Raw genomic sequence first — 60,781 nt, 5'->3', positions numbered from 1 at the left:
ATCATTATGTTTTTATAAAAAAATTAATTCAAAATAGTTTTTTTTATTAAAATAAACTTTTATACAACATTATGATATCAAAAATCAAGTTGATCAATATTAAATATATAAGATGTTGTTAGTTAAAGATGTAATTTTGTAATATGAAATTCTATATATTTTATTAATGATTTTTTTAAGTGCTCGGAAGAAATGTCAATGCAATGTTTCTTAAAATAGTTTTAAATATATATATATATATATATATATATATATATATATATACATATTTTGCCTAAGAATGCATGGAAAAAGAGGTTATAGTTAAAAGTAAATTTTGAATTTAATTTTTAATAATATTTATTAATATGTATTTATATATAGTATTTTTTATTAAAATTATATGACATCATAAAATGTAAATTATTAATAATATTAAATATTATAATTTAAAAATATATTATTTATTAATTTTTTATTATATATCATTTGACATACAGTAAAAAATAATTCTTTAATATAAAAATTAAATTTACCGATGATATCATTGTCACGAGTAGTTTCAAAACGTTACGATTAAAACTTGTAAATGACTAAAAGATTAGAGAATTTACATTTATTTTGGTTGATTATTGATTATATGAATTTATGAACCTTGATCTGAAGATTAATTTTAAGTATTATACACTATCTTTTATACGAAAAATAGGATATTCTTAATAAATTTTAGTTTTTATTAATTTGAATTAAATTTAAAAAATGAAGTTAATATTGTTTTCTTTAATATTTTGTTTGGGGAATGGGGTTGTGTTTGGGTGGGGCAATGACACCAAGGAATGAAGAGAACGTGCGTCCTGACAACGGCATATTAATTGTTACACTCATTTCTGATTCTCCGCGTTCAACTTTTTTTTTTTTTTTTGGCTCCTTCAAAATTCCGTTTGGCACCGCCACGCCACCGCATAGCTTAATCAATACTCTACTACAGCGCCGCCACATCATGCTCAATACTCACCCGCATCTCGTTCGTTATTTCAAATGAACATAAAATAAAATAATATAGTAAAATTGTATTACATTTTATAATTTTTTGTTAAAAAACTTATCACATATAAGTTATTATAATGTCAATATTATACAGATTAAAAAATTAAATTAAAATATAAAATTGCATAGATATGTATTCTAACGTACATTTAGTTTGAAAATTTATACCAATTTATTTTATTTAAACATTATTCTTCTTCTTGTATATATTAAAAGTGATTATATGTATCAGTGTGTTTAATTGAAACAAATTCGAACCGATTTCATTGTTTTAACTTTTATAAATATTTTAATACGGACTGATATTATTTTAATAATTAAAATTTATAAAATAATATCATTTTGACAATTTTTTTATGACCCACATCAAAATATCAATTTGATCACTAACTTAAATTAATGCACATGCGATTTAAGTAGTGGTTTGTTGATTTTTTTCTGTTAAGCAACTTAACTAAACTTGATTAGTTCATTGTTTTTCAAAAATTGATTTATGCTAATATGTGATAATTTATAAATACTTCACATACTTTATATATAAACTCCATACAAAGCTTCTCATACTTTATAAAAGCGGATCGGACCAAAATTGAACTTGTGAATTGTCCAAATAACCACTTTAGGTGACTTGTTATATTGAACCTACAATCAAATCAACAAGAACCAATGTGAATAAACTCCAAAATTCACCTATAAATTACAAAGCGTGTAATTTTATAATTAATATCAACTTATATTTTACTAAATATACTATACTTTAAAATAAAATTTATTGTAAAATTTGTATTACCAAGATATTAACCCTTCATCCATATAAGTAGAAACATCATTCATTTAATATATACCATACAAATTAATAAACTAATAACATAAGTATTTTTAGAATAGAGGATAATTTTGAGATAAATAACTATTTTTTGTTAATTTTGATTAATTAGATTTTTATTTTTTTTATAAATGAGATCAGATGTAGTACTTAATAAAAATGTCTAATTTTATGTTAAATTAATAAAATTTAATAATTATAAAATTATTTATTATATAAAATAAATTTGATAAAATTTACCCACGGAGTTAATGAATCCCTTCTTTTTATTTCATGAATGATTGGGATAAACTAACGACCTAATGTTTTAATCAAATTATAAATTGAGTTTAATAATACTTATATTTTTAATAAATAAAAAACAAGAAAAATAAATATTTATTTTCAAATATTTTGCCAATTGTTGTCTTAAGAATAATAATTAAAGAATAAGAAATAAAAATTTTAATTGAAAACTATGATATATACCGTCTTGTTTGGTATCGTAGAATTTGAGAAAACATGATCATGAGTACAAGAGAGAACACACGCTTCTAAATTCTTTTCGCCGTTTGCTAGTCTTTAAATTGTTAAAAAAATAAATAAATTTTAAAATGCGAGTTCTATTTTTATTTATTTTTTCATTCTTGTTTTCCCATTCGTTCTCTTTAAAACACGAGATTGTGGGAATTATGTTGCTTAGTTACATGAAATTCAATTTCAACGTAATACAACAAATTGATTTCGAAGAGTCGGTGAAGTTCGTTTATGGCTGAAGCAAACCATGCTTCTTAATGAGAATATATGGCTTCCAATAAAATAATATATAATATGTACATTTATAAATAAATATTATTTTATTTCACCAAATGAAATAAAATATAATTATAACACCAATATTATATTGATAAAATTCATATCATTTTAAGGGCTTGATTATCTATTTAATAAAAAAAGCTTAATTTTTTCTTTTTCCGAGTAAATAAGTAAAAAAAATATTTTCTATAATAGATAACTTAACAATTTTATTAATTTTTTATTATATTTATCCAAAGTCTCTATTTCATTTTTTGATTATTTATCACAGATAAAATATTAGTTAAGAATAAAAGAGTAAAAAATAAATATTTAAAAAAATTGTTTTACATAGATGAAAAAGAAATTTTTATGCGGAGTTTGCTACATAGTTTTTTCACTCAAAGTAGTGACTTTTCCAATGGTGGGATTATTTACTTTACTGAATATTTTTTAAAAATAATTTAAAAATTCATAAAAAAGGAAATATTGAAAAATATTATTATATATTTTAAAAATTATTTTTTATAAATATAAAAATATTTTTAATATAAGTTATCCTTCTTTTACTTGTGTTTTTATTCATTCAAAAAAAAAAAAAATTACTTCCTTTTTATTCATTCAAATATAAGTTATTCTTTTTATCTTATTTTTCATCATTTTAATTTGGTCATATTTATTTATTTTATTTCATTTAAAATAAAAATTAATTTTTCAATCACAATTTATTTTTATTCCTAAATATTTATTATCACTTTTATTTGAGTAATTTTTATAAAAAAAAACTTTTTCATATAGTTATATTAATAATGAAAACATTACAGGTAAAAATTGAAACTAAAAACAGTAACAAAGAGGCTCAGTTTTATTATAACTTTGAATATAAAATATTTTACGTTCTGATTTCTTAATGATTAACCCAAGATACTACTTAACAAAACTTAATTTAAAACGATAACAATATGAATGCAACAACTAAAAAGGGGTGGCTTAGGAATAAAACGAAAGGGGTTAGGAAGAGAGGTGACGGTGAGAACGTGTGAGGGTTGGAAAGAAGAAAGAAGATGCCACGCGTCCCACTGAGTTTATTTTGTTGGATGAAAGAATGTTATGTCTGAAAACAATGTGAGGCCCACTAACTTTCTTAAAAGTCTAACTTTTTTGGTCAATTATGGGGTGACAGGCTAGACGTAATCTCACTATCTCACTCTCCATTTCTTCAGACACACAGAGAGGGCACAAACATCGAGGAACGTTCCAAAATCCAAATGTCAAACTACACATCAAACCCCCAAATCTAGTCGTCAATTCCCCATTTTACCCCCATTCTTAACTTCCCTTTTCATTCCACCATAACTCAATATTGGTTTCTTATTCTAAAAGAAATCTTATGTGTGTGCACATTAAATTACTTAGGTATATAATTCTATGCTTTTCTTAATTACTGTTTTAAAATTTTCGATTAAGAAATTAATATTATTATATTATTCCTTGAACAGAGTTAAGGTACTTTTTAATGCACTATTGTAAAAAGGTACTAAATTATACTTAAATATAATTTTAGATTCCATACACCATACCACAGTTAAAGTAACAATAAAAATATTTCAGATTAAATTTTAATTAAAATTTGCAAACAGCATTGCTTGATTTCCACCATTTTTTTAACTTTATAATTCTTGAATAATTCTCCAATTACACAATCGGCTCAATTCATAACATTAGTGCACAAATTCAAATAGCAAGCACTATTCATCCAATTACAGTAACTTAATTAGCAGTCTTCTGGTAAAAGTTTTTCACGGGAGAGAGATTATCGATAAGCATGATTTTGAATGATTACTAAAAAAATAATGGAAAAGACAAGAATTTTCCTCCAAAATCTTAACCACTTATAAATGTGCATTTTTTCAACTTAAGTATAAAGCTTATAAATAGAAACTGTTATATGGTCTTGCGTAGAGAAATTATATATAAGAAATGCATGACTTATCAATTTGAAATAATAAAAGAAAAATCTACACATGATTGATTCCGATTACATTTGTACGGTAATAGTGACAGGGATGTAAGAAAAGTGAGAATATTATATAATATCATAGATTAAGTTAACTGCAGGCAACACGTATTCAATGTGAATCGATTCAATTGATCATTTGCTAAAAATATGATATTAATGTTGAGTATAGGAAAGATTTACCGTACAGAAAAGGAATGTGTAGTGCAGTTCTCTTGGAGCGTGGATTAATCAGAAGACACTGATTATAATGCCCATAAAATAAATTAAACAGTACGTGAGGGCAAGGTTATTAAGTTATTTTTTCAATCACGTAAATTGCATACACTGATTCAGTTTACTTTACTATCAAATTATATCCAAAAGTTTAGTGCGCATGGGTTTTCCTTTTTTCAGTTTTTTCTTATCGGCTTTCGTTTTTGTTCTTTGATTTAACTTGTTCAACTTTTATTCTTATGCATGTATATCTCGACAGTTTACTTGATTCTCCATTATCTTATTCGTTGGTGCATGGGGTAGTTGTAATTTTTAATTTTTAAACTAAAATATCCTTAACTAAAATGTGGATAAGTTGTTTTTTTTTTAACTTCTTTTTTCATATTTGCCCAACAAAAACTAATTTGTCTTTTTTTTTTTTTAGAGAAGTAACTTCGCATATATTATTATTATAATAAAACCAGTCTTTTAGAACTTTTTATTAATAATAAATTATTATATTATTAAATAATAATCATTATTTTAAAATTCAGACCTAAATTACTATCTAATTAAATAATGGTGTAAAAGTTCCACCATCAATATATTAAAATAAAACTCTATATATTGTTGTAACTAGGAAATCTTTCTCACAATTTGGTTTTTGTAAGATGGAATTTTGATGATGCCCTAAAAAGATGATTCTCCCAATAGAATGGATGGGGTTCTTATATATTTAGTATGTGATCCAACTTTAACAATAAGCTAATTTAATCCATAAATAAATATGAAGCAATGTTGGGGTTGAGTGAGTGGGTGCCTAACTTCTTCTTCGATTGAATCACACCCTACTTTCTCATTCCTTCCTTATTATAAACAGTTATTAGTGTACTCAAAATTATGTCAACGCCATTATATGCTAAATTCCTTGTCTAACCACTTGCCCCTTTTCCCACACTACTGCAAGGATAGCATGTGAAAAGTAAAATTACTTATATCACATTTTTTGTCAAAATTACTTGTATTACATTAATTAGTAATGTCAAATGTGAAATTATAAAAACAATAAAGATAAAAATTATAGAATAAAAGGTATTAATAAATTTAATTATTCAGTTAAATAAATTTGTATGATTAAATTAAAAAATTATTTTTTAATAATTATAAATTAATAAGTAAATATTACACTTCAATCAAAGATTTATATACCTAAAAGAAAACTAATAATAATAACATCATAAATAATAGACTGGTTAAGGAAATCAAAGAAAAAAAATTGAATTCAGTGCATCATTATTAATGTAAGATTTGCACCTTCATAAGATGATAATAATAATAATAATAATAATAAAAATAAAAATAAAAATAAAAATAAATAAATAAATAAATAAAAAATAATAAATGAATCAAATAATGATTTCTTACTTTGACAATACTTTTAGTTATCAAAATATTAATTTTTTATAATGTGTATAATATTTTAAATTAAATTTATGGATAGCAGTATTATATTTTTAAAAGGGATGGTTTTAGCTTTTTATGTAAATTATATGTTTAATATTTAATGGAATATTTATTGACTAAAGAACAAGATACGAAATTTGGTTGAAAATAAATAAATTTGAAAAATTAATTTTATTGATTTTATAACATATTTTCAATTATATAGATATAATATATTTAAAATAGAAAAAACAATCATATGACTTTTTTTTTTTTTACTAACATGATGTACTTCTTTAACAATATTTTTAATTTTTTGTTATTGAATTTATTTATGATTACTTTCATGTTTAATTTATTTATATTTATAGAAAGAAAGATATAAGTTAACATTTTGTATTTATTGATTGTTAATTAGTCTTTTTTATTTATATCACTGACACAGTACTAAATTTATTAAAATTAATAAAAAATAGTTATATGTAATAAAATTAAACTTTATTTTAGTAATATCTATAATATTAATTAGTATTTTATATATTAAATAAATAAATATGTTCCTCATATTAATAAACGGTGACTACCTTAATAATATAAATATTACAATAAATAAAGATGTATAAAAATAATTAATACATTTAAAAATAGATATTTATTTCTTATAATTTGACCCAAAAAGTATATTGACATTTGTTTCTTAAAGAAAAAAGACCGAATGTAACACACCTTCAAACTAATTTAAATCTATTGCATTTCGTAATTTTTCATTACTTCAGTGATACTAATACTAATACTAATAATAATTTCATTTTGCGATTCTTGTTTGTCTAAAATTTTCTTTAAAAGAATGAACATATTTAAAATAAGAATATAAAATAATATATATATATATATATATATATATATATAGAGAGAGAGAGAGAGAGAGAGAGTTTTAAATTCTAATAGATTCTAAAAGAGTAAAAATCGTTAATGTTTGGTATATTATTAATTTGTTGATAAAAATTTAAAAATATTAACATCCATTTTTATTAAGCTTTTATTAATAAAGTATTATTCATTATATTAAAAATATAAAAAAATAAATATGATTATTTTTAATAAAAATAAATAATATTTTTATGTTCTTAAATTTAATTCTAAAACTGATATTAATTGTTAATAAAATCAATAGAAGTTTAATAAGATCCTCCAAATATAGAAAAGAAAAGAATGCGGTGGTAACAGGTAACATCAGACTCCAGAACAAATATATTCTTTAGTTCTTTGTTACAATTATGGAAATGGAGATATTATTGTTTAAATATACTAATAATGTTAACATTTTTTTATACTATTATTCAATCATAAATTATCACATAACTAAAAACTATTAATTTTTGTATTAATTACTTTTTAATTACTTGACTTTATCAAAAATTTATATTAACAATACATGATATATCAAAATTAAACTGCATATTTATAGTAAGAATAAAATTTCTTATACATATAAAGGAATATAAAATTTTTCAAATTTAATTTTTAAGATAATAATTGATTCAATATTTAATTAATTAGCTATATTATATATATATATATATATATATATATATATATTCATAAACACAACATTTGATTCACTAATTGAAATATTCATATAATATTATTAAAATAATTCAAAACATAAAATGTTTTAAGCACGGAAAGTATACAAACATTCAAAGTTGGTTGATTAAGATAATAATCAGTTCAATGATTAATTATATTCTGTAATTAATTATATAAAAGTTGGATAAAAACTTTTTTTTTTAAAAAAAAGATAATAAATTTTTGTTATCTTAACCAAGACAAAAGGAAAACTCTAAACAATGAAACGCCAATTGCAATAATAATTAAATGTGAAAGATAACGTTTTCAAGTAACGTGTGTTCTATGACACATTTAAAAAAATATTAATGATAAATAATTTAAATTATTTTTTTATTTTTAACTGTTTGATATATATTCTTAACCACACAGTACAGTATAAAACAAGATATTGAACAATATTTAAAATCGCGTAAAAAGAGTATATAAAATTTATACATTCGTACTATTAAATATTATAATTATAAGAAAACTATTACAATATTGATTGATTTATTTTCCTATTGTATACTATCCTTTTGCACAGTGTAAAAGAAGGGAAAATAATTTTAAAAATAGGAGAGGAGGGCAATTGAGTAATTTGAATAAGCGATGGAGTAAATCCAAATGTCACAAGAAGCATAACGAGCCAATTCCAAAAAAACCAAACGGGCAATGATATATAAAAAGGGACATGAGAAAAACAGAGATCCCAGATTGGCACGTTAACGTTGCCACTCCCCACGCCCTTAGATATCGGTCCCTCAAACCAAAACAGCCACTCCCAAACCTTCAACCCACACCTCCCCCCCCCCCCCCCCCCCCAAACCGCACCCTCATAAACATAAAAAATTTAAATAACTAAAATCAATTAACAACAACACCACCACCATTTAATTTTCCGTTTCATAATCCGTCGTCGTTTTGGCACCGGCCCCACCATGTCCTCCGGCGGCCCCACCACCACCTCTTCAAATACCAGCCCAAGGGTCGCCGCGGGGCCCACCACCACGCGACGGCGCGTGCCCGACAACAACATCGTCGACGCCGAGAAACAGCAACAGCAGCAGCAGCAAGTCTCCTCGAGCTTCTCCGATTTCTCGGAGGTAGAACAAGAAAGCACCGCCACGAACACCCTCCACCACCACGCGCACCATCACCACCTCCACCCCGTCATGCGCTATCTCCTGCACCGCACCCGCATCCTCTTCTGTGTGCCCGAGTCCTTCTTTCTCCGCGTGGAACACCTCTTCATCTGGCTCGCCGGTTCGGTTCAGTGGCTCCGGTCCGGTAAGAACGTGGGCCGAAAGATCATCGCGGCCCTTATTGCCATGTTGGTTATGTCGGTTTTCCTTAAGATGTCTCTTCTCGGTGGTGGCGTTGAGATGAACGGAAAGAGCATCGAGAATGGCCAGTTGATCTTGCAACGCTTCAAAGAGGATTGGGCCTCGGCCCAAAGAGTCGTCACCGAAACCGAAACGGAAACCTCCATGCCCAAACGGGTTCTCGAGAGGTTGGCTGTAAGTGACTCCCCAAACACGTTTCTTCAAAAACCGCTTTTTCCATCTTCTGTTTCCTTCTCCGCATTGCTCTTTAAAATTCCTTTTCGTGAATCCAGATTTTTTTAACCCCTTTCTGCCTTTTTTTTTGGGTAAAAAAAGTAAATAGAATAAGTTTCGGGAGTGAAAAGGTTAAATGTTGTTAAAGTGCAATTTTGTTTTTCCTAAGACTGGTTAAATTGTTTTTCGTTCCAGTTATTTTTTATTTATTTTGTTGATTTTGTTTTCTGGGATGAGGTGAGCTTAGTTGCTAAAACAAAAAATTAAATTAGATTGTGCACTTACTTCATCGTTAAATTAAATTTATTGGTAAAGGTGTAGTGCGAGGATCATTTGATTAATTTAGAGTACTAACTTATTTTCAATGTTATTTTGAATTTTGATTAATTAAAAATCATAAAAGGTTTATATTTGTTGTAACTTTGAAATGTCTAGAATGGTGGGAATTTGAATGCTTTTTGGATATTTTGACTAATTGCTGGCAATTGGCAACACATGTACGGTGTTCAATGTTGGGTACTGGGACGGTGGCTCTGACCATGGCACACAGTAGTACTTTTCGTGATTTCTGTTATTTGCCACGCGATTCGTTTGTTTTTGTTTTTTTATTTCTTTGATGCTTGATGTGGGATACCAACCAAAGTTACATGGGCATTGAATTGTTTAAATTCAATGCGTTTAAATTGCTTTAACTGCTAAAGTAAAGTTGAGGATTATTTAACCATTGGAGTTTTGGTACTTACAACAATCTTATCGTGTAATATTTATTTGTTTTTTTCCTTTTTGCAATAGACTCCAGAAATATGGTTGAAACCAAACAGTGACAATTATTACCAGTGCGTTTCTCGACCCAGGAATGCAATAAGTATGTGTAATAGCACTTGATTCCAGTCTACCTTCGCCTACGCTTAATCAATTTTTGTCTGACTCATTATTCCGCATTTATTTCTTTCAGGGACAAAGTCAAAGACAAATGGGTATCTTCTTGTTCATGCCAATGGTGGGTTAAATCAAATGAGAACTGGGGTAAGATAAAATGAAATATACGAATTTCGTTTTTCAGTTTCCTAAATGTTTTTTCAATTTGCTAATTCTTGGAATCTTTTATTGTCTTGCAGATATGTGATATGGTTGCAGTGGCAAAAATAATGAATGCCACCCTTGTCCTTCCTTCTCTTGACCATGATTCATTTTGGACCGATCCAAGGTGATATTCCCTTTTAATAAGTGTGTGAAAGTGTAACATTAATTTATCTCCTCATGTCACCATTTTTCCAAAATATAATGTCCCTAATATATTTCAGTGACTTTAAAGATATTTTTGACTGGAGGCACTTCATGAAAGTTTTGAAAGAGGACGTAGACATAGTCGAGTATTTACCGGTCCAGTATGCATCCATAAAACCTCTTGTAAAGGCACCAGTTTCCTGGTCAAAGGTGTGGAGCATTATATAATTCTATGTGACAACATTGAAACAACTCTATTCTCTCCTAGTACTATAGGTGCTTAGATGTTTCATTTGCAGGCTAGTTACTACAGAGGTGAGATTCTTCACTTGTTGAAGCGACACAAGGTGATACAATTCACTCACACAGATTCCCGGCTCGCAAACAATGGCCTTGCTTCCTCTATTCAGAAGCTTAGGTGTCGCGCCAACTATCAAGCTCTCAGGTATACAGGAGAAATTGAAGAGCTTGGAAGGACTTTGGTGGATAGGCTAAGAAACAATAATGAACCATATATTGCCCTTCATTTGAGGTATTGTCTTGTAGACTCAACTCTTTTTTTTCTGATATATAAACTGTTATAACATGATAATTTTCTTATGTTATGTTATTTATTTACAATATAGATATGAGAAGGACATGCTAGCTTTTACTGGCTGCAGTCACAATCTCACTGCTGAGGAGGCTGAGGAACTAAGGGTTATGAGGTATGAAGTGAAGCATTGGAAGGAAAAAGAGATTGATAGTGTAGATAGAAGATTGCAAGGGGGGTGCCCTATGTCACCTAGAGAGGCAGCTATTTTTCTCAAGGCCATGGGTTACCCTTCCACTACAACAATGTACATTGTTGCAGGAACTATCTATGGTAGCAATAGTATGGCGGCTTTTCGCTTGGAGTACCCTAATGTCTTTACTCACTCCACTCTTGCAACTGAGGAGGAGCTAGAGCCCTTCAAGCCATACCAAAACCGTCTCGCTGCTTTGGATTATATAGTGGCCCTTGAAAGTGATGCATTTGTGTATACTTATGATGGAAACATGGCCAAAGCAGTGCAGGGTCATAGGAGGTTTGAAGGATTTCGGAAAACCATTAATCCTGACAGGTTAGTCATTAGGTCACAAACTATAAATCACAAGAAGATTTTTTCTTTGCATTTGGATCCTTTTATGTTAGTAAGTAACATGATAGTGTACGTTATGGGAAAAAGACAAGCAAAATTAATGGAGCTTGCACATATAACAAAAGACATATCTGAGGTACAGTTCCTTAGGTACTTTTATTACTATTTTTTAATCAAAATTAGAATTTTACCTTGGTAACCTACAGGATAAAAGTCAGCATTTTAGGCTGGCATAAGTTTTCAAAATCAAATTCTAATTTTAATAAAAAAATAATACCAAAAGCACTTGAGGATCTCACTTTAAGTTTTGTCCTTGTTTTAATCATTCTCCTCTCATAAAAATTGTACATGTTACTGACATGTAATATGTTTCATTTGTTTTCAGATTGAATTTCGTTAGGCTGATTGATCAATTGGATGAGGGTTCAATATCATGGGAAGCATTTTCTTCTGAAGTGAAGAATTTGCATTCCAACCGGCTAGGTGCACCTTATCCAAGACTGGTGGGAGACTCACCAAGAACAGAGGAAAACTTTTTTGCTAATCCCTTTCCTGGTTGTGTGTGTAACAAGTCTCAGGAGCTAATTACAAGCCGGAAACTACACCAACGATTTGGTGTTGGAGTACAAAGATAGTTTCTTGGTTTTGTTATATATACATTTTTTTAGGCTTAAGCTGTGAGGTTTCATCATGCATTTATGGCACAGCCTTAAAGTTAAGGGTAGCTCATTCGGGTTGTGGTGAGAATGTGCTTCCTGTGGTCCAGCCTGGTTGATGAGGCTGTTGAAGAATCAATGAGGCCCTTGTGGGGTCTCATTTCATTCAAACTTTTTGAGTTTCAGTTTAGGCATACAAAAGGGAAAGAATAGAAAAGGTTTGTGTATAATATCAAAAGGCATAATACAGGTTAGATTTTATACTGGGGAGATTGGCATTGGATGTGAGAGTTACACTGTTAAAACCCATTTGATTCATTGATTCTTTTTTGAAGGATTGCCAAATGGAGCATGATTTCAATTTTGATTTGAACAATTGATACATAGGAATCTAGCTTCATACGTTTGCAATAGATAACTTGTTTATATTTATGTAGTACCCGGTCTGCTTTCAATTGCAGACTACGAGTGTAAAAACTGATAAATTTAGTTAATTTAATATTATTTTTAATGTTATTCATTATCTTGTGCTATTATGAAATGAAATCCGGGTGCAATTTGTTGGAGACTGCTAATAAATCTCCCTCATAATGTTTATGCTACTCTGTTTCAAGAGATTTGAGTAATTTAGTTTAATAAAACGTTTTCTATTTTTATCTTTTATTAATTATAAAATTGCCACATTTTTTCTTGTTTTAAAAATAGTTGTGCAGGGAACACCGGAAACATTTTTCTACTTTCACTATTAAACGAAAAATATGATAATTTTATAATTAATAATGAAAAATATAAACAAAAAAAACCTTTTTTTTAACACTAAACAACCCCTTATCTATTTGTAATCGAAAATAATAAGATCTCAGAACGCAATTCAAAGATTAAGCTCAACGTGGTTTTACATTTTATGTGTTGTTATTTCTACTTATTTATTGTCAACGTTTGAAAACTCGAGCGTTATGCACTACAGGCTGATTTGGGTAGCTAGTACAGTCAAACTTTATTCGTTATAATTTACATAAATATTCATATCATACAATGCATGAGTAAATTATTAAATGTATTTTAAAAAATATAAATAGTTCAGATTTTCTACTTGTAAGTTAATAATATTAATTTTTATATATTTATTATTTAGTTCTTTATAAAAATTTTATACAATTACTCTATGAACATTTAAAACTTGTATTTTATAGTTTTAAAAACTATTATCCTTTTTAAGTTGCATCACTTGTATGTACAATGATTTTAAGAAAGTATATATTAAGATATATTGATCTAGTTTTAATTTATAATAAAAAAATAATTTTTAAATTAATAAAATATTGAATATCATTATTATGTATGAAGTTAATGATTTTTAAAATTAAAACTTTCACATCCACTCTTATTCATAATCTCAATTTATCATGAAATTAAATTATTCAATATCCTTTTAGATCTTATTCATGCCTTTTTTGCGCAATGATCACTTTAATGTCGTATAATTTCTGTAATTTTTGCTTAAGCTATTTTTTTTAGCTTAAACAAAAATTATAAGAGAAAAATTACTCACTAAAATTATTTTACTTAAGCTACATAAGATATTATAATATTAACTTAAGCGAAATTATATTAGCTTAAGCAAATTTTAACGAAATTTTTTAGTTCATTATTGTCTATAATTCACTTAAGCAAATAATGTATGACATAAGCAAAAATTACAGCGAATAAATTTCATGCATTTTTTAATTGTTCAACTGCATCTCTTTAATCATTATCTATATTCTAATTATACTAAAGTATTAATTTTTAAGATAATTGGAATGAAGATACGATATTTTTAAATTTAATTAAACTTACAAATATTATAATTCAAAGTATGGAAATACAAATAGAGTATGGTTATTTAGGTTTAGGGTAGATTTAAGAAACAAATTTGCAAGTTAGTTGATTTAAGGAGGAGTAAATAAGAAGAAATTGAATTAAGACAAGTAGTTTGAACAAATCTTTACAACAATATTTCAAGTAATGATTACTTAATTTTATTTGATCTTTTGTCTTTAATATTTCTTCTAACTTTTATCACCTAAATTTCAACTATAACTATTCAATGTATTGTCAAACTAGTTGTAGAAACACAAAAAAAAAAAAAAAAAAAAAAAATTCTTAAACTTACTTAAAAAATAAATATAAAAGTAAGTTTGAGAAAATATAATTAAAGTTTATGTAAATAAATAATTATATTTTTAAAAGATAGTTACGTTAATTTTTTTTAAAAGACGTATTTTAAATAACTAAAAGATTGAGATCTTAAATCTATAAAATTTATCAAAGGTTAAATTATATATATTTTAATTTTTAAAACTTGTTATAATATATCATTCTACTTATTTATTTATAAGTCATAAACTACACTAACTCATTGTAACTTTTATTTAAAATTTATCATAAAATATAAAATGTCAACATTTTAATAAATTTTATTAAAAATATTAAAATAAGTTAAAAAATTATAAAAAATAATTTTTTCATAAAATTAAATAGTTTTTTTTTTATAAATTCTTATTAATATCTCTTAAATATATTTGGAGTGTGATAAAGTAAAAGATTATCTATCAGATTATTTTAGTTACTAGTTACTTTTCATTCGCTGGTACCAAGGATGTTTACAAACCCATCTAACTAAACGCAAATCACAAAAAAATGAATTGAATAAGTAAAAAAAATTACAAATTTTATTTTTTATTGAATTATATTAATTTTCAATTCAAATTTAAAAATAAGTTTAATTGAATTTAGTGATAATATTTTTTTATATAAAAATAACGAAGTTGAACAGTAAAATCATACAAAGATCGTTAAAATTCAAAGTTAACTATAATCACATAATTAATTTTGAAAGACGCATGACTTTTTCATAAAAATATTACATAATTTCATATTTTAATTTAACTATTTATAATAAAATTTAACAATTAAACTTTGTTTTTCTCATTTTTATATAAAAAATATTTTTATTTGACAGGTTCTTTATATATTTATATCAACCATTATATTATAATTATATATTATCTTAATTATTTATTAAATTTTGTTCAAATTGAACAATTATAAAAACACAATAATTTTTTTATATTTCGATATATATATATATATATATATATAAATTTTGAGGTATAGAACAATGAAACGTATATAGTAAAAAAAAAAATCTTTCTATACAAAAGTTGAAAACATAAATTTGAATAATAAAATTATATATGAATTGTCATGACTATAAGATATGAAAAATCATGTGAAATGATCATTCATATAACATATGTTTTAATCCTAACTATTCATTACAAAATGTAATGATTAAAATTTATTCATTTCTTCAAAACCTGCTTTTTCCATCTTTTGTTTCCTTCTCCGCATTGTAATGATAATTTATTTATTTTTATTTTGTTGATTTTGTTTTCTTGGATGAGGTGAGCTTAGTTGCTAGAACAAAAAATAAAATAAAATCGTGCACTTACTTCATCTTTAAATTAAATTTATTGGTAAAGGCGTAGTGTGAGGATAATTTGATTAATTTAGAGTAGTAACTTATTTTCAATGTTATTTTGAATTTTGATTAATTAACAAATACTTCATTATTCACAAAAATCTTACCCAAAGAAAGAAGTTTTTCTATCTCATATCCCTTCTCTAAAATTGACAATTTTTTTTAGCCGCTATCAAATCTATCTTAAAAACTTGATAAAATAATATTTTGAATGTCTTGTGTTATTATTACAGAGGGATTTAATTTCTTCTATAAATTTTGTAAATAAATTTATTTTTTTAGTGATATTATCTTTTATTTACTAAATTAATCTAAAAAATTCATGTCCTATTTATTGCTATTGAAATTGTAAGAGATAATCGAAAGAGTAAATGAAAAGGAAAATCATCTCATGCCACCTTTACTTGCTACTTTTCTTTTCAATGTAGTCCTTGAACTTAATTTTTAGATTTCGACATTGAAATGTTAGTTACTTAACATTTTGTACAAAAAGAAAAAAAAAAGTTAATACATAGAATTACGTATTTTATATGTCAAAATAATCAGTGGCATTTTAAACATATGTTTACATAAGTATTTGTAAATTTAATTTATAATTCTTTTATGGATGAAGAAAAAAAGGAATCAATTACATAACAGAAAAAATAACTAAATTATCCCTCATACGGGCCTTTTAGAAATCTAAAGATGGAGGAGGAGATTCCAAATCTAGAGTCTGAAATTGAATCAACTCTCAAGCTCATCTTAGCGAAGTCATCTTCAGTGTTTACCCATGAACATGCTTAAGCTAACTACTCAAAACTTTTATAATAACAATATTCAATACCAATTTTTCATGTGTTAAAGTTTACAAGCAAATATGATATGAGCAACTAAATTACATCAATGGAGAGAATTCAAAGCAAATTGTGTTGCATCAAACAAATTATTCATATTAGATGTAAATAAGTAAATTATCTATTTTAGCACATCAATAAAAAAAATTTAAAAGATAAACTAGAATCCACTTTTGAATTATAAGGCATAAAGGAATTATTTATTAATATTACTGCAAAAAAAAATAAAAATTCTGTTAACCTTAATCCTTAAAACTAAGGATAAACAGTTAATAATAGTAAAATTTTATTTAAAAAAATATTTATTGTAATTTTATAACTTTAATACAATAACTGTGTATTTTTTTATAAATTTTTTTATTTATAGATATTTAAACACAGTCTTAGAGGCTGAGATTAACAAAACTCTAAAAATAAATAAGAGTCTTTATCATGTTTTTGTTAAATAAAAAATAATTAATAGATATTATTTCATGGGATAGTAGCACTTAATTTATAATTTTATTTGGTCATTTTATATTATTATAAAAAAATAAGTTATTGTTAATTCATCTTTAAGAAAATTTAAATACTAATTAATAGTTTTAATATTAACCCTTTTAACACCAATTCTATTAAAATGTAAACAAAATAAACTCTATAATGTGTCGGACTATAATTTTTAAATTACGATTTAACCTACAGACAATTTTTTTTCACTTTTATTCAAACCATAATTTAAAATCCAAAACATATTTATGTGTAACTCAATTATAATTTGCCCAACATATTAGATGCATCTAAACTATAGTCCGAGTAGTTTGACTGTTGTAAAGGGGTGACATGAAAAAGATTATATACTTCACTTTATGTTTTTTTTATATATTTTAGAGGAAATAATTTTAGATTTAAGACATAAAACTATAATTCAAGCATGTACTAAGAAGCTTGACGATGACGAGGTAACAGGTACCAAGTCAATCATCCAAGGAAATACCGAAAAAATGACTAGTTGATGACATAGTCATAGTCCAAGTAAGAACAGTTAAATGAGTTATCACAAATGCATAAAGTATAAATTTTTATTTTTGACTAAACACGTTGACTATACTTGAGAGAAGTACGTAATCAATCAACAAGTAAGGTAAAGTTGCAAAGAGGACTAAGACTTTCTTAAAAGATATAATATTTTACTCATTATATTTTGAGAATACAGAGAAACTTGCACTTTGTTTTTGACTAATACTTTGTCATGAAAGATGACGTTATTCAAAACGTCTTAAAAGAAAAATTATTTTACTCGTAGATTTCGAGTATACAGTGGGAATTGCACTTGTTTCTTACTTCCACTTTGTTATAGAAAGTTCTTATCTTTTTCTCGTTGAACTGTTAGGCCACAATCACTATTCATCCTAATCTTTTAATATTAAGAAAGAAAAAAAGACATGCTCCAAGAAATTATGTTTGAAAAGGAAAGGGCATTTTTTCTTAAGATACATTAGTGTTTAAGTAAACTTTTTTTTTCCCTTTATATAAGATTATGATATTTGAAAGTTATTTTCACTTATTAACATTCATTATTACTCTTTTTATATTCTTAATGTATTCTTAACACAAATAAGTTTATTATTTTTTATTAAAAGATTATCACTTTTAGAAACTTATTCTCAATCCAAAAGATTGAGGTTGATTTATTATTATTATTAGTAGTAAAACAAGTTATACTCACTCCTAAAATTTAGAGTTATTATAAATTAAAATAGGTCTTCGTTGAATAAAAAAGAAAGAGTAAATTTTAAAATGCATGAATGTAACGCAAGTCTCTTTAAAAGTTAATATTTTTCAGAATAGGTCTTATTTTCAGAATGGGAAAGCTTACATGAAAACTATTTATTGCATAGAAAAATTGTGACACACTCCTCGGTTAAGAATTTTCTAAGCCATTAACTTTGCTTTACATCCTCTTTTATGTCCTTTTCATTTCTTGAAAGTAACGAATGGTGTGTGTTTCTGAATGCATAATTTTCTTTTCCCAGCAGCACTCAAGAATTCATCTTCTACGTTTTTGCATTTGGTCAAAAGAATTCTCGTTACGTAATCGGCTTTCTGCATTTGTGTGGTCTAAGTTTGTCAAACAAACGATAACATTGATGCAAGCATTATTGGGCTTAAAATCAAAGACTCGATTCACAGTAACTCATTGTTGACTATAAGTAAGTAAAACCCACTTAAAGTTGGACCAAGAGAATAGCCCGTTAACGAACGAAACCAGTGCTTTACACTCGGGTTGTATAAAACTGCAAACAAAGTTTACATAATTTCCAAGAAACAAATCCATGCATTTTAAGACCCTAATTTTTCAAAGCAAAAATGTTTTAATGCGAACCAACCGAAGTTAAAACATGAAATCAGTCATGCGTTATGCTTTATTTGAAAGTTTAGAAGAAAAAAGAAAAGAGAAAAGAGAGTTTAAAAAATAAAAGAGAAGAAAAAAAAACAGTTAATAAAACTTTTAAAACTAAAAAATTTAAAATATATGATTAAAATAATTTTAAAATATTTATAAACTCTTTCTTTCTCATCTAAACACTTCTGAACAAAGAAAATTATTAAACAAGATTTTTTTTTATTTTTTTAAGAAATTAACTCTTATACACGGTCTTGGCGTAACAAATTTACTGCATATTTGATAAGAATTATCAAGCTCTTATGTTTTATTTCCTGAAACCAAAAAAAAAATATTGATGTATTTATAAAATATTAACAAATAAGTTAATTGAAAGTTAAAAAAGTAGGTAAAAGCTAAAAATTCCTAAATTAATAAATAGAAATCAAGCGAAATTTTAACACATTTTAATAAATAGAAATTTATGATGACAAATAGTCAACTCATAAATACCTTGATCTGTATTAATAATGATAATAGATTTCTACCTTTTAAATTTTCATGCTCTCAACTAATCTCGTTTTTTTTTTCAAATTATTTTTTTTCTCTTTATTATTTTGCGCATTATATATAAGGCTTCGTCACTCTTGACCTCAAATATACAAGTTTATTTGTGAAATTGTCTAAATCTTTAAAAAGCAAAGTTGGATACATCGAATTGCATATTGAAGACACCTGTGATGTGGAGTTTGATAATGATGCCAGGAAAAAGAAGAAACCTTGCAAACTATCTCGTAAGCCTAAAAGAAGAGACCCATGATACACTCCTTGGGTAGGAATCAAAGAAAAGAAAGAGCTCTTGCCTATCTATTATGAAGCTCTTAGAATATTAAGAGAATAAGGACTCTTGATAGAACCACCAAGTGACCCAAATCTAATCACTTGGCCTCCTCCTCTAGAACTTTGTAACTCTTTTATTATTCTATCACAAGAACCTATCCCATGTATGATGTTTTCTCATTATGAAAAAGATTTTTCTTCCTTAAAAAGGAAAACAGATTCTCTCACTAAGGTTAACACCAAACCAATTTATCCTGTTTATTTTAAGGATTTTGCCAAGAATTATATGTTTCATTATTTAGCTCTGTCTCTAACCCAATAATATAATCATATATTTCATTATTTAGTTATAATCAATCTAATCATATGTTTCATTATTTACAATTGATATAAGAGTGTTAAAGTATAAAGTAAATAAGAATACAACATATTTATATAAAATAACAATAGTGTGAATAATAGTTTTTTTCCTTTCTCCTACATAAAATTTATATTTTTTTATTCTATTTTACTAAAAAGGAAAATAAAATAATTTTACTTTTTAAAAAATGAAAACCAATCTAAATAAACAAGGAAAACTCATATTTAAACACAAAAATATAAAATAAAGCATGACAGAAAATGAAACTCATAAATAAATGTTTGCTCCTTACATGAGACAAAGACAACTCAAAAATTTGACCTCTTGTGAAATCCTATAATGAGACCAATAAAAGACAAAAATAAGGGATCTAGAAGGAGAGATTTTTTTCTTTGAAAGAAAGTAAAAAATATTTTTAAGAAGAGTCAACAAGTTTTCAAAGGGAAGGAGAGTAAAAAATTTATAGGAAGCAAGAAAAATTATTTTAGAGGAAAAATCTAAGAAGAAGGGATACGTAACAAAAAACATGTATTTTGGAAGAGAAGAATACTAAGAAAAAAGAATAAAAAACGAAAGTGAACATAGCTAAAAAGAAAAACAAGCAAAAAAAGAGAGTAGAAAAAAAAATCAAAAGCCAAAAGAAGAGGAAGAAATCACACCATTTACTCTAACCGAAAGCGAAAAAATGAAAATTTGCTAGTGGCATTCAAGGTATTTTTGTTACTTTGCATATGAAACTCATTTTACTCTAACCATGTTCTGAACTCTTGTAAAATAAATAGTGAAATAGAGACTTAAGTGATATAAACACTAAGTTATTATTGTAAGTTTTTAACATAAAAGGTATATAATTATTTGGAACTTGAAATATCATGATTCTCACATGAATGAATTGACTAACCTCTGTCAATCGTTAAGAGACAAATAGATCTTGATGACTTTTCTTCTATGTGAGAGAAAAACCGGTTTCTGCCTCCTTGTACTTATCCTTCTATTCTCTCTAAGTTATTGATGGTGAAAGGAGAGAATACGTTATAGTTAAGAAGATGACCCGTTTCACACGTTCTTAATCGTAACCGTTTCAATCACTATTTCCATCAAACAACAATTATTTAAAATTTATGAAACCACTTCTCATTTACTCAATTATAATTTAGCCCTTAAGAATAAACTAAGCAAGGAAGCTTTCATCCACAATCATGCTTAAGGACTTAAGCCTTGCAACAATGTTCGTCATTTCAACGACATGCTCATGCATAGTATGCGAACCATCAAACCTCATGTTGGTTAGTGTACTCATTAATGTCCTAACAAGAGACTTGTCAGCAGTTTGGGAGCGCTCTTCCACATTTTTCATAAATTGTTTCGTACTTTCAGTTTTGGGAAGGGCGGTTCTTATATTTTCTGCTACACTCATTCGCATGAACATCAGGCTAAGTCTGTTTGATCTTTCCCAAGCTTTATAATGGGTCTTTTCTTCATTGCTGCTAGTATCAGTAATATCAGTAGGCTTCTCTTCCTGAAGAGCAAGATCAAGTTCCAAAACACCAAGGTGAAATTGAACTTGTTCACTCCAGCTAGAGAAGTTAAGCCCATTAAAAACTGGCACAGACGAAATGCTAGAGTGCAGAATATTAGGAACATTTACTGCATAATTAAAACATAGATAAGTGTTTTGAGACATAAATACACACACTACACATACAAAGCATTTTAATATTAAATGCATACTAATGTTCTCCTTTGGGTAATACATCAGAATACATGACATTTAATGATGCTAATAATACACAATGAATTGGCAATAAAACATGTACCAATTAGAAATATCTACTACCTTTGGGTATATAAATAAATTAATGGCACATACAAATTACTTACAATTATTCTCATTGATTATAAGAACAATTAATCAACCTTTGGGTGATCCAGAAATGTCTCATAATAATGAATTTCAATACATACTTATAAGCCAATAATAATATATTTAGCATTCATTATTCTATAGGTAATTAAAATGAATCATCATTAATTTGGAATTAAATAAAATTTATGAATTTGATCACTTTGGTGATTAACAAAATTCATCACATATTATAATCCCAAAACAAATTGACTTTCAATCACAATAATCATATAATGAACCTTTGAATTATACAGCAATCAGCAACTAGTAATTAACAATTAATCAATAATGGAAATATACTGCTATTGGCAATCAATTAATTTCATAAACAAATTTCAGAACTCTTGCCAATCAATCAAATAATTCAGTCAGCGTCTCGTAACCACATACTTTGAAACCTCACAATAAATAATTATAATATGATTATTATATGACACATTGAAATCGGCAATTATTCAATTGTATAATTATGAAATCATACTGCCAATTAACATACCAAGTAAATTCTATTATTTCAATGCCAATGAAATACATGTTACGCTGAGCAAAGGTCATCGACATCGATATGCGGTAATTGGATGGCTAATAATGCAGATAATAATATTTTAACAAATAATTTGCCATAAAATTTTGTGCAACCATACTTAGAAAATGTTGATTTCAAATACACAATCACGGGTTCAGGTTCATACGTGCAGCGGAAATTAAAATTCTCAATTTCAAAATAAGGGTTTATAAAATTAGGAAAATTATTGATGGAGAATCACAAATTTCACAACCTGATGCTCTAATACCACGTGTAAGTTTTTAACATAAAAGGTATATAATTATTTGGAACTTGAAATATCATGATTCTCATATGAACGAATTGACTAACCTCTGTCCATCATTAAGAGACAAATAGATCTTGATGACTTTTCTTCTATGTGAAAGAAAAATGGGTTTCTGCCTCCTTGTACTTATCCTTCTATTCTCTCTAAGTTATTGATGGTGAAGGGAGAAAATACATTCCAGTCAGGAAAATGACCCGTTTCACACGTTCTTAATCATAACCGTTTCAATCACTATTTTCATCAAACATCAATTATTTAAAATTTATGAAACTGCTTCTCATTTACTCAATTACAATTTAGCCCTTAATAATTAATTAATTACTTATTAGACCATAGACAAGTCACATACTCCTCACATGAGACATTTAAAGTCTTACAATTACCAAATCACTTCATAAAATTTCATATCTTTATTTTTTTTAAGTATTATTATTATTATTATTAAAATAAAGGATTGAAGTGACCTCTTAACAATCAGTGCATCAAAAGGTCTAAATACTTTCACGTGAGTATTCAATTCTAAATTTTACTTTCGGCGTCTTTTTTTTTTGTTATTATTATTATTATTATATTATATTTATTAATATTATTATTATTATTAATTTTTTTTATTTTAGGTCTTGGGCTCAGACAACTCATTTTTAAAACAAAACATTTAGAATCCAAATTTTTTTTAAATAATAAATAAATTTAAACTTATTTTATTTTCTTTTTCTTTCCAATTTTATCTATTATTTTAATTTTTTTTCTTTAACTTATTTTAGTAAAATTATCTCATCTTTCATTATTTTTTTTTATATTTTTAAATTTATCTTATTTTATTTTATTTTTATAATATTAATATTTATATATTTTATTTGACTTCTATCATAAAATGTGTTTCTTTTCATCAAAATCAAATATAAAATAAATAAAATAAAATAATTTTTTTGCTATTTTTATTTTTATTTTTTCAATAATTTTTGGATTGTTTTATATCTAATTTATTATTTATTTTTGGTGTTTGTTTTTTAGCATTATTTTTCTTTACTATTTTGTATAGATTTAGAATGTAATTTGATTTTATATTCATGTTTTGTTTCTATTTGTTTTATGGATAAATTATATTTTTCATTTATTTTATGATCAATAAATAAATGATAATATAATTGCATTAATTTATAATGCTAATGTATAACTTCTTTATTGTCATGTATTATGAATTAATAAAGTCTAAGTGTACCTATGTTACCTTAGCTTTATATAATATTAATTTATCATATGTTGTCTTTAATTAATTAAATAATTATTTTAATAACTAATCAAGATGTGTTTCCTTCCTAATTACTAACTTATTAATTGATCAATGTAAATTGAAGTTATTTTATTAATGTAAAATTTATAATGCTAATGTATATCAATTCTACTTTTATGTGCTATAAATTGTCAAAACTTATGTATATCAATGTTTCCTTAAGTTTTACACATCATTAATATATTAAAAATTTTATCCAATTTCTAACATCAATCAATTATTATTTTTTATTAAAATCTATCATCTAGAATTTTTTATTATATTAATGCAGCGATTTATAATGTTATTGTGTAATGTCTCTATCTATATACACTTTAAATTGTTAAGACTTTTGTGTACCAATGTTACCTTAGATCCTGTGTGATATAAATTTATCAAATGTAGTTTTAATCTTTTTATTAAACAACTATTTTCTTTAATCAATTTAAATATATTTATTTTTGTCATTAAAAGGAATTAATTTTATATTTTAATTTTTCTTAAGTCATATTTCAAATTTTGATAAATTAAATAATCAATCATTTCTTTATTTTATTATACAAATTTTTACAATATTGATGTGCGATTTACATTGCCTTCTATTATCCAAAAATTATAAAAGATTTATGTATAGCTTATGCTATCATAAATTCTCTTTCAACATTAATTATAATTTAAATATAAATTAAAATATTTCATTTACAAATCCAAATTTTTTTTAACAATTTACAAATTCCTTCACCTTCCGTCTTGTTTCTCGTATGATAGATGTATAACCTCATTATCTTGTATCGTAAACATTATAATCCTATGAAAATAATTTTAATCTAAAAAATAAATTTTTTTTTATTAAACTTATTTTTAATCAATCAACTTTATGATTTTTATGATAGAACTACGTGACTTTGAATTTCTCACACATAGAAGCGAGAACCAGACCCGTCAAGTCAAAATAATTTTTTTCTTTCATAAGATACCGATTAATATTTAAATAAATAATTTTTTTTAAAATAAAAACAACAATAATTATTGTTTATGTGTTAAATAAATATTTTTTAAAATTAAAAAATAAATTTACACAATTAATTTAATGTAACCGTTATTTATGATGCTAATACCTTTCTTATATATAAATGATTGTTGAACTCATTTTTTGTTCCAAAGATCATATTATTTTAAAAGTTTTTTGAAGATTTTCTTAAATAATCCTTAGTGACGACTCTTCTGATTTTTTAAAAATATTTAACATTTAGGGTTTAATATTTTTCTTTAACACCTTTTTAACATACTATTATGGCTGTCCAGTTGGACTTTTTTACCGTAATATTACAAAACAAAAATTTAATACTAGAATGGACCCTTCAGCAATTTATTTACGAGATTGGACTCATTTTTTGCCTCCAGGGAACCGAATTCTGAGATAGTTTTAGTTTTTTTTATATTAATATATAAATATTATTATTTTAATTATATTTATATATTTATATGGTTTTATTTTGTTAAAATAAATATTTATAATATGTTATTTTAATAAATATTTATAAATATTTTTATATTATTTTAATAAAATAAGTTTTATTATTTGAATTATGTTTAAATTTTTATATTATTTTAAAATAAATAACATATTATATTAATTTTAAATTTTTATTAAAATTTATTTGACATATTTAAGATAATAAATAATATTTTTAGAAAACAATAATAATTAAATTTTTAAAAATTAATTAAAATAATTAAATAATAAATAAATTATTTTAGTTAATGTTTAAAAATTATTTAAAATATTTAAGTAATAAATATATTATTTTAGATAATAATGTTAATGCTTAAATTATTTATAGTTAAAAAAATACTAAATATATTTTTCAAAATTAAAAAAAATATATTAAATATTATTTTGTTTATTTATTTATTTAAATATGTAATTTTGACTTAATATTTATAAATATTAGTATGATAAAATGATATTTTGAATAAAAATTTTATTTTGATTAAATTAATTTTTTAAAAGTGTCATTATTTAATATTATAATTTTATAATTTTGAATAAATTTTATTGGAGAATAAAAAATTTATTTTTAAAAAGTAAATAAAATATTAAATTATAAGTAAATTATTTATAGTTGAGACAAATATTTTGAAATTAACGTTTTCATATTATTATTAAAGTAACATTGATGAAAATAAAGTGCATTATTAAATATGATAACAAATTCATAACAACATTAGTAATTAACTATCTCCGTAATTGTGGACAGTTCCACAATGAGGGCGACATATTTGACGTGGTGAGTTTCGTCGTTGTGGTTGTTGCTTTGTGATTTCATGATGAACTTGTGGAGGATTTGGATCATCATGAAGGTCTAGTTGTTGGAATGCATTTGATGAATTACCAGGTTCATTATCAAAATTCAATTGGTAAAGAGACTGCATGTAAGTTTGTGCTGAAGATGGAGTTGTAAAATCAACTTCAAATAAATTTGTAAAAAAAATCCTCTGATGTTGTTGCAAATGAATGTCTTGTATTAATTATATTTGCTTCTGGTGTAATGTTCAGAGGATTGATGCAGTCTCGTGGTATGATGGTGTGGAAGTCGTACCCATTTCAAATGTGTTGGTAGTCCTTAGTTGTTGGTTGCTCTTCCTTGGATCTTGTAGTAGTGGTGGCACAGATAGGAAATAGATAGAATTGACAATGTATCATTCCATGTATTCTTGTGTGTGACACAATGGGCCTTGCATTGGATGACCCGTTATTGTCAGCTCACGTCTGTTGTTCCATATCTCGATCCATTGGGCATGTTTTATAACCCAATTTTCATCCTGTCTTCCTCTCATGTCAATTTTATGGAGGTCATTCAAATTATTAGGTGGAGAAGGGACTTCTTGGATTAGATGAAACTGTAATTTGACTCTATCTGTTTGGTGCCATTCAACAATTGCAAAACAATGAATGACAATACATAAAGTCCACAGTTGGACATCTCTATATGCTTCCATGGGTATTGATGTTTGCAAGTCTTGATATGGCGCCCATAAAAACTATAAATATATTTAACTTCGTTTCTTAAGATGATGTGTAAAAGATAAGAAAATAAATATGAAAAGTTACCTGATTAGCTTGAATGTGATCAAACATTGATCTGTACCCCACAACATCATTGTGAGGAGGGTATGTTGGTGGATTACTAAAAATTGGCGCAATATATGACATACAATACCATGCCCAAGACATTAATAGTGATGAGCAACCACCCATTATTTTGCTACCAACTTTCGTGGCTCTGCACATTTCTCTGTACAACATAGCTAAACAAGCAGAACCCCAACTATACCGTCTTGTTCTTCTAAGATTAGTTAATAAAGCTAAATACATAAGATGTACTTTGTTGCCTGTTTTATCAGGCATCAAAACACCTCCAATTAAACCTAGTATATAAGCTCTACAATGGGCGTGAACTTCTTCTTCAGATGGTTGTTCTGGTAATGGCAACATATTGTCTCTCAGCCACTTTAGTTTTAGCATAGAGCCAATAAGTGACTCTCCCTTGATTGACACGATACCGAGATATGTGTCGCACATTTCCTTCCAGTCAAACATTGTTAGACCAATGACTGATAAACCATCAACTCTTAGCCCGAGTTGAAATGTAACATCCTCCAGGGTTATGGTGCACTCCCCTGTTGGAAAATGGAATGTGTGAGTTTCAGGTCTCCACCTCTCGACCAAAGTTGTTATCAATGCGTGATCCACCTTAAGATGCCTTAGCTTTGCTACTTCAGCAAAACCAAGTTATTCAAGTATAGGAACAATTAGAGGACTGAGTTCTAGCATTGAATGACAGAAAGATGAAATCATGTTCTTAGTTTCCTATAGTTATTAATAAATTAGTAACATTATATGTAGAATAATAGATTTACATATTCAATTAATAATGCTAATGTGTAAAACTTACCGTTCTTTCAATGAAGGCAGACCTGTGTTCGTTTTGCTTCCAGAACAGCATTTTTAGCAATGGGAACAAAGACAGAGAGAAACGAAGAACAAAGATGGATGCAAGTTTGAATGAAAACATGTGGCCTTGGATGAACATATTTATAGATAAACGGAGAAGTCACTATCTCTTGGCATGCGTGACTGACTGAGATGTCACTATCTCTTGGCATGCGTGACTGACTGAAATGTCACTATCTCTTGGCATGCGTGACTGACTGAGATGTCACTATCTCTTGGTATGCGTGACTGAGAAGTCATTATCTCTTAGCATGCGTGACTGAGAAGTCACTATCTCTTGGCATGCGTGAATGGAGAGGTCACCATCAATCGTAAAACATGGTGAAGCATTGAATGATTGAGAATCCAACGTTATCATTATAAATATTCATTTTCGTGGTCATTTTATTCATTCAACCTTCTAAGCTTGTTCCTTATTCTTGTGAATCTTCTCCTTCTAAAATGTCTTCAATCTATGTTATTGTTCACTCTGATGGTGCCATTAACTAATGTCCTAATGAAGGAGTCACGTTCACCTCACCATCAGCGAAATTAGTACATCTAAAGAGAGGAGTGACTCTACAAAGGCTCAAGAAAGTCATCCACACAAAACTTAACCGAGACGCAAATGAAAGGGTGACAACCATACATTTTCGCTACTCAATTAGACTTGGCCCAGGAGTTAGCAACTACACATGTGTTGAGTTGAACGATGATGAAGACATCGAGGCACTCTTCAACATCCATGATTCAAATCAACTTCAATCAAGTATAGAATTATATGTTACATTTGCTACAAACGTAACCCAACCACCACAACTTTCACCTTCACCTTCACCTTCACCTTACCAAACTTACGAAACCATACATCCATCCTTTTCAACATATGATATAAATTATGACCTTCAGTCCTACACACAACTGTTAACTGGTCCATTCATAGACCTCAATGAAATACCCTCCGAACCATTTCAGCAAACCCTACCCTCTCAGCCTCTTGAAGAAACTCCCATTGAAGAACATGTTGTTGTGGGTCTCCCAATCGAAGTATTTGACCCTTTTAACGAGGACGAAGATGAAATCCTATCTCAGCAGCAGGATGATGAAGAAGACTCCCTCCTACTTCCAAATATTCCACCATCACAACCATTACCTTTATACAACCCACCTCCACATTTTCTAAACATTCCCAGTCAAATATAAGAACATGACCATGAGTTTGGCCATGTCCTTGATCATGAAATGGTAGTGTATCTGCCTGGAACACTATTTGTTGGCCAACACTTCCTAACAAAAGAACAAGTGTAAGACGCCATAAATAGATTCCATATTGTCAATTATTGCACTTACAAGGTGAAAATGTCAAGCACAACTAGGCTTGTCGTGGAATGCGTTCACAACGACTGTGCCTGGAGATGTTGCGCTATATTGCGCGCCCAACAGCAACACTGGGAAATAATGAAGCTTGAAGGGTGCCACATATGTGCTTCCCCACTCATTTCACAAGATCACAACAAGTTGCGATCACGAATGATTTCTCAAACCATTCGTGAAATTATTGAGACTGATCCATCCACACACATCTCAACCATCTTAGCCCATATAAAGTCCACAATGGGTTATACAATCAGCTATAGAAAGAGATGGCTAGGGAAACAGTATGCCATTGAGAATATCTTCAGAAATTAGGAGGAGTCATATCATAAGTTACCTAGACAGTTGCTTGCAATGCAACTGTATGTTCCGGGCTTCATATAAAAATTGAGTACACAACCGACATACAACGGTGGCTTACTTGAAGAGGGGAATGTCTTCTTCAATAGGTTGTTTTGGACCTTCAAGGCATGCATTGATGGTTTTTCCTTCTACAAACCAATTGTTCAAGTGGATGGTATATTTTTTACTAGCAAATACAAAGGGACTTTATTAGTGGCAGTTGCACAAGACGGCCGCAACAACATAATTCCCATTACTTTTGCTTGGTTGAAGGTGAAACTAGCGATACATGATTCTTTTTTTTGAAAAACTTAAGGAGATACGTAACCCCGTAAGAGGGGTTGTGCCTCATTTCGGATCGTCACGAGGCCATAAGAAGTGCATACTCTAAAAATGGAAGTGGTTGGACAGAAAACAATTCTGTCCATATCTATTGCATTAGACACATTGCACAAAACTTCATATGACGATTCAAAAATGCTACACTGAAGTAAGATGTCGTCAATATGGATCATTTTAATTTTTTACATACTCTATATTATCATTAATATTTTATAAAATTATTTAGCTAGTTATATTAATTTAATTTGTAATCTTGTTTCCAGCATATGAGATGACTGAACTGAGATTCTTTTACTATTACAACATAGTAAAAGATAATAATCCTGAAGCTGCACAATGGTTGGACAACATCCTAAGGGAAAAATAGACACTAGCATGGGACAACGGATGACGCTAGGGACACATAACAACAAACCTAGCAGAGTCAATCAATTCGGTCTTGAAGAAAACCAGAAACTTACCAATTTGCTCTATGGTCATGGCAACATACACCCGTTGCAATAAGTTCTTCATTGACAGAAGCAAGGAAGTAGATGCAATGATTAATGCTGGACATATGTACTCGGAGGTTACAACTAAAACAATTCAAGATGCACAGTCAAAGGTAAACACTCATAGAGTCATCACCTTTGATAGAACAAGCACTATATTTTTAGTCGAAGAAACGCAACATCCGACAGAAATTTGATCCGTAGGAAGATTTACAGTACGGTTAGATGAAATGTGGTGTGACTGTGGCAAGTTTCAAAAAGTTCACATCCTATGCTCGCATGTTCTTACTTCATGCTTACACGCACATTACAACTTTAATATCTACATATCTCCTGTGTATACCTTACAACAAGTTTCTAAGGTATACGAAGGTCAATTTGGTGAACTTAGACACGAAGACTATTAGCCATCTTACACAGGGCCCAACTTTGTGTCCAAATCCATAACTGAAAAGAACTTCAAAGGGTCGACCCAAGTCCAGTAGGATAAGAACAAAGATGAACATTAAAAAACAATAAAGTCGAGCAAAAAATTGTTCTTATTATCATACCCCTGGTCACACAAGAAAGACATATCCAAACATTGCTCAAGCTTCTAGTTCCCGCCATTAATTTTTATTATTTTTATTATTTTAAATTTTTCCTAATGTCATTTTTAATTTTATGAATGTCATTGCAACTTTTAAATTTTTAGTATTTGTAATTTATATTAAATATATAATTATATATATAATATATCTACATAATATTATTTTATTATATTTATTCATGTTAATAACACATTTTTTAAAATAAATAATTATGTATAAATTTTAATAAATATTAATATTTCAAAATAAATAAATAAACTGGTTATTATTTAATACTTTATTTATTTTATAAATATATAATATTAAATAAATTTTTATTATAATTTTTTAAAACAAATTTAAATATAAATAAATTGTTGTTGTCATTTTTATTTTTTTTAAATATAATATTAAATAACCAAAAATATAATTTTAGAATATAATTTTAATATTATTTTCAAAAAAATTTATTAAATAATATAATAAAAATAAAAATATTATTTATTATCTTAAATATATTAAATAAATTTTAATAAACATTTAAAATTAATATAATATGTTATTTATTTTAAAATAATATAGAAATTAAAACATAATTCAAATAATAAAACTTATTTTATTAAAATAATATAAAAAATATTTATAAATATTTATTTTAACAAAATATTACTATATAAATATATAAATATAATTAAAATAATAATATTTATATTTTAATATAAATATATAGAAAAAAATTAAAAACTATCTCAGATAGATAGAAAATGAGTCTAGTCTCGTAAATATATTGCTGCAGAGTCCATTTTAGTATTTAAAATTTTATTTTGTAATATTACAATAAAAAAGTCATCCAGTTGCAACAGATAATATTAAAAAAATGTTTTAATATTCCCTAATTCACTTAACCTTGTAGCATTTTCAGCTTTAAGTACTTTTAGGCCCAATGAACATTTTAGCTCTAACTCAAAGATTAAAGCTAACCCATTTGACAATTCTATTAACGTATGTAGAGTTGACTCTCTTTTTTTCATATACACAGGATATTAGGGGATTGCTTTTGCAACCACCCTCCCCTTTCTCCTTTTTACACCCAATTATTATTTTTTTCTTTGCAAATTTTGAAATTTTATTCTCTTTTGGAACCCACTTTCATCTTCTTCTCTGTGCAGAACAGTTAGCATAAGCACCACCAAGCACATTAATGGACAAGTTTTCCAGTACAATCTAAGCGTTGATTCTTGCTTGTATAAATTGATGGCACACAAAAATAAGTTTTCAGACTAAGAATTTTACACGTCCAAAAATTAATTTTTAGAATTATTAACCATTTTAAAAATTAGAAATGTACATATTAAAAAATTATTTATGAAATTGTTAACAACAATTAAAGATAGATCACACAATGCTATTAAGCGTCAAAAACTTCTAAAATTAGTAACGATTTCCAAAAATAAAATTTTAAAATTAAGATGTTACAATTTCAGAAAATAATTTTGAAAATTCAATTTTTACACTTGAGAAAATTATTTTTTAAAATTATCAACCATTTCCAAAAATAAGTTTCAAAAATTAAGATTTTACAATTCCAAAACTAAGTTTCAGATTTAAAATTTTACAATCACGGAAAATAATTTCCAGAATTATTTACTATTTTTGAAAATAAGTTTTTGAAATTAAAATTTTACATAAAGGATATATTAGAGAAAAAAAGTTACAAAAACTTTTAATAAAAGTGTGAAGAAGAAAAAAAGTGCAAAATGCAACTCCCAAGATAACATATGCAAGACCATATAAAATGTGCATGAAGATAAATTGGACCATTTTTTAACAAATATAAAATTGGACAGTTAGACAAATTGGTAGCTTAACAGAAACTTGACCAATCTAGCCAATCATACCACTATAATGTATGTAATTCCTCCTTCAGTTCCACTTATTTCAGTTTGTTCCAGCCCAGGTTGCAGAACAATTAGCATAAGCACTGCCAAGCACATTAATGGACAAGTTTTCCAGTACAATCTAATCGTGTATTCTTGCTTGTATACAATGAAGGCACATAAATCTAAAGCAGAAGGCAAACAATAAGGAAGAAGTGAAAGTGTACAAGAAACACAAGTGGAAATTAATTATAAGAATGGTGTACATATCAATTTAATCCAACAAAATTTTCAATTGACACCTACCATTTCCAAGAATAGTGTACATTCCAATTCTCACCTACAAAAATTTCAATTGCCACCACCTGCTCATTCAAAGTGGTATTGGATGACAAGTATTGAACACAGAGCAAAAAAGCAAACAATTTGTGTAATCTTGATTGTGTTTTACCTGCTCCCATTTGATATGAAACACTCTTGGAGAATATCCAAAAAAATAAATCAAACAATGACTACCAACTATTGCCTCATGAGTCTGCTAAGCTCCATTGAAGTCACACATACAATTTTTATCACCACATTGAGGGCACATAAACTTGTTCTTTGAGATTCTGAGTAGCACTTTCGGTAGGGAAACCACGGACTGCACCAATAGTCCATTGAGCTATAATTCCTGCTGCAATAGCAAAACGTAGCTGTCTCTCCAAAATATCTTGATTTTCAAACATTTCAGGGCAAGTGGTTAGCTTTCTTATAATAGCAGCCACAACAGCATCACCTGAGCCAGTTCTATCACAAGTATATGGGGTTATGAGCACATCTTCAGTTCCAACCACAGCCCCATCAAAAGAAGGGGTATAGTAGTGAACTCTAAGTGTTCCATCCGTCACAAATAGGAATTTGAGTCGATCATGCCACAAAGGGGAGACTTCCTCAGCAGTGTAATGGTAATACTCTTGTAGATTCTTGGTTTGTTCATAATTTTCAGCGAAGTATTGCGGCCGATAATTTCTCTTCCTCTCATAATATTCTTCATCTAAAAGGAATTCTAGCTCACTTCTTGAAACTTCAATGATGTCTGCTTCATTCCATGCTCTTTTGATTATTTCTCTTGTTTCGTCACGTGATCTCCACAGAGGTAATGGCAGATTTAAATCAAAAAATACAAGGCCACCAAACTTCCTAGTCCACTTAATTGCTCTGAATAATGTCGCTTCCATTGAAGGGGATGTTAGAACTTCTGAATTGAAATGGAAAAGCCTAGCCTGCAATGGCCCACAAAAAAGAAGTCAAACAATTCAATGAGATTAACATTTACAAGCCAGGTTTTAATTGTGTTAAGGGTAAATTGTTTTTTTCAAAAAAAAAAAAAAAAAAGACTAAAAATATAATGGCAATATTAGCAGCTAACTTTTGAAAGCTAAATGCTTCTTTCGAAAGAAACTAGCTTTCAAAAGCTACAAGCTGATTTCATTTTTTATTTAACAAACTGTTCTACAAGCTTATTGACGCTCCTAAATAAGTTACAGGCTACTTTTGCAAAACATAGCCTTCATCAGCAGCTTAGAGTTTATTGAAAAGAGCATTTATTACGCTTTGTATCTTCAATTCAATGTAATAAAAGTGTTTTTTTTACAATAAAAAATTTACTAGTTTTGGATGTTTAAACTAAGTCCCTAGGTTAAAATTAACAAAACCCTTCCTTTCACGCTCACAGCATACACATCTTAAAGTTTTATCCTTCCCACAATAAGCACATCTCATATTTTCATCCATCTTTGTTACGCTTAAACGATAAACAACAAATTTCACTCCATCAGAAGTAATGGTTATCCTCGTCACCCTTTCATCCACAATGCAACAGATTAAAAAAGATCGCTTACAACAAACACTGGGCGCCTCCACACACAATTCAACGAAAAATGGTTCACTGCTTTAGCAAGTCCACTCATAAATCCCTTTCCAAACAAGTCCGTAGGAATATGATTTTCAATCCAACCAAATCAGAGCCCTTAACTCCATCAAAATATCAACAGAAAGAGCAAAGACACACACAAAATAATGAACACAAACTCACCTCTTTCAAAACAGCAAGGTTGAGTTCAGATGCAAGAAGAGAATCCTCAGCAGAGTGCTTTACAGTTTCCATCTTCAACTTCCCACCCTCAAACATCACCTTCATATAAGAGCACGCCGTTCTGCATCCCGAATCGAACTTCACCCCTCTCGTCTGCACCCTCTCTTTGTTCATCATCAGCACCATCTCGTCCCCCAACTCGTCATCCCCCACTTTCCCCAAGAACGCCGCGCGGCCCCCAAGACGCACGTGCGCCACCGCCACGTTCGACGCAGGCCCACCCGGCGCACGTGCGAACTCCGGGGGCTTCCACTGCAGCATCTTCCACTCGGAGTATATGTCAGGGTGCATCGGGTACAGCTGCACCCGCACCGTAGGGAGAAACTCCCTCCGCGCCGCACCGAAGCAGCATATTAAAGGTGGATCCTCGTAGGGGAAGTCAATGCCGTCGTCGTAGTCTGAAAAATCTTCTTCTTCTTCTTTTGGCTCTGCGTTTTGGGGTTGTTCTGTTGTCGTTTGGGTCTGGGTTTCTGGGGTGGGGGGTTTCTTTTTTCTGCCGCGTCGTTTTGGGGATGGGGAATCGACGGTAGAGGCTTTAAGTGGGTGAAAGGTTGAGTTGGGGGAATGGAAGGTTCGAGATTGAATGTTGGGAAAGGGAGTGAGTGTGGGAAGAAGAAGAAGTTGGTGAATTGTTGCCATTTGTTTGGATCAGTTGAAGGGAAGGGTTTATCGTTCATGTTTTTGGGCTTTGACTGTGAAGCATGTTATCGGGTAACCAGGCGTCCTTCAAATTGCGCCTTATCCGAAGCGGGTCAAAAAGGGTTCATTTATTTATTAAAAAATAAATAAAACAAATATTAATACTAATCTTTAAGAATAATTGTAAATCTCTATAACGTTAAATAGATTATAAGATTAGATTACTACATCACTAGATAATTGGTTTAATGACTAAGATTGTAATTGATTTACTCAATCATTGGTTCAATTAATTAAATTATTAGTATAATTATTTTTTTTCTATTTAAGGATTAAATTTTATTTTATTTTCTAGCTTTATTTTAATTTATTTTTATTATTTAATTTTTTAAATATTTTAAATAAGTCCTTTTTTATTAATAAGATTAACTTCGTTAAAAAAAAATAATCTTTTTTATGTTACACATACTATTTTGAATTTTTCATCTTTTTTTTAGAATTGTTTTATTTATTATTATTAATTTTTTTTAAATCTTCAATTTTGCACATTGTTCATCGTTGTTTTTCTTAATGAGAATAAATTTAGGCAAAAAAAAAAAAAAAAGATTATCATTGAGATTCAAGAAAAAAATATTCTTTGAAAAGGTATTTGGGAAAGTTTCATAAAGTTTGTTTTTTTTATAGATCCAAAACTTAAAGATGTAATAACTTTGCAAGACATTGTGAATCTGAACAAAAACATTTTATTGGGTGGTTAGGTGTACTTTTACATTTGTTAGAATGTCTTTTGAAGGAAAAAGAAAAGAAAGAAAATGAAGTTGATTTATTGTATGGTCATCACATTGAAAGGGGGAATTAAAATAAACAATTATTTTTTAATTTAAAGTTATTTATTGGTGAGTTTAATAATGAGAAAATGTTAAATTTTTTAAGATATTAGTAAGTGAAGTGTTCTGAATTTTTGTTTTATTTGTTTATTTGGGAAAAAGGGTATAATTTAGTTGTTTAAAGTTTGGATTTTGGTGATTGGTTAAAGAAATGATGAAGTGAGAATTTTGTATTTTTGTTGTTTATGAAAGAAAGAGAGAGGTGAAGGATCCAATCAAGTGCACATAAAATATCAAGGAAGAATTATATGCTTGTATCAAATAGAAGGTTTGAAGAAAAAAATAATAATAAATAGTGCATTAAACTTAAAGAAGAAGACAATGAATAATACATGTAATGGAACAGGAAAAAAAAATTAAAAAATTTAATTTATATTATTTATTTTATTTCTTATTTTAATATTTTTTTTTGTTTCATTCCTTTTATAATAACATCAACTTTGTTATATTCTTACTAAATCATATTCATTCATTTTTATATATCTTGTAAGTAACAAAGTTATTTTTTTAGGAAGAACTTCTATGGAACCAAATGTCCAGTGAGAATTGAATTAAGCTTGAGGATCAAAACACTTCATTTTTTCATGGCTAAACTATAATTAGAAGAATAAGGAATAAAACTTATGATCTCACTCTTCATAATGGCATATGGTGTTATGATGCACCAAATCTCATGTTACAAATGCACTATTTCACCTAGATAATATCTCTATAATTACACTTGAGAGTGTTTTCAATTTAAAGCAGACTATAATAAACACACACACACACACACACACATATATATATATATATATATATAAGTCAGCTTGTTAAACTTAATAAATTTTATATTTGACTCATTCATGACTTATTTACTTAAACAAATTTAAAAAAAAAATTGAATATTGTTTATTTATTAAAGAAGTTAGGCTAAGTCAAACCTAAAACAAGTCAGGCTGCCTGACGTGTTTCTATCCCTACCATCCTGACAACAGAAATTTTTCAACAACTTTTTAATATAAAATTATTATTATTTTATTTTTAAATTTTAGTTCATTTAGTTTTGATTATGTCGTGTTCTTGTTCAAAGATTTAAATGTTCTTTAACTTGTATAAATGTAATAAATTTATTATTTAAACTCGTGTAATCGTGTATAATATTTTTAGTTTCAAATAAAATATAATTTATATTTATAATAAATAAAAAGAATTATCACATAATATATTAATATAATAATTAAATATTAATAATAATAGAATTAAGAATATAAAAAATATTAATATAATATTATTATTTTATTTTTAAATTTTAGTTTGTTTAATTTCAATTATGTCCTGATCCTATTTGAAGGCTTAATTGCACTTCAACTTATTCAAATGTAACAAATATTATAATTTATTATTTAAACATATGTCTAAATATTATTAGTTAAAATTTTTTATGTATGTTATGTAAAATTTTTAAGGGTATTAAAGAATTTATTTTATATTTATATTTAAAGTAATCATATCATATTTAAACTTAAATTGAATATGTAATTATTAAAAATAATTAAATAATATCAAAACATACGAAAATTGATTAAATTTACTAAAATAATTATTAAATAGTATTTTATAAAATGTTATTTTATTATTTAATTATTGTTTAGTTGAAAATATTTATTATTAATTCTTAATTAAAATTATAAATGTACCATATTAAATTTAGTTAAAAAATTAACTAAATATAAAATCTAAAAATAATTTTATTTTATAATATTTTGAATAATAATAATATTATATATATATAGGTTAGCCTATCAGATTTAATAGATTTTACAATCGGCTCAAGCCTGACTTATTTACTTTAAATAGATCTTAAATAGAACTTGAATCTTTTCTGTTTATTAAAGAGGTTAGGTTAAGTCAGTCATAAAGAAGGTTACTTGACCTGTCTCTATTCCTATCATCTGACAATAGAATTTTTCAACAACTTTATAAAGATACACATCAACTTTCATAAATTTTATATCAAGTTAACCTTCAAAATCTAGTTATTTTTTCCTCATTTTTTAGGAAGTAGATCATCAAAAATAAAATAAGCTAATAAAATTTATTTTAATGCAATATATAAAAAATTTATTAAAAATTTGTAAAAATTGAAAATTATTTTCATAATTTTTTTATACAGCAATATTCTTTAAAAAATTATTAAATAAATGTTTAATTCAATTATTTAATTATTTGAACACAATGATCACCAAAATAGGTATGAGTTACAGGCTTGGAATAATTAATACATAATAAACTTTAAGTTCTTGAATCTAAACTTTATATAAAAAAAAGAATTATTAAATTTATTTATTTTATGAAAATAAGTTTTTTTCATCTATATTTGTCTTAATCATTTGAGCTTATCTATAATATGATATGAAGTGAGAGCATATAAATATAATGTTTACATTTTTATTTAGATTGTGCATACTATATACTGTATAATAAAGCAACACGTCTAAAGTTAAAATCATACACCTAAAAAAAACATTAAAGTCAATTTTAAATTAAAATAATAATATTTTTTTAAAAAAATTATTCCATTAAAAATATGGTTAAAAAAATAATGTTTTAAATATTTTAAATCAATCATAAAACTAATGTAATAAAAAATTTCACCGATCAATATCTTAAAAATAACAGTTAAAATTTAACAAATAATAAATTTACATTAAAAGATATATTAAAACGCATTTACGATGACAAAAAAAAGTGCATTGTTACATTTTTAATCAATATTTTTAAATCTTAAAACACTCATTAGTATTTTGCATTGAATTAAAAAAGATTTATTGAATTAAATAAATATTTATTAGATTCTCATTAAATAAATTTTTCTAACGTGTTTAGAAACACAATAAAAATTAATTAATAATTTTTATTTAATAAAATTATAACATTTAATATTATTGATACATTAAATCATAAAAAATTTAATTAAAATTTATATTTTATATTATTTATTATATATTTGAACATAGATTTAAAAAATTATTATAAAATATTATTCATAACACCTTTTTTTTTATTGAATCATCTTACTCATAAAAATTGAAACTTTTAAAAATATAATAAAAACTTATAAAAGAATATTACAAATCACTTTTATAAGCTCAAATAAAGTATTTTAAATGCCGGTAAATGTATGAAAATAAAAATTATTAAAGAATCATAACTTTAATTCTCATAAAAAAATACTCATCAATTAATGTCGAAAACAAAAACTATGACATCACCGACTAACCACAATACACCATTATCCTAATTAATTCGAATAGTAACATAGTAATATGCTTATTATAAAAAAATTATCAAATAAAAACTATTAATTAAATTTGATAAAAATTTACAAATAAACAGATGATGACCTCAGGAACACCACTCTCTTGCATTCTGAAACACGCGTAACCAAGGACTAGGCCCCTTCTTGTCCACATCCCACTGCTTTGGATACCATGGGAACTGCCACATTAAGAAGCAACGCTCGGGATGAGGCATCATTGCAAGATGCCTCCCATCTGGAGAACAAATAGCAGCTATGCCTAAAGGAGAGCCATTCACATTGAAAGGATAGATCTCTGTTGGATTGCCAGCATCATCACAATATCTAACAGGAGCTAACTCGGAGTGAACTACATGGTCTAACACACCTTCATCTGGGAAATAAGCTCTTCCTTCCCCATGAGCAGCCCATACTCCCAATGTACTACCTGCCATGCCTTTTAACATTATAGCTGGAGAATCCTTTATTGTTACACTTGTAAAGCGGCATTCAAACCGGCCTGACTTGTTGTAAATGAACCTAGGCTGTGAAAGGTCACCTCCAGCACCATGCACGCCACCAACTTGGGGACCCGGTATCCATCCCAGCAAAGCCATTAGCTGACATCCATTGCATACACCTAGACTGAAAGTGTCTGGACGCTTGTAAAACTCCTGAAATTGTTTTAAAAGGGGCTCATTGAATCTTATGCAAGCAGCCCAACCTTTGGCAGAATCAAGCACGTCAGCATAGCTAAATCCACCAACAAAAATAATTCCACGGAACTCTTCCAGAGAAATTGTTCCAGCAAGAAGGTCTGACATAGTAATATCCCACGGTTCAAAACCGGCAGCATAAAAGGCTGCAGCCATTTCTCTGTCCCCATTGCTCCCTTCTTCTCTAAGCACAGCCACTTTAGGTTTCACAGTTGCAGACATATACTTTTCATCAGTGAAGGAAGGTGTAAAGGACAGTTTCCATAATGGCTCATTTCGATGTTTCAGTCCTTCTCTTTCTGCACCCACACAAGATGCCGACCTTTGGAACTTTTCCAGCTCAAAGCTGGTCTCTTCCCACATGTCCCTAAGGATACTAGTTTTTTCACTTAAACAAGTCTCCCCATCAACCTTAACTTCTATTGATGGATTGGTAGTCACTTGACCGATGACGTCACCTGAAACTCCAAAACTGTTCAATTTATCAATTACAGATGCCAGATTTTTCTTGCTAACCTCCAGAACTAACCCAAGCTCTTCCGCATAGAGTGTTTCGAGAAGGCTGTTGCCTTGTGATGTCAAATCCAAAACCAGTCCACGATTACCCGCAAATGCCATCTCTAAGGCACAAACTAGCAACCCACCGTCACTAATATCATGACCAGCAGAGATCAGTTCATCAGCGAGAAGGTCTTGAACACCTTCAAAGACCTTTTTAAGGTAAGGAACATCAACAAGATCAGGACACTCAACCCCAACTTGGTCAAATGCCTGGGCAAGAGCAGATCCACCCAACCGCCTCTTTCCCTTTGACAAATCAATATGCAGCAAAATACCATCATCCCCAAGTTTTAAATCTGGTGCCACTGTTTTTGTTATATCAGTGCAAGTTACATAAACGCTGATTACAAGATTTCCAGGAGCCTTAACGACTTCACCTCCAGCATGGGCTGCCATAGATAGGCTGTCTTTCCCTCCATCAATAGCAATACCAAGTTCAATCATTGCTTCGGACAAAGATATAGCAGCATCATACATGGCAGCTCCTTCCCCATCAAGCTTGGCAGCATACATCCAATTACCACTTGCCTTGACGTCAGAAAGGGAAGTGACCTTTGCCCATACAAGATTTGTGACTGCTTCTCCAACAGCCAACCGTGCCATTGCTTTAGGGTCTAACATACCTTTGATTGGTTGTTCCCCAATGGCACATGCACCTCCAGTCACACCAGTAAAAGTTTGAGCTATAACTGCAACATCAGCAAGGGTAACCTGCAAAGGACCAACAGTCTGCTGCTGTGCCACTAGACCAGTAACACACCTGTCCACTTTTGTTGTTAAGAAGCGTTTTGAACAGACAGATGGTAAGCTCAATACCCTCTTCAGAGAATCTATCACTGCGATCCTAGGGGCAATATCAAGTGGCTCCCGCTCATAAGCAACCCGGTTGAATTCAAAATATTTCTGAGGCATGTCACCAAGAACTTTTTCCAGTTCAAGATCCACAGCTGGGGGAGGTGGAGGCAGTCCATTAGAGAGACACTTCTGAGTTGCTAGGCTATCAGCTAGCACAACACGTCCATCACCACTAATAGTTCCAATCACAGCCATTGAAACCTTTTCCCTGCTACAGATTGACTGTAAGAGCTCGCGACTTTCTGGCTTCACCAAGATTGCATCTTGCTCCTGATACTCAGCACCCCAAATTTCTAGAATAGACATTGTATGATCACCCACCACTATTGCTCGAACATCTATCTCAGCACCCTTTGGATATATAATTTCCTTTACAACATTACAGTTTCCACCAGCACCTTGATCATGAATGCTGATAATTGGATTTTTATCCCCCATCTCAATACAGGCACGAACAAGACGATATAATTTTTGAGCCATCTCAGCATCCCCCCGTTGCACAGCATTAAAATCAAGCTCTGCATCATTCTGCCCACTGACCATGCTTGAGGATGCTCCACCTCCCATCCCAATACGATAAGCAGGGCCTCCAATCTTAACAACCAACATTCCAATATCAGCCTCTCCCTTTGATATGTGACTGTGGTTGATCTGCCCAATGCCTCCACTAAACATGATTGGCTTCAACCATTCTCGCCTCTCCCCACTAGGAAGTCTCATTCCAAAAGTTCTACAGAATCCCTGGATCAATGGCTCTCCAAATTTGTTCCCATAATCAGATGCACCATTACTAGAATCTATAAGAATCTGCAAAGGTGATGCCAAATTTGATGGATAAGTAAAGGATGAATCTTCCCATGGAGCATAAAGCCCTGGCGTGTTGAGATTGCCAACACAATAACCAGCTGTAGCTGCCTGGACAAAGGACCCCCTTCCAGTTGCATGTGTGTCCCTAATGCGACCTCCTGCACCTGCTCTGCACCAGGATAAGGTGCCACGGCACATGGAAAATTATGTGTTTCAGCCGTAAACAAGATATCTAACTCCTGTGCTGCAATCTCTAATGGACATGCTGATCCAGGTCGAACTGGTCGCAGTTGCTTCACAGGGAAACCCTTGATAGCACTCGAGTTATCTTTAAAGCCAATAACTGAGTTACTTGGATTTGCCTGTAAAGTACTTTTCACAATTTGCATAAGAGTTCTACTCATAGGCTGTCCATCAATGAAAATCTTGCCAGTAAAAAACCAGTGTCTGCTGTGTTCACTGTTGGACTGTGCAATGTCAAACAATTCCACATTTGTGGGATTACGCTTGATGTCGTCCCTGAAAAGCTTGGTGTAGTATTCTAAATCCTGTTCATCAAAGGCAAAACCCATCTTCAGATTAATCTCTTCTAATGCCTTTCGTCCCCTCTCCACGACAGGTATATAATAAATTTTCTCTGGAACTACAGAAATCTCAAAGGATGTTAGCTTCTGAGTATAAACACATTCAGTCATCCTATCATGAACCATAGATGCAAATTCATTAATTTGGTTGTCTTGTAATTCACCTGCTGTGTACAACAAGTACCTCCTTTAACGTTCCAAACGGTTCACTTCCGTCAAACCACAGGCCTGGCAAATTGCGACGGCATTAACAGACCATGCTGTGGTAAATGACAACCTGGGGCCAACCTCTACTATAACCGTATTCAAGCCCTCCTTCCTCTTTTTCTCAAGAAGGCTCTCAGTTCCCAGATTCTCAGGCTCAAATGTTTCTTGAAGAAGCCATTTAAGGACCAAAAGCTTTCTGCTTGAAACTGTTGAACCAATACCAATATTATAACACTGCTCCGTTTGCAGGTCCACAATCTGATTAGAGATTTTCACTTGAGCTTCCTTTAGAAGCTGAGCAGCGGTACTTTCTTGCATAAACGGGACACGATACAAATGAAAAACTTCCAAAGCAGGCTTCTGAACCAAGCCAGATGGCTCTTCTACAGAACTAGTCACATCCCCAGAAACCACTGCTCTGGGTTTTTCTTGAGCTTGGCACTTTAGAGGCAAAGCTTTTCTAGTTGACCCCAAAGCCAAATCCCTATTCCAAATCCTGCCCCAAAGCATGTGACTTCTCAATCTCTGAGGCTTCTTCGCCAAAAACAAAGTTTGCCGACAGGTACCCTGAAAGCAAAACCCCAAAACCCATAAACACAAATGCACTTCATATGCCATAGTTAAAATAGTGAACCAATTGGTCAACGAGAAACCAAAAACCAAAACAAACCCATGCCAAAGATGCAAATTTGAAAACAATCCATTCAACTCATGTTACAACAACATCAAAGGATCAAAAAACAAATCCATGTCAAAGGCATTGGGTGTAGTATATGATGCTAATTGAAAAAGAGAGTATAATAAATTCAAACCTGCATGAATTCAGACACCCCAAATTCCCTAATAGTCGCCATGTCCTCGATCAAAACTCACGTGAATAAAGTGTAAGAAGTAGAAGCGAAGACCCACAGAGTGTAGCAGTGGCGTGAATATAAGAGAGGGTTATGGCGTGGCACCAAGGAGTGTAGCAGTGGCCGTTAAATAGAGGGGTTGCTTTGGCGCTATATATATATTATATAAATATAGTTTTTTTTTTTTTTCTCCCTTCCTCTCGATATTTTTTTTCCCTGTTCATGCTTTGTGCTTTACTCTTTGATTTAACTGAATCTGAATCAGATATTTTTGGAGAAATTTTAGCAAGTTTGTTTTTTAATTATGTTAATCTACGGTTATAATTCGCCTACATACAAATAAGTGAAATAATAATATCATAGTTATTATATTTGGAAATGTTTATTTGATTTTATGGATAGAATAAAATAAATAAATACGTCAATTTTATTATTATTATTTTTTAGATTAGAGTTGGCCCCGTGGGAAATCTAAGTATAATTTGATTTTTCTTTTTTTAAGTGTTAACGTTACTATCAAATTGTTTATGGTTTGTAAAAAAAATTAATCGTTAACATGATGATGAATGGGTTGAAATACCTCAACAGGTACTTTTGTTATATGAAATTCATTTTTATATAATATGTTCAATTTTTTTCTGACCTGAGATCATTTATTTACATATTTTCTTTTATAAATATAAGTTGCTTTTATTTTATCATATGCCGTGAGCTTTTACTTCAGCAAATTAATATCTTAATTGACATTTATGAAAAAAAATTTACAGTATCTTATTCTTTAATTGTAAAAGCGAATTAGTTATAAATAATAAATACCATAAAATTACATTTTCCGAATTTACAAATTTATTCGAGCATAAAAAGTAGATTTAATGATCGTATAATAATTAAGAAAAATTACTATATTTATCGAACAACGTTAATATTTTATAATATACTTTTACATTAAGAAATTAAAAATGTATAATGTTTATTTTTTACAATTATATAATACATTTAATTAAACAACTTAATTAAGCATAAATTATTATAAAAAATTTATAAAAATCTTAACCCCAAACACCTAATAATTTGTTTAGGTACGGGGTCTAATTATAATATGTTTGAATATCAATTGAAACAAATGTTTATTTAATAAATTTTTATTTCATAAAGAGTTTTTATTTCAAAGTTCAAATACATTATTAAACACTATTCAATAATTTGTTATTATATGAAAACTTATTTCATAATTTTCAGCATAAAAACTAACAAAATAAGTTAATAAAATTTATTTTAATGCATTATATAAGAAATTTATTAAAAATTTAAAAAATTGTAAATTATTTTCATAATTTTTTTTATATAGAAACATTCTTTAAAAAATTTATTAAATAAATATTTAATTTAATTATTTAATTACTCGAGCACAATGATCATCAAAATATATATGAATTACAGGCTTGGCATAATCAACAGATAAGTCTCAAGTTCTTGAATCCAAACTTTATAAAAAAAATTTGATTAATAAATTTATTTATTTTATGAAAAAAATTTCTTTCATCTATAATTGTTTTAATTATTTGAGTTTATTTTCATATGATGATGAATTGAAAATATATAAATATAATGTTTGCATTTTTTTATTTATATTATGCATATTATATACTAGGTAAGGAGAGTATTTTTTAGCCTTAGTTGTATATAAATATATAGTGATCTTAAGAGAATCTGAATAACCTATTTTAGTTATAATTTATAATTTTTATGACATCATATGGTGAAAGTGTATTTTTGGTATAAAGAAAGGTTTTGGGTTTAATTGAAACTAATGAAATCTGACTTCTAGAAAAAGATACGGGCTAGAATAACATTAAGAAGTTTTAAAACTAAGTTACTTAGGATGCATATAAGTTCAGTAATAAAGGACATAAAATAATAAACTTTAGGTTAGAAGACCATATTGAGATTGTACGAATTAGACTGAGTCCGAAGCTGTCTGACTTTTGACATATTGTATTGATTGTATGGTGTAAGATTTGTGGTAATTTCTATCCTAGATTAATATATTGTACTGATTGTATGCTGTGATGTTGTGTGATAACTTTCTTAGAAGACTAGTATGATGCAATAAGTATATATATGAATTGATAGCTGTAATGTATTCAGATTGAGTAAATTCACATGAATAATTGAAGTGTTGATTGATTTTAAAAGTATGTGATGTAAGAAAAAGAAGGAATGAGATGCATGATTATGATGCGTGGGTCAAAATAACTAGAAAAGGGTGATTACGATATATTATAGCACATTAAAGGGTGTATTATAATATATATTGTGATCCACGAATTTATATAAATCGTAACTCACGTATTATGACTTGCTGAACGGTGAAAAGAATATGGAAATAAAAAATGCTGAGAAAAAGAAAGAGAATAAGTATAGATAGTACAGAGATACACTAGGGGTATAGAGTCCGGAGAAGATTTGAGAAATCTTGGATAAATGAGGATGGTGAATGCTAATAATAAAAGGGTACATAATAATTTGCTAAAAAATAGACATTTGCAGGCCACACCCTTATTTTTTAACGAAACTCCTGACTATACTTTTGCTAAAAGGGGCCTGAACAGCACACGTGTATTCGTGATGTTGCGGCTAATCAGTAACTATCTATACTATGAAGTCCTCAAGGAATTTTAGGGGCAATTATTATGAAAGTGTTATATATGAAATAGTATAGAATTTGTATAATTATAATATATGTATCGTAACAGATTGATTTATGTTGTTATGATATATGTGTTGTAGTACATCGATGGGTATAACTGGGACACATGTATTATGACATATTAATTGAGAATATATGATACATGTATAATATAACATACAGGTCAACATAGAAATGTATGTATAATGAGTGAATTATTGTATATGCTTCGATTGATGGTTGTCTTATTGTATGTGCTTGGATATGATAAGTATCAATATGAATTATGCACTATTAATAATGAATTAGAATAGGATATTAGGCAATAACTTTAGTTTTTTTTAATTTTATAATAAAGAAGATTTAGTAGGGTGGAAAATACTCACTCTTATTGATATTTTTTAGGTAATGAAAGAAAGGAGTTGGATATGGTTGATTCATTTTAGGATCATACTCGTCAAGGATTGTGAGAAAAGAACTGCTCAAATATAATTAAATTAGATGTAATAGATATGTAAATCTATTGTTGTATTTTTATTTCATTGATAGATCAAATTTTTAATTTGATAAATTTGTTAAATTTTATTAATTGGTATTTCCATATTGTACTATTTCTTCAAAGTTTACAAATTATTACCAACTTTCTTAATAATATTTTCAATAATATAAATTATTTAGAGAAAATTACTTAAGAAAAAGAAGGATGTTACAAGGTCTCTCTAGAACCTTTGAGAAGTGTAAAGAATGAAAGGCCATTTATTTATAGGCAAAATTTTGAAAAAAAAATTTAGATACTATTCGTGTCAAATTTACTGTTCACACCGCTTTACTGTTCACTTTTTTTTAATAAATAATTTCAAACTCCATTTAAATATATTCCAATCACACTTAATATTAAATAATTCTTTAATTAATATTTAAAAATATTGGATGGTACAACTTACAATATAGATGTGTGATTTTCTTTTGCCTTTCGTATTGTTTATCATAGGGTAACATATATAGTTGTACTATCTTGTATCTTAAAAGATATAAGCATTTTTTAAAAATATATATAATTAATTTTAAAATAAGTTTTTTTTTTAAATCTTATAAATTTCTAATCAATAAAATAATTAATTTTTTATATAAAACTACGTGACTTTGAGTTCTACATTGTACCCAAGGATACGTAGGAGCATAAGAGTGGGAATCAGACTTGTCAAGTCAAAACAGTTTTTTTAAAAATATTTTTTCTTTTCTAAGAAACAACTTAATATTTTAATAAATAAATTTACTTTCTTAAAATAAAAAATATTTATTTTTAAGGGTTAAATAAATACTTTTCAAAATTATAATAAATTTGCACATTACTTTAAGGTGATCATTATTTAAACGGATATTATAAGGTGTTAATACCTTCCCTACAAGTAAATGACTTCTGAATCCGTCTTTGGTTTTAAAGATAAAATTTTTAACTTTTTCCAAGGTTTTCTTTGATAAACTTTAGTGGCAACTCTACTAATTTGTAAAATGTTTTTGCCATACCGTTGTAACTGCCTAGTTACGACAATAATGCTTTTGAGAAGGACACTTTTGATAGCAAGCACTTAGAGACTCTTATCTCTCTCATTTAAAAAGTGAATCATCTTAGCAATTTTAAGGAATTCTAGCCTATTAGCCTATATAATGTCCTTTACAAAATCATTACAAAGGTAGTGGTTAATAGTTTTAGACATATTTTTAATGATTTTATTGGGCCTCTTTAGAGTAGTTTCCAAGTCGGGGTAGTACAAACAACAGAGTTGTTAGGAAATTATTCATATGATGCATAAGTCCAAAAGGAGAAAGGGGAATGTTACGTCTAAATTAGACCTATAAAAGACTATGATCACATTAAATGGAGATTCTTAAGGCGTACCCTCCTAAGCTTTGGGGTTCCACATAAAATGGTGACCCTTATTATGCACTATGTCGTTACTCCATCCATGATCATTTTATGGAATTGGAATAAGCTTCTTTCGTATTCTCCAAATTGTGGCCTTCACTAAAGTACTCCATTCTCTCTATATCTCTTCCTTTTGTATATGAAAATGTTGGCTCTTACTATAGAAGATTATGTGAGGAATAATCAGTGACACTCAGTTAAGCTTAGCAAAAATGGCCCAACTATATCCCATCTGCTTTTTGTTGATGATATGCTTCTATTTGTAAAAGTTAAAAGCTCTCAATTCTCATATCAAAATCATAAAGGATATTTTTGACTGGTTAAGAATTGTGTTTGGTCTAAAGGTTAAATTAATAAAATCTTGGATTTATGTTTCAACTAGTACCAATGGTCAGAAACAAGCAAAATTCACCTTTATCTCAAGTATTTGTTTTAGTGCTTCCCTTGATAAATATCTGGATCTTCCAATGATCTCAGAAAGAGTGAAAAGAAGACACTTCAATTTCATTATGGAGAAAATTCAACATAAGTTTGCTAATAAGAAGTCTAGTTTCCTTAATAAAGCAGAATGTTTAACACTAGCTAAGTTATTTATTATGACAATCCTAACATATTACCTACAATTATATTGGCAGCCTCAATTTGTTTGTCACCTAATTGATAAGTATGTGCATAATTTCCTTTGGAAGAATAATGGTGGAAAAGGAATAACCTAGTGAACTGGATAAAAGAGATTGAGATATGATGAAAAGAAAACTTTGGATCCAACTGCTTGTAAAAAAAATGTGAAGAAAGATAATTTTTTAGATCATAATAAGATGGAGGGTCTCATTCTTGAAAAATAATAAAAAGGCTAAAAATATTATGAGGAATGAGTTTACTTTTTGAGTTAGTAATGGACAAGTTTCTTTGTGGTATCATGACTGGTCGAGACTGGGTAAACTATGTGACCACACTTCCTATGTCAACATTCAAGATAGGTAAAATAAAGTGTGAGGAACGTTTGGACCCAATAGAGGTAGAATTTTTCTCAAATTGCTACTTTGTTACCAACATTAATCACTTCATTCATTCATCAATCTAACATGTCAATTCATAATCATGTTAAAGACAAATTTATTTGCTCAAGCATTTTAAAGGGAAGTTATACAACTAAACATGATTTTAATTGGCTTGTTGATTGGAGAACTCTGAATCAGTATATTAGTTGGAGGTGGATTTGATGCCTTGGTTGTGCTAAAAAGATTAAATTCTTAGTTTGACTTATTTGTTATGATGTCCTTCCACAAATTACTTAAAACATCATATGAACTTGGTGCCTTCACCCCTTTGCTTGAAATGTCGTACTTACACTGAGAATATGTTCCATTGTGTCAGAGATTGTCTGACAACCAAAAAAATCTAGGTTCATGTAAGTCTATTGACCGAAGAATTTGCAACTTCCTTTTATGCCAACAACTTGATTATGACTTAATATAAAAGTAATTCTCCCTTATTTTTAGCTACAATATGGTGGATATAGAAGGCTAGAATGTTGATTGCATTGTTGAAAAAAAGATACCAACTTATAAAGTTATGCTTGATGTTATAAACCTTACTAACTAACTTCATTTATTTGTATAAGAGCAACACTCTCAAGCCCTCTGGAGATTGGATTCGTTGGGAGGTTGACCAAAATTTTGAATTCATCCTTAATGTTGATTGAGTGTTTAGGGGTCTAGGAAGAGCTGGTTTTGAAGCTCTTATTAGAAATAGGGATGGAAATTGACTTGGAGGAATTTCTTAGTTCATTGAAATTTCTCAAAATACCCATGTTAAACTCATAGTTATGCTTCATTGATTCAAGAAACTTAAATATTAGACATCTCTTATGTTATTTTGATGCCACAAAAGTTATAAACTTTGTGATGGAAATTGTTTCAAATTTTCACAAATATGTTAATTTTATTTGGGATATAAAAGAATGATTGAAAAAAATAACCATTAGACACACTTTGCATAGAGGCAACACATGTAAATTTTTTAGTTAAGCTGAGAATTTTTTCAAATTATGGGTTCGAAGAAGTCTAACAAAACTACTACTTCAAGTTGATGCTAAGAGAGTCTAATATTTAACATTGTAATTTTTCTTTTTTTTTCTTTTGTTTGTTTCTTTACTTTCTTTTATCGAAAAATTTATTACAAGATATATTTTCTATTCAATAATATTTTTTTAAAAAGTATTGTATCATAATGTATGAAAATGATGAATATATTTATCAAATCAAGATTTATAAATTAGAAATTGATATTTATTATTTGTTAGGAACTTTTTCTTTATTATTTTTTTTCTGTTTTATAAATTTATTAGTTGCCTTGATATGTTTTATGCAAATTTATTTATTTTTAAAATTAGTTTAGCTTATACGATGCACATATATTTTATTTTAGAGTAAATATATAAATAATTAAAAATTATATGTTTATAAAAATAATCATACATATAATAGAATTATTTTAAATAGTAACTTTTTAAAATTTATTTTGACTTAAATATATATATATATATATAATAAAGATTTAATATATTGACAAATTATAAAAAAGATTAACTTTCAATCGGTTCACAAATAATTAACTCTCATTCATACTTATATTAATATCTTGTTCAAAATTTTAGTTTATATATAAAATTTATGAGCATTATTGTTATAATTTATTTAAGACTTTAACTCTAATATATTTTTAGTATTAAAATTATTATACTACCAATTAATTAAAATTGCACGAGAAGTATAATTTTAAACTAATTTTTTGTAAAATTAAAAAATATTATTAATATAACAATTTATGATCAAATTATTGTATACTATAAGTGTATTTTAATTCAATTATTTTATTTAAGAAAAATATACTTTTATAGATTTAAGATCATAAATTAATTTACATTCATATATTACATTTTTTAAATGATTTAATAATTTTTTTCATCCACTTCTTACAACAGTAACACATATACTTTTGTTATATTTTTATAATAAAAATATTAATTAACATATATTATGATATTAATTAGATTGTTTATTTTTTATAATTTTTATTGTATGATAAATCTTGCATCATTATTAATATCTTTATTTTTATCTATGGCAGGGGCAATAAACAAATTTCTTATATTACATTAAAAATATCACTGAGAGAGAATTTGAACGTGAACCTTACTCTAAGGAGAAAGATCAAGTGCGGGGTGCCTCACGCGTTGCTACGTACATTTCCAATCCAATCACTATTTTAAATTTTTAATTCTGACGTGTTGGCAACGGCCATTCTGTGCCGTAGGATGATGTTTTCGGAGAGTCCAAGGATCGTCTTCTCGAGATTTCTTTCTTAAGAGTGGGTTTTCAGTGTTTCAGTATCGACACCTCGTAAGGGGTCCTCGCTTTTTTAATTTTGCTTCACAGGTGAGAATTCCATCTTCGGTTTTTTTTTTTTAATTTATGCTGTGGTATCTTCGTTTGATTAAATCGTTGGGTTGCAATGATTTTAATTTTGTGGTTGACTTAAAAATTAAAATTCGTTTGACCGATATTATGGTCCATACTGTTAGTGTTCTCTTCAGTTTACAGCTAAAGGTTTATTCGCACGCGGGTTTGGTTGTGATATTGATTTCTGATGGTTATTAACCTCTGATTTGCTTCTGAGATAGGGAGACATTTATTAAATCACTGTTTACTTGTTTAGTTACTGTTAGGAAAAAATTTGGAAGTGAAATTTTCATATGAACATCAATGATTCTTTCACTTTGATTGTCAGTGAAGAATATTTTTCATATTGATTGGTTTGTTTTACTTTTACATGCAGTATTCTAAAAATTAAAAGCCTTGTGAGTTATACACACAATAAATGAACTACTTATTCTGACATGGTTGGATTTGAGGATCAGTAATTTTACTGAGAACCAGCGTTATCTATCCAAAACTTCCTAAAGAAATTGAAGATAATCAGAAGTCTGAATTTACTGAGACTCCTCTGATCATATTACTTCTTATCTTGCTGTATGTTATTTTTAATCAGCGATGTTATGCAGCTTTTTTTGCAGTGATTATGAGACAGAATAGTATTTTGTACCATTGCAGACTAAGAATCATGCGTTCTACATTTCTAATGACTGGGATATGTTTTGCAGTGATTTTAACTTTGTGGATGAGTCAAAATCATTATTATAATGAAAATTTTCCCCATATGGGGCCTGTTGTTCTGTTTTCTGTGGTCCTTATTGTTCTCCATGATTCTGTCTTTTGGTTTAATTTGCATGGATTTATCTAAGAAAAACAGCTTGCATTTTATCAGACTTTTATGAGTTTCTTTGTAAAATGACTTAAATGAATTTAAGCAGGCAAGTTTACTTTTGAAGGTTAGTTTTTGGATAAGCATTATTTGTGGATCTCCTTGCATTTTCTCTAATGATCTTCTTTCAATTTTTAATTGTGTAAACCTGTACATTGTTAGACTACCTGTTTGGTTTTGCATTCCCATCTATTTAAGCCTAGTAAGGATAGGCATAATATGAGATGGACTGCACACTCATATTTGAGAGGCATGTAAGGTAAAGATTATAATATTGAGGGAAGGAACATCTTGACACAATTTCTTTGTATTTTTTTTAATATTTACATGCAGTAGTCAACTGTGTAGAATGTCACCCTAGTTTGTGTTTTCTTACTCATCTAGCTGAGTATGAATGCATTGCACTTGGATTTACTTTGACAAGTTCGGTTTCACATTATTGATCAATATCCCGTGAGGCTGAAGCATTGACCCCATTTGCAGCTCAAGCCAGGTAGATGTTAGATTGTTAGCTGCTCTTGATAGTGACTTAAGGATTTGATTGTAGCATGTTTATCATCAGATTGTGCGTGTCAATTTTCATAGCCTATTGGTATTTGAATTTGGTTAACTGATTCTTGTGACGAGTGGAACTTGTGAAGCTTTCCTCTTAGTACTAAGATGCACACCCTTTGTATTTGTGGCAGGAGATGGGTTTCTGGACTTTGCTAGAAGGTTTTCTGCTCTTCGCAAATGCATTGGCAATATTGAATGAGGACCGGTTTCTTGCTCCAAGAGGATGGACTTTGGCAGAAATGACAGGACCAAGGAGGAGTTCTCTTAAAGGGCAAGTGATAGGGCTTATATATGCCTGTCAATTCTTAAGACTTCCCCTTATTCTGTTCAACATTGTCATTATAATTGTGAAGCTGTTCTCTGGATAACTTAAATAGAGTGACATTGAAGCGCTATACCCTGTTGTGTCTATGATATGTACATTTTGAGCTTTATGCTCCGTGAATAGTTGACAATCCTATAAATTCAATTCAGGAGTATAACGAGCATAACATATCAGCTGTGTTACTATTGAATGTATCTTGATTATAATTCTCAATTCCCTTTAAAATTTGCTTGTGATATATAGATAAAATAAGCAATAAATATTTACAAATATTAACCATTAGCAGCAAACTCTTGTCGACAGAAATAGAAGTCATCATATTTGATCCATGAAAGTAGCGTTTTGTTTATCTTTAGTTCATGAAATTTTATTTTACACAATTTAGTCTCGTTAATTTGCTTATATTTCAGTGTTTTTTTCCTATAAAAATTTAAGCAAAATTGGAGTAAAACATAAACAAAATAATATATTCAAAAATCAAGTTTACTTGTGGACACTTTCGGAGGGAAATCAAATAGTTCTCTTAAGGAACAAAATGCAAGTAAATTAACGCACTCAATGATCAAAAGTAAATAAAGTATTACTTTCTAGAGACCAATTTTTACATTGACTCCATAACAGAACAAGTCATACCAAAAACAGTCATTTTTCTTTATATTGTATGTATGAGTAAAATAACGATAGGCAGAACTACAACATTATTCTAACATCATCATGTAGAAGAAAAGCAGGAGCCTAACAAACACCAAGTACTGAAATCTATATCACTATTAATTAATATCCAGTATGCTCATTCAACTGGGATCATAACCTCATTAATTCTGAAAGTAGGTATTGTCCAAGGTGGATTGTACCTAGCCAGCAAGAAATCCCCAACAACCTTAAACCCATCTTTCTCCAAACCCATCCGTAACTTCTCCACCTTCTCCTTCACCACTTTATCTGTTGCCACTCCTCCAAACTTCACGACCCCATATTTCCTCTCATCCTCTTCTCTGATCACAACCCTCTCATCAATAGGCTTAGGTGCCTCCTCAGCTTTCCTATACATAGCTGGTAAAAGGAACTGCATAGTCACCATCTTGTTCTTTCCTTCTTCACCACCGACACCACCATCCTTTGTAACCACTGGTGCTGTCATAGCAATCTTCTCTCCAAAACCACCATGATCCTTTGTTATAACAGGAGCAGTCATGGAAATCTTTTCAGGCTTTGTGTTCTGGGGGTTCCCTAAAGCACCAATGTAATTGGCCAAAACCGTAAAGCCACCATCTTTGTTTCCCTTGAACTGTGATGGGTCATATGTGACTTCAGCCACCACAGAGGGTTCATACTTGCGGATTTCATAGTCACTTGTGGATTTGATCACTTCATATTTTGGGGTCTCAACGCTGATTTTTCCAAATACTAAACCCATCAGGGATAGAGAGTGGAAAAGAGTACAGAGAGACTTAATAGATAGGAATGAAGGATTTGGATAAAATGGGGTGGTGGTGGCCTTCGATCCTATATATGATAAAGATAGGCATGTGATGGAAGAGTTTACACACTTGATTATTCTCGGAAGAGACATGGCATTGATTTTCTCTCAGAAGGAGTTAGCACCTTTGGAATTTTGCTAAAGTAAATGAATGGTTGTGATTCTGCCACGTTTGCCTTGCATTTGTGGACTGCCTATATCCACGAGGTCATTGTTTTGGTTCATGAATTATTATTACAAATATTACATGCAGTTTTTGGGCCTTTTTCTATATGAAAAAATTACTAAAATATGAGTTTTGAAAAAATTACGTAAATATAAAATTTTAAAAAAATTGTGAGTGACGATTTTTGATAAAATTACTGGTGGCATTTTTTTGTACTTTAATTTTTTATTAAATTTTTAAAAATTGTCATAAGTTATTAAAAAGAATATCTGGATCATGTCACAAACATTTAAGTTATTAAAAAAAATTACAGGGAAACTGATTTGTTATTAAAAAGAATAAAATTTAAATTTAAATAATTAAAATTAAATGTGACCTAATTACAAACATTTAAGCTAATTTTATCTCTTTTTACTGACCATGTCACACAAAAAGACTAATTAAAATAGTGACATATATTTGAAAACGTTGAACCTTTTCTTTTTTCTTCTTCAATCTTTTTTTTATTTTTTCATTCTTCTTCTTAGTTTACCTACTTTCTTATTTCATTACTTTGTTGAATTTTTTTAGCATTTAGTTTATATTTTTGGGCATTAATTATATTATTATAATTAATTTTATATATTTTATGAGGTATGAAATTTTTTCTATGTAACTTTTTTATTTTTTACTTATTAATAAATTTAATTGAACTTAACTGTAATTTTTCTTCTTTAAGCGGCTGAAATCTTAATTTGGTAGTGAAATTTTTTATATTTTTTGAAAAATTGTTAGTAAAATTTAATTTTGAATAATTATTTGTATAATTTTTAATATCTTTTTTTATTTTTAGATAGAATTTTTAAAAAATTAATATGTTGCTGTAGTAATTTTCTGGTAAAAAATTAAATAATAAAATATTAAATATGAATTAATAAATATTAGATAGTTTAAACTTAGTAAAATTTTAAAAGTAATTAGTATGTTATTATTATTTAATTAAAAATTAGTAGTTTTAATTGGAAATATAATAATTATCGTTATTATGTGTTTTTGTTTAAATGTTATAATTAATTTGAGATTTGTATTATTTAATTAATTATTATTATTTTGTTTGTATTTAGAAATATGTAATTATTAGATAGTTAAATTTTATTAGTTAGAAATTAGCAGTCTGTATATAGAAATTATTATTATTATTATTATTATTATTATTATTAATAAATATAAAATTTTATTACTTAATTATTAATTATTTGTAGTTTGGATTTAGAAAATAATCTTATTATTATTAATTTTATTATATTATTACTATTATTCTTATTACTAAATGTAGAATATTATTAATTAATTTTATTTAAAAAATAATTAGCTATAAGGGTTATAATTAGTTATTATTATTATTTTTTAAAAAAAATTGTAATTAATTATAGCTTTTTATTAGTTAATTATTAAATATTGGTTTGTTTGTATAAGATAATAGGAATTTTTTAGATAGTTGATTATTATTAAATTAGAAAACAAGTAGTTTGTATTTAGAAAATAATTAGTACTAGTTTATATAATTATTATCAAATTTAGGTTGTTATTAATATTTTATTATTAGTTAATTATTAATTGTTATTGCGTTAAAAAATCCTTTTTTTTTCTAACAAAAGAGGCTAAAAGTTCAAATAAGAAGCACTAAAACTTAATCTAGTTAACCAAATGTCACATACATCTAGACATAAAAAGGAATACAAAGAAGGAGGGAGATTATCAAAATAGTAAGAAGAAACACATCCCTCAACATCATGCTTAGCAAGCCAATCAATATATTGAAATTTTTTATATATATGATTAAATCTAACAAATTTAATTTGATTCAAAAAAATTCTAATTTCATAAAGAGAGCAAAGGGATGGGAATAAGATTAAATATTCAAGACAAGAGTTAATACTTCATTAGAATCTCCTTCAATCCAAATACATTAAAATTATTTTTGGATGACTAATCCCCAAAATAATGCCCAGAGTGTAGCTAGTTAAGAGCATTCAGTAGTGCTTCTATGAAATCCAACAATAAAATTTTCCTGATCATCTCTTATAAGGCCACCATATCCAATAACTATATGGTTAGAACTGAGCCATCCACATTGAGTTTAAAGTCCCTAAATCTTAGAGATATCCACTTTAGATAAATTTGTTAGTTTACAAAAACCAGAAACGTATTTCGTATTGGTCCTGTATCACCAATTAAAATAATCAAATTTACATATTAATTTTTGAGCTAACAATTTAGGCAGGATAGAGGATTATTGAAAAATAAATGTGTTCCTATCTCTTCATAAGTACCAAATCATAAAACTAAACTGTCTATTCTAGTTAGGGAAACTATTAGGGCATTGGTTAGATAGATTACCATTAATCTAATTATAAAGACTACTACTAAAGAAAACAATCCAATTTCCAGGAAAAATAAAATGATTCCATACTTGTCTAATATAAAAACAATCACACAAAACATGAATAATAGATTTAGAATCATCTCCACACTTAGGGCAGATAGGAGAGGTAGTCATACCCTCTTGTATCATCCCTTATTTATTTAAGTAATTTTCTCTTTTAAAAATAGAAATATCAACATATAGGAGTAAAATAAGTGGAGAATGAATGAATATAGAAAAGATTTTGTAAGAAATTTCCCTTCCACATCATTCCAACTTGTTAGACTTTGATTTAGATGTGATTTTAGCCACTCTTTAGCTTCTCCTATCAAGGAAAATATGAATAACTTCAAATTTGATGCTTCTTGTTCACATTGCTCAAATCCTATGGTGGTCACCAACTCATAAAATGTATCAAGGTGTGCATAAGGGTCCTCATGATCCTTTCCTGAGAATTGGTGAGCACTAATTAAACTTAGATAAACAGGTTTAATCTCTATAGCCCTAGTAGTAGCCAAAATTACAATGCTTAAATAATGCCTTGGTCTTTGGTGCATTGCATAATCACTAAGAGTTCTTCTAGGTTGATCCACTCTTTGTCCTCTATTTCCTCCAAGGTTGGTATCATTTACATTATTGCTATTTCCTCCTTCATCAGCCATTTCAATTGGTTCTGAATTGATTTGATTTTAGTTGATTCTGAATTGATTTGAGATGAATTTGCTTGTAAGGTTGAGAAATCCCCATGTGAATTACCCTGCTTCTTACTTTTTCTTTTTTTGTTGTTATTTCTTCTTATTGTCCTTTCAATTTTTGAATCAAAAAGTAGTTGATCTACATAAACCTTTCTACGTAAAAGCATAAAACAACAAACTTGAAAGCATAAGTTAGCACAAGGTTAATTATAATTAATTACAAAAAGAAAGGAAGACTAATTACAACTACTTAACTAACTATATTTAAGAACTATCACAAATTATATCGTGCTTCCTGACAATGGTGCCCAAAACTTGATGAGACTTTTGTGTACATACGACAAGTGGACCATATCGTTTAAGTAACAAAAACTGGTGAAAACTGGGATATCGTCCACAGCGAGCTTGTTAATTTGTATTAATTCCTAAAATATAGAATACTTGAGCATATTTACAAAGGAATGATTGATGAATTTCATAATTTAAAGATTTTAAAAACACAAATTTAAAGAAAAAAAAAAGTAAAGTGGTCTTTTAACCAGATTTAAATACCGTTGGGATTGAAATTCATCATTCACTCTCTTTGTATTCTTTTGATTCAGTGATATAATATATATATATATATATATATATATATATATTACAAAATCATAAATTCTAATGCAACGCACTCAAATCATTCATAACGATTTCTCAATTACAAAATCTTGATAATTCCTTAAATATCGATTCTTCAGGTATGTAACGAATCATCCAGCATTAAGATTGAGTGTTTAAAGCAATTGATATGTAGCTATCTATTCCTAGGATAACAATATATCAAGTAATATCATTCAGATCAGGTTCTAAATCATATTTTTCAATAAAAACATAGATCTGACATCGAGAAACTAGCGGCCAAGTAAAGTCAAGCATTAAGAACAGAATGAAATTACCAGAATCTATAATAATGCAACATCTATATATATTTAAATAAAAAAAAGAATACATAGAGTTAGAAGATTACATTCAATCCCAAATATAAGAAAATTAGTCACTCATCACAGCCATAACATCAAAAGAACATAAGAGATCCAACAAATCCAGCTCCAAAGTTGTTTCCACAAACTTCTTCACCTTCTCTCTCTAGTTTCTCTATCTAAGAGTATTTAAAAATGACAAAAAGGAAAAGAGATTGCAAAATGTGTGAACCGCCTTGAATAGGATTCAGGATAAGTGAATTTATGTTGTAGCGAAAATTTCTCGCTCCAACGATGAGAATACTTTATCTTGAAGAAAAATATTCTCACTGTAGCGAGAGGATTCT

At 28.4% G+C, this 60,781-nt stretch overlaps 5 protein-coding genes and 1 non-coding gene across 8 annotated transcripts; 3 read left to right on the top strand and 3 right to left on the bottom strand.

Moving 5' to 3' along the window:
* Nucleotides 1-8,830: 8,830 nt before the first annotated feature.
* LOC113850806 (O-fucosyltransferase 19-like) lies at nucleotides 8,831-12,698 on the top strand. Its single transcript, XM_027481340.1, has 8 exons — nucleotides 8,831-9,409; nucleotides 10,241-10,313; nucleotides 10,404-10,474; nucleotides 10,567-10,655; nucleotides 10,780-10,885; nucleotides 10,975-11,207; nucleotides 11,302-11,742; nucleotides 12,182-12,698. Exons 1-8 carry the CDS (start codon nucleotides 8,831-8,833, stop codon nucleotides 12,429-12,431), a joined length of 1,842 nt encoding a protein of 613 aa, XP_027337141.1. The 3' UTR covers nucleotides 12,432-12,698.
* Nucleotides 12,699-33,602: 20,904 nt separating this feature from the next.
* LOC113850554 (fructokinase-like 1, chloroplastic) lies at nucleotides 33,603-36,198 on the bottom strand. Its single transcript, XM_027481123.1, has 2 exons — nucleotides 35,462-36,198; nucleotides 33,603-34,649 (listed from the first exon to the last, which is right to left on the bottom strand). The coding sequence occupies exons 1-2, from the start codon at nucleotides 36,158-36,160 to the stop codon at nucleotides 33,957-33,959; spliced, it is 1,392 nt and encodes a 463-aa protein (XP_027336924.1). The 5' UTR covers nucleotides 36,161-36,198; the 3' UTR covers nucleotides 33,603-33,956.
* A 4,236-nt stretch (nucleotides 36,199-40,434) lies between these two features.
* On the bottom strand, nucleotides 40,435-44,922 carry LOC113850168 (probable phosphoribosylformylglycinamidine synthase, chloroplastic/mitochondrial). The gene is given in 3 exon segments (XM_027480572.1): nucleotides 40,435-43,433; nucleotides 43,436-44,624; nucleotides 44,870-44,922. Coding segments are annotated over 3 exon segments (4,230 nt in total). The 5' UTR covers nucleotides 44,912-44,922.
* Nucleotides 44,923-52,837: 7,915 nt separating this feature from the next.
* LOC113849556 (protein transport protein yos1-like) lies at nucleotides 52,838-54,891 on the top strand. Of its 3 annotated transcripts, XM_027479546.1 has the most exons (3): nucleotides 52,851-52,964; nucleotides 54,316-54,442; nucleotides 54,537-54,802. In XM_027479546.1, exon 3 carries the CDS (start codon nucleotides 54,540-54,542, stop codon nucleotides 54,771-54,773), a length of 234 nt encoding a protein of 77 aa, XP_027335347.1. In that variant the 5' UTR covers nucleotides 52,851-52,964; nucleotides 54,316-54,442; nucleotides 54,537-54,539; the 3' UTR covers nucleotides 54,774-54,802. The 3 variants fall into 3 exon arrangements, with proteins under 3 accessions (XP_027335348.1, XP_027335347.1, XP_027335346.1); XM_027479547.1 differs by lacking the exon at nucleotides 54,316-54,442 and having other exon boundaries at nucleotides 52,838-52,964; nucleotides 54,537-54,891; XM_027479545.1 differs by lacking the exons at nucleotides 52,851-52,964; nucleotides 54,316-54,442 and adding an exon at nucleotides 53,605-53,796 and having other exon boundaries at nucleotides 54,540-54,802.
* On the bottom strand, nucleotides 53,010-56,303 carry LOC113849555 (heme-binding-like protein At3g10130, chloroplastic). The gene has a single exon (XM_027479544.1). It carries the CDS (start codon nucleotides 56,301-56,303, stop codon nucleotides 55,521-55,523), a length of 783 nt encoding a protein of 260 aa, XP_027335345.1. The 3' UTR covers nucleotides 53,010-55,520.
* Nucleotides 53,437-53,534, top strand: LOC113851738. Its single transcript, XR_003502305.1, has one exon. It is a non-coding gene; the product is annotated as a small nucleolar RNA snoR27 (small nucleolar RNA).
* Nucleotides 56,304-60,781: the final 4,478 nt, after the last annotated feature.

This window comes from Abrus precatorius, unplaced genomic scaffold (assembly GCF_003935025.1).
Source record: "Abrus precatorius isolate BTA unplaced genomic scaffold, Abrus_2018 Scaffold9, whole genome shotgun sequence".
NCBI lineage: Eukaryota > Viridiplantae > Streptophyta > Magnoliopsida > Fabales > Fabaceae > Abrus > Abrus precatorius.
The sequence above is the reverse complement of the archived record's forward strand: the minus strand, read 5'-3'. Positions and strand labels throughout refer to the sequence as shown.

What these genes read in the sequence shown, in the direction of transcription:
- LOC113850806 (XM_027481340.1), top strand. Translation starts at nt 8,831, where the DNA reads ATGTCCTCCGGCGGCCCCACCACCACCTCTTCAAATACCAGCCCAAGG. An exon ending in TAAATCAAATGAGAACTGGG is followed by an intron (nt 10,475 to 10,566) that starts GTAAGATAAAAT and finishes ATTGTCTTGCAG; the next exon opens with ATATGTGATATGGTTGCAGT. An exon ending in TCATTTTGGACCGATCCAAG is followed by an intron (nt 10,656 to 10,779) that starts GTGATATTCCCT and finishes TTTTGACTGGAG; the next exon opens with GCACTTCATGAAAGTTTTGA.
- LOC113850554 (XM_027481123.1), bottom strand. Translation starts at nt 36,160, where the DNA reads ATGGCAACAATTCACCAACTTCTTCTTCTTCCCACACTCACTCCCTTT. An exon ending in ACCTTGCTGTTTTGAAAGAG is followed by an intron (nt 34,650 to 35,461) that starts GTGAGTTTGTGT and finishes GGGCCATTGCAG; the next exon opens with GCTAGGCTTTTCCATTTCAA.
- LOC113849556 (XM_027479545.1), top strand. Translation starts at nt 53,608, where the DNA reads ATGAGACAGAATAGTATTTTGTACCATTGCAGACTAAGAATCATGCGT. An exon ending in TTATTGTTCTCCATGATTCT is followed by an intron (nt 53,797 to 54,539) that starts GTCTTTTGGTTT and finishes TTGTGGCAGGAG; the next exon opens with ATGGGTTTCTGGACTTTGCT.
- LOC113849555 (XM_027479544.1), bottom strand. Translation starts at nt 56,303, where the DNA reads ATGTCTCTTCCGAGAATAATCAAGTGTGTAAACTCTTCCATCACATGC.